General features: G+C 35.0%; 2 protein-coding genes across 4 annotated transcripts; both read right to left on the minus strand.

The window, feature by feature from the left end:
- Nucleotides 1–21,809: 21,809 nt before the first annotated feature.
- On the minus strand, nt 21,810–23,462 carry LOC101899324 (cAMP-dependent protein kinase catalytic subunit 2-like). 3 transcript variants are annotated; one of them, XM_059127910.1, is made up of 7 exons: nt 23,343–23,462; nt 23,218–23,285; nt 22,987–23,144; nt 22,687–22,916; nt 22,463–22,628; nt 22,126–22,403; nt 21,810–22,059 (listed from the first exon to the last, which is right to left on the minus strand). In XM_059127910.1, the coding sequence occupies exons 1-7, from the start codon at nt 23,348–23,350 to the stop codon at nt 21,843–21,845; spliced, it is 1,125 nt and encodes a 374-aa protein (XP_058983893.1). In that variant the 5' UTR covers nt 23,351–23,462; the 3' UTR covers nt 21,810–21,842. The 3 variants fall into 3 exon arrangements, with proteins under 3 accessions (XP_058983893.1, XP_058983853.1, XP_019894893.1); XM_059127870.1 differs by having other exon boundaries at nt 22,987–23,165; nt 23,343–23,461; XM_020039334.2 differs by lacking the exon at nt 23,343–23,462 and having other exon boundaries at nt 23,218–23,336.
- Nucleotides 23,463–37,504: 14,042 nt separating this feature from the next.
- LOC101899860 (uncharacterized) lies at nt 37,505–47,177 on the minus strand. The gene is made up of 4 exons (XM_059122167.1): nt 46,900–47,177; nt 40,913–42,066; nt 40,547–40,834; nt 37,505–38,185 (listed from the first exon to the last, which is right to left on the minus strand). Exons 1-4 carry the CDS (start codon nt 46,916–46,918, stop codon nt 37,673–37,675), a joined length of 1,974 nt encoding a protein of 657 aa, XP_058978150.1. The 5' UTR covers nt 46,919–47,177; the 3' UTR covers nt 37,505–37,672.
- Nucleotides 47,178–72,089: the final 24,912 nt, after the last annotated feature.

A 72,089-nucleotide genomic window follows, 5' to 3' on the forward strand; every position in this document is an offset into this window, starting at 1 on the left:
TGGGTAATCCATAATGGATTAGGTATAGACAGACACGAGGAGAGTATCGCACCTCCCAACACCCAATCAAAATTGAGGCTTATCTTTCCATTTTAATTTTGTACAACGCCATGCGTGTTGGAGAACGCAACCTGTCAATTTCCATCTGAGAAATATTCAATTTTAATTTATGGCTGAAGGCCATCGTCGTCATCATCATCATCATGGGCGAGGAACACTTCAATCTGTCCATCTAGAAAAACCTTCACCCACAAGTGTTTTATATTTAAATAAAGAAAAATACGAAAAAACCGAAAGAAATGTTCATCACACAGCGGAATTGTATTTTTGTGATTTCACTTTCTACTTTTGTGTCTTTCATTGAAACGTATTTTCAGCATCTATTTCATATAACACCAATGGTAATTACGAGTGTTGCGTTTTGTTTGCGTCTTTTTTCCTTATTTCGAAATCGAATGTACATAAATTGCGTTGTTATAGAAGGTGTATAGTTGTATAATATTTTCTAACAAATATATTTAATAAGGAAGCTTATAATGTTTTTTGGGTTTAGGTAGAGTAAATATTTATATCTAATTAGAAAATTAAAATGAAAAATGAGACTCAGCCATTTGAGATGTATATCCAGTTTCTAAAAACAAAGAAGTAAGAAAGTGTTTTTTGGTTTGACTACAGATTATTATACCCTCAGCCTATGGCTAGAGAGAGTACAGGGTGAGAAAAAAACTACAACAAAGTCAAACGACAAGGTTTTTACATCTTTTTAATTTTATTGAATGAAAGCAAAAAATGTCGGAAATAGCATCAAATTTAAGAATAAGTATATATTTGTTCGAATTGGTCACCTTTGGCACGAATTATAGCCTTCAAACTGTTATGGCTGCCCGAATTTTGCTATACGGTATTTTGGCCCATTCCCGGCGAAGCGCTTGCTTGAGGTAATCGACACATTGGTATTTTTTAGTGCCAACCTTGCTTTCCAAAATACTCCAGACACAATAGTCCAACAGATTGGTATCCGGAGGTTGTGCGCTGGAAATGAAGCGAGGAATCTCATTTTGTAACCATTCTTGGGTGGCGCGTGCTGAATGCGATGGTGCTGAGTCCTGTTGGAATGACCGAGGCTTTAATACACCCTCTAGAATATTTTCGTGATGATATTCGGCATTTATTCTGATGCCACGGTTGATTAATACGAACGGAGAATGACTCTCGGCTGTTATGGCGGCCAACACCATCACCATGGACGGCGCTTGAGTTCTGGTGGCCAACCGAAGATGCACATTTTCAGCTGACCTCTAAGGCAACGAATATTTTCGGCAGTTCACCACTTTCGGCCATGCGAAGCAACTCTTTAGCTCTTTGAGTCTATTTTCTCCCTGTTGCGGTATAAGTTCTTGCACTTTTTGGATTTTCAATGGCTTTAACCCGAGCTCTTTATTCAATATTTGCCAAATGGAATATTGCGATATGTTCAGCTCACAAGCCATTATTCGGCCACTGCGACGCGCGTTTCGATCAAGTCGCTTTTTTACTTTTCGAACCAATTCTGCTGATGTTACTGTTTTCTTCCGTCCACTTCCTTGATGTCGGGCTACGTTACCAGTATCACGGTAATGAGCGATGGTACGAGGCACAAAATAATTATTCTCATTTAACTGCTGGAGTGCTCTAACGATAGCCACTTGTGGTTTCCAGCCAAATATAAAGAAATCACACTATCACGCTTTAATTCCATCACGAATAGCTTTTTTTCTTAAAAATTCTCACCAAAATGCTTTTGTACGCTTGTAAACAATATAATAAGCTGTTACTGATATAATTTTAAGAGCCGTCGGACGAGTGGCTTAAAAATGACAGCAGTCTAAAGTTGGTTGCAGTTTTTTCTTCTCACCCTGTAGCAAGGGAAAGGATAATCCGATTTTGCTCCAACTTTGCATATCTCAATATTTGCGTCAGTGCTAGGTCAGATGCGAAAATGGACAATATCGGTCCACTCCATCAAGTACCCTCCTTATAATGGGTCAAAATTTTGAGAAATTAGAACTCTAATATATTGTGATGTAAGAGTCCGATTGTCTTTAAATTACACACATCACAATATATTTGCTAACCCGTTTTCTGGTGTGAAAATGGAATGTATCGGTCAACTCCTTCTGGTACCTTCCCCACAAACGGTCAAAATTTTGAATACCATGAAACTCATAAAACGCGAAATTAACATCCGATTTAATTCAGACTTGGCATATCTCAGTATTTCTATCAACACAAGATCTGTTATAAAAATGGTAAAGATCGGACCATTTGTACCATTGGTACCTATGTACCTACCTATTTTGCCAATAGGGCCATGTAGGTCCATGTTTTCATATAGTCCCATATAACGGTACCTCCGGATATTCGGTATTTTGATCATTTTAGCGACATCATTCACAGGAATTGTTTCAAATTTGGTATTTGAAGTTCGTAATGGATACTACAGTCTGTGACAGAAAATTGTCGTTGCAGGTCCAGGTCTTGATATAGCCCCCATATAACGGTACCTCCCTATATTCGGTATTTTGATGATTTTAGCGTCATTATTCGCCGGAGTAGTTTCAAATTACGTATTTAGAGTTCGTAATGGGAACTACAGTCTGTGACAGAATATTGTGTATGCAGGTCCAGGTCTTCGTATAAGACCCATATATCAGTACCTCCCTATATTCGGTATTTTGACGATTTTAGGTACAATACTCACCGAAATTGTTTGAGATGTCGTATTTAAAGTTCATAATGGATGCTACAGCCTGTGACAGAAGGTCCAGTCTATGCAGGTCCAGGTCTTTGTATAGCTCCGATATAACGGTACCTCCCTATATACGGTAGTTTGATGATTTTAGATACATTATTCATCGTTTATTTCAAGTTTCGAACTTGAATATGGTAATGGCTTATGCCAAACAAAGCCAATGTAGGTTCACGTCGTAGAGAACCTAATATAGCGGCTATATTCGGTATTTTTAAAATTGTAACAGACTTTTTAACGGATTTTATTTTTTGAAAATTTCCAAATTCGTTTCAAATGGTGGAGGGTATTCAAAGTTCGGCCCGGCCGAACTTACTGGTTTTTAACTTGTTTAACTTGTCCATGTATACATTTAACTGACCATGTATGACCAGAAGGTATAGTTTGTATGATTTTCATATCAGCTCTATCCATTCACCCAATGCCCAATTTAGTATCACTTAGTAGTTTTCCAACAATTATAGTACTCATTTCCTAAACCATCTCCACAGACACTAACATTGAAATCTACATCAGATTTCTGGATTTCAGCTCTTTTCCTTCACCCAACTCAAAATTTAGTAACTTTCGTACATTTATAGTTCACATTTCCAAACCATCTCCATATCTCAATTCTAGATACAAACATAGACTTCAATATCAAATTTGAGGATTTCAGCTCTATTCCTTCACCCAATACCAAATTTAGTACCACTGAGATCCTTTTGAGCAATAATAGGATGCATTTCCAAACCACAGCCAGATCTCAAACACATATGCCCTAAGAAATAAAAATATTAAATTTAAGATTTGTATCTCTTTTCCTTCAACCCACACCAAATTTAACACCATTCAGTACACCTTGCATAATTATTGTACACATTATAAAACCACTCGTCATGTCAATGCTACACATGAACAACGATCCTAATAACAAGCATTTCAAGCATTATGTGTTCACCCAATACAAAATTGTACCAACTATAGTACTATTTCGTACTTTTCGTACACTTGTAGTACACATTTCCAACCTCACCTCTTTATTATAAATCTATCAACACAAGGGACTCCAATACAAAATTTCAGCTTCATCCTTCACCCTGAATCAAACTGTTCTAAATTGAGTACATCTACACAATTCGTACACATTTCCAATACCGCCTTGATATATCAAACTGACTTATCAACCTTGATTCTCACACTAAATTTTAAGTTCTTAGCTTCATCCGTTCACATAATGCCAAAAGGCACCATTTTAAAATTTTAGTACCATTTTAGAATTTTCACTAACCTTAAAGTTTAAATTTCCATTCGGTACATCTATCCTGCACTCCATCACTGACTCTAATTCCAAAGTATTCAATTTTTAGTACATTTTAGTACTTTTCGTACGATGTAAGTACGAACTCCGAAAAACTCAATCTTATCACACTCCCACGCAGCAAGACTGGCCCTCCTGCAAAATTTTGTTTTTGTATGGAAGTCCCACAAAATTAGGTCGTTTACTCCAAAAATCATTTGTCAGACTTACCTTACATAAGGAGTAAAGAAACCAAACCAATTTCTCTCCACATCCATTACAGAAATCTATTATCAACGACATTTCAATTATTTTTCATTTTCATCCAAAATACTTTCGAAAGCTTCAATTTCCGGAAGGACGAAATTGTCTACCTTGAACTAACAAAATTACAAATTCTCTCCAAATAATAATTGCCTAAACCAAGTGACAATTTCCGTCTGGTGAGGCCAAATACAGGCACAACAACCAGATCCTAATACCCACACACTAAAGGTAATAGCCATTTGAAGCTGGCCTAATCCATATAACCCATATGAGAATGTTACCATATAATGTGTGGCAGTGCGGGTAAATGTGAATGAATTAGCTGAGAGTTGTGTGACTTTTTGATGTATAACAGTCACCGGCAGAGAACCGATGCTACCGAAGAAAAATTACCAAATGTCCATTTGATAAATGATGCTAACCAAAAGGACATAAGTTGGTAATTTTCTACAACATTTATTTTCGTTTTCCTACATCATTGGTCTATGCCTACGTGCCCACCGACTCTATTCGGAATGATTTTCTTCATTTCCTACGTGAAGTAGTCATTTTGTCATTTGCTGTTGCTATTTTTTCTTCTTTTTTGGAAATTGTTAATATCCAAGGAAATGGGAAGCACGGTCATCCAACAATGCCATCCTGACAATGACGACGCGTTCTATGCAAAAGTATGTCACAATCAAGATTAGGTGGGTGAAAGGCACTAAGTTTCTGCGTGTATGCGTGTGTGTATGGGTTTCATGATAGTGATGATGATACTTTGCGTAACATTCCGTTGACGTGGGTGATTCAGGATGTAGGATTTCAAAGTTCATTTATCAATCATATATGGCAAAGGTTTACGTCGATTTGTTTGGGATTATTCAAACATACAACTAATAGGAGTTGAAGTATGTGATGACATGTAAGTAGTTTTTCAAAGAGGAGAAAGGGATTGAATTCACTTTATTATCATTGATTTGGTGGGATTTCAGCATCGGAGCATGAGGTTAACATTAATCTTAAATGCGTGCAAGAAGATTTATTGATTTTAACTATTTTTTGATATGCACATGGGATATTCAAACATATTTTGTAATAGTTGAAACCTGTCATTCGTGAGTAATTTGCGTTTGTTATAAAAAAGTAGCGTACGAATGTACCCTAATAGCCCATTTTCTGGTTTGCCTAAAAAAGCTTCACATGCCTAACTAATTAGACTCTATAAATACATAATCCTCCTATAAGTTGGATAGGGGCAAAAAAACCTCCAATATTGTTCATGATTTTGGAGGTACTCTACAGGTTTCAAAGTATATACCTATTGACGCGGAATTGGATAGGATAGTCATAGAATAATATTTAGTGGTAGAAATGGACTATAACTTTAAATGAGACTTTGAGACCAATGAGGACTCTTTGTAAGGAGGAACGTAAAAATGACAACAAAGATAAAAAACTGCAACAAAGTCAAACGCCATAACTTTTTATCTTTTTATACCCCCACCTTGGAAAGGAGGGTATATTATCTTTGTCATTCCGTTTGTAACATCCTAAAATATTCGTCGTAGACCCCATAAAGTATATATATTCATAATTAGCATAAAATTCTAAGTCGATTTAACGATGTCCGGTTGTCTGTCCGTCTGTCTGTCTGTTGAAATCACGATACAGCCAACATTATTTGACGTAGAGCGCCAAAATTTAGCAAAACAATTTGAATTGTGTCTAGGATGGTTGGTCTTGAAAATGAGATATATTGGTCCACGTTCTGGTATAGTCCTCATATAACGGATTTATGCCACAGTTTTTCACGGATTTGTCTGAAAATTGGCATTTGTAGGTCATAATGGGTTCCAGCTCCGGTGGCGAAACCTTCCATGTGTAGGTCCACGATTTGGTATAGCCCCCATATAACGGTACCTCCCGATATTCGGTATTTTTATGTTTTTTTGCCACATTTTTTCATTGATTTGTCTAAAAATTGGTATTTGTGGGTCATAATGGGTCCTAATTCGTGTGGCGAAACATTGTATGTATAGGTCCACGTTTTGATATAGTCCCCATATAACGGTACCTCTCGATGTTCGGTAATTTGATGATTTTTGCCACATTTTTTCACGGATTTGTCTGAAAATGTGTATTTGTAGGTCATAATGGGTTCTAGTTCCTTTGGCGAAACATTTCATGTGTAGGTCCACGATTTCGTCATTTTGATGGTTTTTGCCACATTTCTTCTAATGTTTTCTTTACACTAAGGTGGAGGGTATTAAAAGTTTGTCCCGGCCGAACTTAATCTTTTTTACTTGTTTTTAATATCAGTGAATGAAAGCAAAGAATGCCGGAAATAGTATACCTTTGGCACGAATTATGGGCTTCAAACGGCCTATGAAACCGTCACACGCTGTCCGAATATTGCTATGCGGTATTTTGGCCCATTCCCGGGGAAGCGCTTGCTTGGGGTGATTGACACTTTGGTATTTTTTTTTTTGCCAACCTTGCTTTCCAAAACACTCCAGAAAAATACTCGCTGAAAAAAACTTCATTTTATAACTATTCTTGGGTTGCGCGTGCTGAGTGCGATGTTGCTGAGTCCTGTTGGAATGTCCATGGTCTGCGGCCAAAATGTTTGCGTGCCGAAGGCTTTAATACACTCTCCAAAATATTTTCGCGATAATATTCGATATTTATTCTGATGCCACGGTCGATTAATACGAGCGGAGAGTGCACATTTTCAGCTGACCTCTTTGGCAAGTAAACACGATTTTTTGAGTCTGCACTTTTTGGAATATCGATGACTTTACCCCGAGCTCTTTTTTCAATATTTGGCGATATATTCAGCTCACGAGCCATTTTTCTGCCACTGCGATGGAGGTTTCGATCAAGTCGCTTCATTACTTTTCGTATAATTTCTGCTGTTACTGTTTTCTTCCGTCCACTTCCTTGATGACGGTCTACGCTACCAGTATTACGGTAATGAGCGATGGTCGGACGAGTGGTTTAGAAATGACAGTAGTTTGAAATTGATTGCAGTTTTTTCATCTCACCCTGTATATATATATGCTTTTTAGTGTCTATCATGAACATTTCGAAGAGTTAAAAACTGAAGACCAATATACCCTCCATAGACTTCTGGAGGGTATAAACAATTAAAAATATAAAAAAACAAGTAAGCAAAGGCTATAGGTGTGCGGGGCCGTCCATGTGATACCCTACAACACTACAACATGTTAGAAGCCCTCTTATGTCCAAATCCATTTTGGAAGATTTCGCGGAGCACTGCACAGATTTTACCCTTAGCATTTAGACCAGGGATATTTGCCCAATATTTACGCACATCGTCGTGCTGTTAGTTGTTGTGGCAAATTTTACAGCTAAATATAGTCCAATGGTCATCAAAAATACTTGAATTCTTCCCTCTCCTCAACGCTTTTTTAAGGCGTGTCGATGTTTTTCAATTGTGTGATCAGGATTTTTTTTTTCTGTTTTTGGTTCATTTGAACCGCTAAGTATTTTGAGATCATCTCCAAAAGCAAGAGGCCCCTCTGTATCTCCAAATTGAGACTCATATATACGATTTGTTTGTCTACGATATTTGGCTAAAGTTCGCCTTTTGTGTATTTTGGATATCGCCTGTAAATAATGATGGTATTTTTTCACACAAAAGTAGTGGTCCATTCTACCCGCTGTCCAAGATTCTAACTTCATACAAGATTTCGTGACCTTAGGTTTTTATTCGTGACCTTTACAACGGCTGCAAAATCAGGAAAATTTTTAGTTGTTGGTCCACTTCAACCCCTAAATATATGGCGGACCTCTTTGAAAACAATAGGCCTAGCCCTTCTGAGCCTAACCCTAACCTTGTGAAAATTTTCGTGAGGATCGGACGATAACTGCAATTTGTATATATTAACCCCAACCTGTGTTGTTAGGTGAAAAAATATTACAAAATATACACTTCAATATTTTAAATCAAATTGAAAAAATCGCATGCGATAAAAAATATGAAGAAATAAAATTATGTCACAAAATCATTACTGCCATCTTTTTATGCAATTTTTTAGATCTTATACTTTCATGCCAAGAGGGCATTCTGAATTGACAAAATTTGTCAAAATCGGTTCAGCCATTCTTGACATATAAGCATCCTAGCTAACATCCCCTTCCTTTGTACATACACATTGTATATATTTCTCTATATATATCCAATATATTTACTATCGGCACCTTCGTAACGGTCAGAATTGACCTGTTCGCCTATTTGTCATTTCGCCGGGATTAAAAATATTCGCGGTTTAATCGAAAATTTGACTTTTATTTAACACAAATGTTTCAACCACTAAATATTACCCGATGACCATCAAAATTGGAAGGCTTCTGCCCAGCCCTAAGCTCTAGCCCCATACTAACTTCCGCGCCGATTGGTCTATAATTGCGACCTGTAGAGCAACTGCAAAATCAGGAAATTTTTCAGTTTTTGGTCCATTTCAACCCCTAAATATTATGCGATCATCTCCAAAAGAAATAGGCTTCTATTCTGACCTTAACCCCACCTCCATTGTAAATTTCGTGAAGATTGGACCACAATTGCGACCTGTTGAGTGATTACAATTTAACATGGACAGACGGATGGACATACATAGCTAGATCGACTCAGCTCGGCGAGATAGAAACATCCATATATACTTTCCCATGTGGGAAATCTATATTTCGAGGTGTTACATAATTTTTGACCCAATCAAACCAACACATAGTGTTGTAGGGTATAAAAATTAGCTAAAATTAGTTTATTTTTTAAATTAGCTGTAAGCTGGCAATTTAGATTCTCAAAGCATATAATCCAAAATATGATGCTAGCACAAATTATTAATAGAGATCTTTTTCTATGGTTCCACATAAATTTCAAGTAGTTTACTTTATTTCAATTTAATAGTTTTTTTAAAGAAATGTACACAATCATAATGAATGTCACTTAATTTTTAAAAAAAATTAAAGCTTCACAAAGCATATTTTTCAAACTACCCATATGTGGTGCTGCATAATCAACACTTAGGTTTGCATTCATTTAACCAACTTCTTATAAATTGCTTAGTGTTTTTAAGTTTCTTAAAAACATGTGAGTAAAATCCATATGGCCTACTCCACACATACACACACACACCCATACCACGCATATTTAATAGAATGCAAAGAAATGCGATATGACATCTTACAGTGAGATTTAGTTGTAAAGATAAATTTCTGGCATTTAAGTAAATTAGTAATCGTGCAAAAACTAAACAATTGTCCAAAGCCCAACAATCAGTTATAATAGTCCTTCTTTAGCTCCTTCCTTGCCGCCTTCCCTTTTTGAAATTGTGAAATTGTAAGTGAAATCCTAAGCACAACTATTAATTTAATTCCATACTCCACATGTGTGTATGCAATCATCCAGCCATCGGTGAAATTGTGGGGGTATGTAAGTGTGTCATCAACCACCGTCCGCTATCCGCCACTACGCCAACTACGCTTAACTTTTGTGAACATATGTACGAATGTATGAACTTGTCGCAGCACAATGGCAGGATATTCATCGCACAACTTTCTTCTCGAAGATAAACATGCTTTCAGATATGTTAACGACTGCAATAAATAAACGGATAATATCTGTTAGGCCTCAAAAATAAATGTGAATTTCTTAAGTTTTTTTCTTTGCATTCTTTCTTTGGAAATGGTCGTTTGTTTGTTTGTTTGCATGAAGGCAAGAAATCTAAGTATCTTCCATAGAGATTAAGTCATATGTACACGTTTTTCTATTAAATTGTCCCCGATGCGTGTTAGTGGGTATAAATGGGTGACAAATAAGACGCTAAATGACCAGCAGTGACGGTGTCAAATGGTGGGGTTGTCCTCAAGGGCCTTAGAAAACTTTATGGAAACTTTTTCTTCCTACCTTTCTCGTGTTGAATGTTTAGAGTGTAGATTCTTCAGCAGTCACGTGTTGGGCTCAGGATAAATCCGTTTTGGGGAATTTCTTGGATCGTGAAACCTACTATACCTCATTAATACGCAGTATCCAAGTATTGAGATGGCTTTTATGTGAAGAAAATCGAAAACTTATTTCACATTTTATGCGAGTTATGGCTATTCAAAATTCAGCCCCTTAATGAAGGAGTTTCCATTAAGATTTGACCGATATTTCCCATTTAGTTTGATACAAAGTTATGTTTAAATTTCGGGCCTCTTCGTGTACTCAGACCAATGCATATTTTATTTATTTTCTTATTTTAGGAATATATATGGAATATATCGATAATGCATCCACCTCCCCCTCACAATTGTTAAAAATCTCGAAAAAAATACTATTTTCAAATAAAACAAGTAAAAAAGATTAAGTTAGGGTAAAAGAAACATAAAAATTCATTATGATCAACAAATACCAATTTTTAGAAAAATTCGTGGGAAATGTGGCAAAAATCTCAAAATACCAAATATCAGGAGGTACCGTTATATGGGAGCTATACCAAAGCGTGGACCTAAACATACAATGTTTCGCCACACGAACTAGGACCCATTATTATCTACCAATACCAATTTTCAGACATATCGGCGAAAAAATACCGAATATCGGTAGGTACCGTTATATGGGGTTTTACCAAATCGCGGACCTATACATACAATGTTTCGCCACACGAACTAGGACCCATTATAACCTACCAATACCAATTTTCAAAAATATCGGTGAAAAAATACCGAATATCGGGAGGTACCGTTATATGGGGTTTTACCAAAGCGTGGACCTATACATACTATGGTTCGCCACACAAACGAAGACGCCATTATGAACTACAAATACCAATTTTCAGACAAATCCGTAAAAAAATGTGGCAAAAATCATAAAAATACCGAATATCACGAGGTACCGTTATATGGAGGCTATACCTAAGCGTGGACCTATACATACAATGTTTCGCCACATAAACTAGGACCAATTATGACCCACAAATACCAATTTTCAGGCAAATCCGCGAAAAAATATGACAAAAATCATCAAAATACCGAACATCGGGAGGTACTACCAACCATCCTAGACGCAGTATAAATTGTTCTGTATCGTGATTTCAACTAACGGACGGACAGACGACTTAGAATTTTATGCTGATTATGAATGTTTACTTTATTAGGTCTACGACGAATATTTAGGGATGTTACAAACGGAATGACAAAGTTTAAATACCCTTCTTTCCAAGATGGAGGGTATAAAAATACTTCTTTCAAATACTTGAAACAAGTAAAAAAATTTGAAAGTTCGGCCGGGCCGATCATCATTTGGAACGAATTTGGAAACTTTCAAAAAAAAAAAATGTTTTAAAATCTTAAAAACACCGAATGTAGCCGTTATATTAGGGCCTATACGACGACGTGGACCTGCATAGGCGACTTTTGTCATAAGCCATTACAACATTCAAATTCGAAACTTGAAAAAAACTCGTTGAATAATTTAGCTAAAATCATTAAAATACCTAATATTAGGAGGTACCGTTATATGGGGGTTATACGAAGACGTGGACCTCCACAGACAATTCTGTCTTAGACTCTACTATCCATTACGAACTTCAAATACTAAATTTGAAACATTTCCGATGAATAATGTCGCTTAAATTACCAAAATACCTAAAAAGGGAGGTACCATTATATGGGGGCTATACCGAAACGTGGACCTACATATCCTGCAGACATAATACACATTTGAGAAAATTTTACCAATCTACTTCATTTCGCTCGGAAGCTAGAGTGATTTCCACAAATGGATAGACGGACGGACATCGCTAAATCAACATAGAATTTTATGCTGACCAAGAATCTATATACTTTGTGGGGTTTAAAATGCATATTTCGAGGTGTTGCAAACGGAATGACAATCTTAATATACCCTCCATACTATGGCGAAAGGTATAATAGCCCAAATTGGTCTGTGATAATATTTTTTTATCAAACTTAGGCCGGGAACGATCATGGCAAATATTGGCCTTGCTTCTCCTACATTCGCCCAAAAGGTACAATTTTTGAACAATAATAATTTTAATGATAATTGCTCTAGTAAAACGTGAAATCCGTTTCCGATTTTCTCAAACTCAAACTTTACATATTTCAATTAAACAGCATTAGATCTCGCATTAATATAACAAATACCTATAATAACATTCATAAAATGAGAAAATATTCCCCAGTTCTCTTCAACATTTACATGTAATGTAATGCTCGGATATGTAAGTCCTATATTTCGGTACATCGAAAAATAGAGGGTAATAGAAACAAGTGGTCAAATTGTATATATCTGTCGGAACACTGATTTAAAACTTTATTAGTTGTTTATTCTAATTTGAATGAAATTTTAAATGTCTGTTTTGGAGTTTTCCATGCTGGCAATACTCTGCTGCGCAAGCGCGTTGTTAATTTAGAAGCCTTAAGATAGGCTTTAATAATTGCGCCAAATAAGAACAATGCTAAGCAATTCTGGCGCACACGAAATAAAACTTTTCGAAAGAGTCTTATTTTATCAAATCCTTCATCTGTGGTGCGGGTGTACTAAATCAATTTCCTACACCTTAAAAAATTCCTGTGAGGTTCCAAGGGAGATTCTGCCTTTAGAAATCAAGATAAAAGCCGCATTAATTCATTTAGAACATTGACATTTCGTTTTATACTTACGATGATCACTATTAAAAATGGGATAAGGGCCTATAACTTGATATTTTACTGTGGGTAATTTTTTTACAAAAATGTTAATCCATCTTTTTGTATAGAGTACCTTGGATGAAGATACCTCCACATATAATTTATGTGTTTTAAAGAAATAAACTGTAATTAAGAAGGTAGAAGCCTTCCAAAGGTGGCATAAAGTGGATAAAGATTTTCATATATGAAATAAGCGATCAAAATATACGACCAGACGGGGGAGGTTTTAAACGACCATAAGTGATTATTTATAAAAGACCAGTAGTTAGTTTTTATCCGAAAGGATGGATTATCAGAAAGGAATCTTTATTGGGCCTCAAAATATTAGGAAGTCTTTATCAATGACCAGAGGGGAGTGCTCATATGTAGATGGATGGATGGAGATGTATCAGAGGAGTGACCTTCTCAATGATTAGAAGGAAGTCTTCGTAAATAAACAAAATTTCAAACAATTCCGGTCTATAATTGCTCTAATACTACAAAAATACCGAATATTGAGGGATACCGTTATATGTGGGTTATTTGAAGACGTGGTCCTGGATAAGTTATTTTTTGTCATAGGTTGTAGTACCCAATTAAATCTTCCAATACGAAACAATTATACAATATCGCTAATATGATCCAAATACCGAATATTGAGAGGTACCGTTTATGGGGGCTATACGAAAACGTATACCTACATGGCCTATTTACGATCTTAACCTGCCTACTGGTGAAATTTAGCCACCTATCTCAAGCCGTTCGAAGCCGCGTGATTACAACCGACAGGCAGACGGACAGACACACAGGCAGGCAGACGGGCATCGCTAAACTTAGAATTTTACGCAGATCGAGAATAAATATACCTTGTTGGGTCTGATATGAGTATTTCGAGGAGTTACAAACGCAATGATATATTAACATACAGGTTGAGATAAAAAAATGCAACAGAGTCAAACGCCATAATTTTTACATTTTTTTAGATTTATTGAGTGAAAGAAAAAAAAAATTACGAAAATAGCATCAAATTTTAGAATAAGTTTAGATTTGTTCGAATTAGTAACCTTTGGCACGAATTATGGCCTTCAAACGGCCAATAAAACCGTCACACGCTGCCCGAATGTTGCTTTGCGGTATTTTGGCCCATTCTCGTCGAAGCGCTTGGTTCGTTTAGTGCCTACCATGTTTTCCAAAATACTACAGACACAATAGTACAACGGATTGGTATCCGGAGATTTTGGTTCCCATTGTGCGCTGGAAATAAAGCGAGGAACCTCATTTTGTAACCATCCTTGGGTGGCGCGTGCTGATTACGATGGTGCTGAGTCCTCTTGGAATGTCCAAGGTCTGTGGCCTAAATGTTTGCGTGTAAAAGGCTTTAATACACCCTATGGAATATTTTCGCGATAAATTTCGGCATTCATTCTGATCGATTACGGTCGATTAATGCAAGCAGAGAGCGACCATCGACTGTTATGACGGCCCACACCATCACCATGGCCGCTTGAGTTCTGGTGTCCAACCAAAGGTGCACATTTTCACCTGACATCTTTGGCAAGTAAACACATTTTTTCACATTTAAATGCTAGAGTTCTCTAACGGTAGCCACTTGTGGTTTTCCAGCCAAATATAATGAAATCACACTATCCCGCTTGAATTCCATCACGAATAAATTTTTTCTGGAAAATTCTCACCAAAATGCTTTTGTACACTTGTAAACAACATAATGAGCTGTCACTGGAATAATTTTACCAGCCGTCGGACGAGTGTCTTAGAAATGACAACAGTCTGAAGTTGGTTACAGTTTTTTCATCTCATCTTGTATTGTGGACCTAGACAGCTATAACAGCTACTTATTTTTTAGGATTTATTAAGACACCAGAACAAGCACATGTTAATCTTTATAGATGACCAGGACAAAAACTGGGTCATTATAGACGACCAGAATGATCGTTCTTATAGACAGAATGAGTCAAAATAGTATTTCTAAACGTTTTATAGTTTCCAGTGGATAGTAGGACTCGAATCAAATTTAAGTACAGAACCCTTTTAAAATGCTACTTAATTTAATCATTTGTTAAACAGAAGATATGAATGTTCCAACATTTCTTTGTTCAAAAAATTGTTATTTGATTTGTGCCTCACGATTTTTGCTATTTGAAAGATCTTAGACTACTAAACTGTTTTCCATTTAGCATTTTTGTTTTTATTGTATAACAATTTCTCTATAGCATTTTTTCAAATGATGAAACATATTTATACTATCTCCATATAAAGGCCCGATGGTATTTCATTCTATACCTGCACCCGTGACGTGCGTACATACGTGTTCTGGTGTGAGTGACTTACCAAACATTACAATTTATACCGTTAGATACTTGTTAAAATTCATTAGCTGTATTAGTTTGTTTAGCTTCTATAAGGATATTTCACTTACATTCACTTAACCAGCCAATCTGTGAGGAAAGAACGGTTTTGGCTACTAGTGTGACCAAAGATACACAAAGAACGCCCCAGATCTATGCAAAATAATTGACGCCTCGATGAACTGTTGACACACATGACGATTTGTCTTAGTTTTTGTAATGACATTCTCTGTGACATTTGCGCCGATACGCAGATACTGGGACAACGTTGGAATATTTTGTCTTAAGTAATTGTTTGTTGAGGGAAGTTCATGTGTGTGTGTGTGTGGGTATGGATGTGAGAACGTGTGTATGGCTTTTGTATGCATAGTGGAATACTGACCTGTTATGGAATGATGGGATTTAGTAGCATGGGGTTTATCTTTGACAAATATTATAAAATATGTTTGATATTTTTCAGGATTATGGAGGTGTATTAATAAAATCTTACCACAATTTCTCTTTTGGAGAATTTGAAAAGAGGATGGCAATTATTTTAAAAGGTTTCTGGTGAAGCTTGTTGTTTTGTTGGGTAACACAAGCCAAGAGGACTATATAATATATAAGTCTTCCAGCTTCGAAGTGTTCAAACAAGGTCTTCGTATGGAAGCCAGCAGATCTTCGTATAGAACATAATAATTATACCCTACAACACTATGTGTTGGGGGTATTATAAGTTTGATTGGGCCAAAAATTATGTAACACCACGAAATATTAGTTTGCCACATAGGAAAGTATATATGGATCTTCCTATCTCGCCGAGCTGAGTCGATCTAGCTATGTATGTCCGTCCGTCCATCTGTCCGTCTGTCCATGTTAATTTGTAATCACTCTACAGGTCGCAATTATGTCCCGATCTTCACGAAATTTAGAATGGAGGTGGGGCTAGGGTCAGAATTGAACCCTATTTCTTTTGGAGATGGTCGCATAATATTTAGGGGTTGAAATGGACCAAAAACTGAAAAAATTCCTGATTTTGCAGTTGCTCTACAGGTCGCAATTATAGACCAATCAAAGCGGAAGTTAGCATGGGGCTAGAGCTAAGGGCTGGGCAGAAGCCTTCCAATTTTGATGGTCATCGGGTAATATTTAGTTGGTGAAATAGGCTACAACATTTGTGTTAAACAAAAGTCAAATTTGCTATTAAACCGCGAATATTTTTAATCCCGGCGAAATCACAAGTAGACGAACAGGTCAATTCTGACCGTTACGTAGATGCCGGTAGTAAATATATCCGATATATATAGCGAAATATATACAATGTGTATACACAAAGGAAGGGGATATTAGTTAGAATGCTTATATCCCAAGAATGGCTGAACCGATTTTGACAAATTTTGTCAATTCAGAATGCCCTCTTGACATAAAAGTATAAAATCTAAAAAATCGCAGAAAAATACGCCAATAATGATGTTAATATAGATTTTGTAGTATTTTGTGACATTTTTTATTATTTTCATATTTTTTATCGCATGCTATTTTTTCAATTTAACTTATAATATTTTTTAATATTTTTTTACCTTACAACACAGGTTGGATTTATTATATAATGATTGCAAAAATCGTCCGATCCTCCCGAAAATTTTCACAAGGGTAGGGTTGGGCTCAGAAGGGCTAGGCCTATTGTTTTCAAAGATGTCCGCAATAAATTAGGGGTTGAAATGGACCAACAAATAAAAATTTTCCTGATTTTGCAGCCGTTATAAAGGTGACAAATAGAAACCAGAGGACACGAAATCTCGCATAAAGTTAGAGTTTAGGACAGCGGGTACAATGACCGCTAATTTTGTGTGCAAGAATACCAGCATTACTTACAGTCGATATCCGAAATACACAAAATGCGAACTTCTGGCTTTTTTATGCTGATTTCGTTGACGAATACAGCCAAATATCGTAGACAAGCATATCATATAGATGAGTCTAAATATGGAGATACAGAGGGGCTTATTGCTTTTGGAGATGATTGCGAAATATTTATAGGTTCAAATTACCCAAAAACAGAAATGTTTTTCCGATCACACAATTGAAGCCAATCGATACGCTTGTGAAGAGAGTTAAGGACAGTTAAGAATTCTAGCATTTTGGATGACCATTGGATTATTTTTAGCTGTAAAATGGACTACAACAACTAACAGCACGACGGAGTGCATAAATATTGGGCAAATGTCCCTAGTCAAAATCCTAATTTCAAAAGCGAAATATTCCAATATGGTTTTGGACATAAGGGTGCTTCTAACATACTGTAGTGTTGTAGGGTATAACATAGTCGGCCCCGCACGACTATAGCCTTTGCATACTTGTTTTGTCCTATATAATCGAAGGTCTTTTATATGTGTCCAAAAGCTCTCTATATTGAAGACCATTTAGGCTTGTTAAATGAAACCAAAGAGCTTTTTATGAAAGCCTAAGGATTTCGCTTGCTACATTATTCCCATACTTCCATTGTTGATTGCTTCAAATAAATGGCATTGACAATTATCAGCTCTATTGAAAACATTGTTTTCGTAATACCATAAACCAATTCAATACCCCTTGCCTCTGTAGAACACACAATATAATCTACATGAACGGTATTGTATGCAATCAAAAGGTGTAACTAATCCAGATGATGCCTCTAACAACGGAAAACCAAAAGGGAAAAATGTCATTTTGGATTTTTGGCTAGCGCGCTAAGGTATCCCTTGTCACACAAATAGACAACAATAATATAGAGCGTGACGTCAGCCGCCTGAACCGGAAACAAAAGGCGGACATTGCAAACTCATACCCAAGTTATATTTTGGGGGTTGTTTTGCAGCATCATGCAGTTAGCCAGCCAGCACATCAACTGTTCCATGACGAACTTTTGTTTATCTCTATTGGAACACAAAGTTTTACGCAGCACGGAAACCCTTTCGCATAGTCTTGACAATAATGTCCAGGAATTGTTACCTTCCATCGGTGAAATATATTGTACGAAACATTATTGTTTTTCACTCAACCATGATATGGCTGGCCAAACATTTTCACCCACATCTTTTTTCTGTTCTCATAATTGATAATCAAAATTTGTTTAACTTTGCAACCTTGACTTCACTAATATCCGACTGTGAAGCCTCAACCTCGTTTACCCCTTTCTTGGAAAATCAATGTAACAATAGAGGTCATGTTTATACCCTCCACCTTTTAATATACCCTCTTTATATTAAATTTGTCATTCCGTTTGTAACATCCCTAAAAATATTTGTCTTAGAACCCATAACGTACGTATACAGGGTGAGATAAAAAAACTGCAACCAACTTCAGACTAATGCTATTTACAAGCGTACAAAAGCATTTTGGTGAAAATTTTCCAGAAAAAAAGTTATTCGTGATGGAATTCAAGTGTGATAGTGTGATTTCTTTATATTTGGCTGGGAATCCACAAGTGGCTATTGTTAGAGCACTCCAGCATTTAAACGTTAAAAAATCTTTTGTGTATCTTACCATCACTCGTTACCGTGATAGTGGTAGCGTAGCCCGACATCAAGGATGTGGACGGAAGAAACCAGCAACATCAGCAGAAATGGGTCGAAAAGTAAAGAAGCTACTTGACCGACCCACGTCGCATTGGCCGAAAAATTGCTCGTGAGCTGAACATATCGCAACATTCCATTTGGCAAATATTGAAAAATGTACTCGGGGTAAAGACATTGAAATTTCAAAAAGTGCAAGAACTTACACAGCAACAGATGGAAAATAGACTCAAAAGAGCTAAAGAGTTGCATCGCTTGGCCGAGAGTGGTGAACTGCCGAATTTGGTTTTCTCCGAAACAACACGATCGTGTTTACTTGCCAAAGAGGTCAGCTGATAATTTGAACCTTCGGTTGTCCACAAGAACTCAAGCGCCGGCCATGATTGATGGTGTGGGCCGCCATAGCAGCCGATGGTCGTTCTCCGCTCGTATTAATCGACCGTGGAATCAGAATAAATGCCGAATATTATCGCGAAATTATTCTCGAGGGTGTATTAAAGCCTTGGGTATGCAAACCTTTTGGCCGCTGACCTTGGACATTCCAACAGGACTCAGCACCATCGCACTCAACACCTGCCACCCAAGAATGGTTACAAAATGAGATTCCTCGATTCATTTCCAGCGCAAAATGGCCATCAAAATTTTCGGATACCAATCCGTTGGACTCTTGTGTCTGGAATATTTTGGAAAGCAAGGATGGCACAAAAAAATACCAATCACTTCGCCGGGAATGGACCAAAACACCGCAGAGCAATACTCGGGCAGCGTGTGACGGTTTCATTAACCGTTTGAAGGCCATAATTCGTGCCAAAGGTGACCAATTCGAACAAATCTAAACTTATTCTAAAAGTTTATTCTATTTCCAACATTTTTTGCTTTTATTCATAAAAAATTTAAAAAATGTAAAACTGATGGCGTTTTGCTTAGTTGCAGTTTTTAATCTCACCCTGTATATAGGTCCAATTTTTCGTACATCCCCCATATAACGGTACCTCCGAATATTCAGTATTTTGATGATTTTTGCCACATTATTTCACAAATTTGTCTAAAAATTGGTATTAGTAGTTCATAATGGGTTCAAGTTCCGGCGACAGAACATTGAAAATTTAAGCCCACGTTTTCTTATAGCGCACATATAACGTTGGTTGGTTATTTGAAAAGTTTAACAGCTTTATCCAAACGATCTTACGGGTATTTGTAGTTTGAAGTGGAACACGTTTGAATGCAGATACTTACATATAATTAAAATTGGTCTCTTTCTGCGATCATCGCTAGAAAATAGGCTTCTATTCTGATTGTAACTCCACCTTCATGCAAAATTTTGTGAGGATCTATGGGGTTAAGGTCAGAATACATCCCTATTTCTTTTGGAGATGATCGCATAATATTTAGGGGTCGAAATGGACCAAAAACTGAAAAATTTCCTGATTTTGCAGTTGCTCTACAGGTCGCAATTATGGACCAATCGAAGGAGATTAGCATGGGGCTAGAGCTTAAGGCTAGGCAGAAGCCTTCCAATTTTGATGGTCATCGGGTAATATTTAGTGGGTGAAATAGACTACAACATTTGTGTTACATAAAAGTCAAATTTTACATTAAACCGCGAATATTTTTAGTCCCGGTGAAATCACAAATAGACGAACAGGTCAATTCTGACCGTTACGTAGATGCCGATAGTAAGTATATCGGATATATATAGCGAAATATAAAGAATGTATATAAACAAAGGAAGGGGATGTTAGCTAAAATGCTTATATCTCAAGAATGGCTGACAAATTTTGTCAACTTTGAATGCCCTCCTGGCATAAAAGAATAAAATCTAAAAAAAATCGCATAAAAAGATGCCAATTTTAATGTTAATATAGATTTTGTAGTATTTTGTGACATATTTTTATTTTTTTTATATTTTTTATCGCATGCGATTTTTTCAATTTGACTGATAATATTGAGGTGTACATTTTGTAATTTTTTTCACCTTACAACCCAGGTTGGGGCTATTATATACAGATTGCAATTATCGTAGGGTAAGGCTCAGAGCGGCTAGGCCTATTGTTTCCAAAAATGTCCGCAATATATTTAGGGGTTGAAATGGACCACCAACTAAAAATTTTCCTGATTTTGCATCCGCTATAAACGCCACAAATGGAAACCAAAGGATACGAAATCTCGCATGAAGTTAGAGTTTGGCCCTGCACGACTATGGCCTTTGCTTACTTGTTTCAAAAGCGAAATCTTCCAAAATGGATTTGGACATAAGGGGGCTTCTAATATATTGTAGTGTTGTAGGGTATCACATGGTCGGCCCTGCACGACTATAGCCTTTGCTTACTTGTTTCAGATATAACAAATACAAATTTAGGGAATGTCGGTTATGTCATAATCTCAAGCAAAAACTGTAAAAAATGTTAACAATTTCTAAGAAGTTCTTTTTATAGAAGACGTGAAGACCTAAAGGTATTCAGAAGATCTTTTATAGAAAATGTGAAAGTCTTCCCATAGAATAAAAGAAGATACATAGGTTTTCCCACAGATTATGCGAAGTTTATTATGGAAAACCTTCTTCTCTTACAAAATCAAAATTCTCATGTTGCTCATAACTAGCTTGCTTCTAAGAGAAGATCAATGGGATTGTGTATCATAGACAAAGTTATTCAAAGAAAATCTCAGAATACGAATTAAGTATCCATACATAACAGCAGAAGTTCTTGTCATAATAGAGCAGAAAGTCATCCCGATGACGATCAAGAGATTAATGATCATTTTATTAAAGAATATATGATATTTTTATAGAAGAATATTGGGTTTTCAGATAGAATAGGAGAATGTCTTCACATAGAAAAGCTCATCATATAGATGAGCAGTAAGGCTCCTTTCTCCTGAAGAACTGAAAACGATACTCATAATATTCAGATGCAATCTTTTATTTGTACAATTTAAAAATCCACAAATAAATCTGCATGACGATTGGTTTTAGATCGATGCAATGGTTTTGGATCGGGAAATCGATCGAAATTGGAGACATCTTCCATATTGGTCACACGCGGTATAAATGGTGCTGCGAAATCTTGATTTAAAAGTCCATACCAGTCGACGTTCTTGAACCAGGCATGATTTTTTATATCCTTGTTTCCATTGACCAAATTACCGAATCTAAACGAGTGAAGAATTATTATATCACTTCTTTAGATGGTATACATAAAAATGCAACTGCATTACCTTTTCGAGAGGTCAACTTGCAGCAGATTATCAATTAAATCTTTCAGAGGTGCACTGAAAAATGTAGGCATTTTATATTCTCCATCACAGATCTTAGTGTACATCATCATGACATCTTTGTTGTGTGGAGAAAAAGGAGAATTTCCAGCCACCAATTCATAGAGCAGTATGCCATAGGACCACCAGTCGACACTTGTGCCATAGGGTTTAGATTGAATAATTTCAGGAGCTAAATATTCGGGTGTTCCACACAATGTCATTGTACGGGTTTCTACTTTCTAAGGTGGTTAAGGACATTGTGAGGTAGAATAATCAGGATAATAATATTTCGAGATACCTTAGCAAATCCAAAATCTGTAATTTTTATATACCCCTTGGAATCGATGAGAATATTTTCAGGTTTTAGATCTCTATACAACAAACTCATGCCATGTAAATACTCTAGACCCATGTAAACCTGGGATGCATAAAACCGTGCCTGTTTCTCATTAAACTTGCGAACTCTTTAAAGGAATAATGTATAATTTTAAAGTAAAATATTCAAAGGTATCTCATTCTTACTTGCGATGATAGGTAAACAATTCACCACCATTGATGAAGGGCAATCCCAAATACAGATAATCAAAATCTTTGCTAGAAAATTCCAAGTGAATTAAAAATGGAAATCGTATAGATGACAATACTCTCTTCTCAGTGTGGACATGGGTCACTTGTTTCGTCTTCACAATTTGATCCTTAATTAATATTTTCACTGCATAATAGTTACCAGTTTGACGATTTTTAACCAAAATCTGTACAAGAAAAATGTATTTATTTTATTTCATTTATTTATTTATATTTTTGACTTGGAATTTTCCTTACCACACGACCAAATGATCCTGCACCCAATGTGGCCAACTCATCGAACCCCTCAAGACCATTATCGGGCGATGTTTTGGCTGTATCCCAGACTTTGTTGAATTCCTCTTTCAATTTCAGCAATAAATCGTCATATTCAATAGATGGATTGAACAATTTCTCTGCGGTAATATTATGGGAATCTAAACAAAATGTAATCTTAAATATCACAAAATGAATTGTTTTGATACTTGCCTCCCTGCTGACTTTGTCGACCCTTTTCATGAGAAATGCTCATCGATTTTATTCTTTGCAGTTCAATCCTTGTGAAAAAAGATTAAGTTGCAAAGGATCTACAGGTTCAATAAATTGAAACTTACGTTTTCATATTTTAATAAGAATTTTTTTTAAATATTACATTTATTGAAATATAAATGCCAACAATTCTACATATTACGTCAGGTTATTAGGGATGCCGAGTTCGTGATAATAAAAAATTTGAACCGTGAAAATAAAATATGAAGAGGCCAGTAGAATTAATCAACCATCAATAAAAATGATTCAAATTAATTCCTTTTAAAAAGACGTTGATAAGTAAAATAAATTTTCTGAAAATTTATGGCACACTAAATGAAATGAAAACAAGTAAGCAAAGGCTACAGTCGAGCGGGGCCGACCGTTGAATACCCTACAACATTATAATAAACGATACAGTTTATATAGGCGAGATACTCGAAAGAATTCCACAAGATATTGTGACAAATAATAAAAGAAAACCATCAGGTTTCGTTCTCTAATTTTCGAATAATAGCAACTTAAACTAATTTGCTCATTTCCAATTTATTGGTAGATGTTGCACGTAAATGGTCCTCCTAGATCTGGAACCAATATTTCCCAAGGACCTATAATCTCTCAGAAGTGGCAAAATATTAACATTTATTATTGGTTTTTGATTGAAACGCATCTACATGAGATACAGCCATTTGACTATATTCTTCAACGAAATCAGCGTTAACGAAATAGTCAGAAGTGCGTCTTTCCTGTATTTGTGAATTCTCCAAAAAGTCACTGGAATGGACATTTTCGTATTTTGTCTACAAAAGTTGGCAAACTATTTCCCACATTGAATATTTTTGGATGGCCATCCAAAACTGCTTGGCTTTTGCAATGTCCGGTAACCCCCATTCAAATGTGCGTGAGGATCGGTTGATAATTACGACCTGCTGACAATTTTGCAGTTTTTTGGTCCATTTCAACCCCTAAATATATGGCGATCATCTCCAAAAAGAGTAGGCTTCTATTCTGACCCTCATCTTATCCCCATGCAAAATTTCGTAAGGATCGGCCCATAAATGCGATCTGTAAATGATATCCTGATATCCTAACTACTTAGTTTTGTTAGCTGTAGAAATATTACCAAATGTTTAATTCAAAATGAAAATATGCCAAAAATATGACAAAACTGAAAAAATATGAGAAAATTTTACAAAATCAATATTTTCATCATTAGAGAGATATTTTTATGCGGTTTTTTTAGACTTTTTTTTTTCCTGCCAAGAGGCCATTCTGAATTAATGAGAACTGTCGAAATCAGTTCAGCCGTTCTCGACATATAACAGATCTTTCAAGTATATCTTCTTTGATAGACATATATATCGCACACATTTCGCTATATATCCGATTTGTTGGATGTTAATATCAATGTAAAGGTCAGAAGTAACCTTGTCATGGCTTTGTGATTTCGCCGGTATTTAAAATATTCGCGGTTTAATGAAAAATTTTGAATTTTTTCAACACAAAAGATATGGTCTATTTTACCCGCTAAATATTATCCGATGACCACCCAAATTGGTAGGCTTCTTCCCCGCCCTAGACTCTAGCTACATGCGAAATTCCGCTTCGATTGGTGTATAATTGCGACCTGTATAGCTACTGCAAAATCCGACATTTTTTTTAGTATTTGGTCCATATCAACCCCTAAATATTATGCGATCATCTCCAAAAGAAATAGGGTTCTATTCTGACCTAAGCCCCACCTCCATTCTAAATTTCGTGAAGATCGGGCCATAATTGCGACCTGTAGAGTGATTACAAATTAACATGGACAGACGGACAGACGGACAGACGGACGGACGGACATACATAGCTAGATCGACTCAGCTCGGCGAGCTAGGAAGATCCATATATACTTTCCTATATGGGAAACCAATATTTCGAGGTGTTACATAAATTCTGGCCCAATCAAACTTATAATACCCCCAACACATAGTGTTGTAGGGTATAAAAACTGATCGAAACCCTCGTCGCAGTGGCCGAAAAATGGCTCGTGAGCTGATAATATCGCAATATTCAATTCGGCAAATATTGAAAAATGAGCTCTGGATAAATTCATTGAAATTCCAAAAAGTGCAAGAACTTACACCGCAACAGAATGATAATAGACTCAAAAGAGCTAAAGAATTTCTTCGCTTGTCCGGAAGTGGTGAACTGCCCACTTTGGTTTTCTCCGATGAGAAAACATTCGTTGTCCAGCAGTTTGTAAAAAAAAAGATAATGATCGTGTTTACTTGCCAAAGAGGTAAGCTGAAAATGTGCACTTTCGGTTGGCCACCAGAACTCAAGCGCCGGTCATGGTGTGGGCCGCCATAACAGCCGATGGTCGTTCTCCGCTCGTATTAATCGACCGTGGCATCAGAATAAATACCGAATATTATCGCGAAAATATTCTTGGACACTCAAATATTTTGACCACAGACCTTGGACATTGCAAAAGGATTTAGGACCATCGCACTCAGCACGCGCCACCCAAGAGTGGTCAGAAAATGAGGTTCCTCGCTTCATGTCCAGCTCACAATGGCCACCAAAATCTCCGGATACCAATCCGTTGGATTTTTGTGTCTGGAGTATTTTGAAAAGCAAGGTTGGCACTAAAAAGTACCAAAGTGTCGATCACCTCAAGCAAGGGCTTCGACGGGAATGGGCCAAAATACCGCAGAACAACATTCGGGCAGCATGTGACGCTGTCATTGGCCGTTTGAAGGCCATAATTCGTGTCAAAGGTGACAATTTGAATAAATATAAATTTATTCTAAAATTTGATGCTATTCCCGTAATGTTTTTGTTTCATTTAATATAATTAAAAAAATGTAAAAACTATGGCGTTTGACTTTGTTGCAGTTTTTATTTTATCTCACCCTGTATTTCGAACTTTTTTAAAAATCACTTAACCATTTCTCGATCATCCTTCTGAAATTAGTTACTTTATGGTGAATTTCCGTTCGGACGCATGCCTCACAAATTGCATAACAATGGACCAATCAAAAATACACATTCTCCAAATATGCCCTGAGGTAATGTCACCGGATTGGGCGCCACTGACGTTAACGCGCATTGCATGATGCAAATCAAATGCAGGAAATTGCACATTGTGGGTGAGTTGATGGCAATATTGTTGTGCATGTCACGCCAGTGACCCATCAGTGATGAAGAAGCAAACAAATGTGTATCATGTGGTGGATTAAGTGATTTATAATGGCCGCAGTGCAAAATGTATGCCACCTTCCCTCCCCCTCACACAATAAAGAATGTTCTATTCCGCATCCTCTTTGAACGACCGCTGCCGTTTCGATGAACATTTTAGCTAAACCGATTTTTAATGTCTAACATTTGGTCATGTTTGTTTTTATTTTCTGGGAAAATTCGTTTTATATCCCACGATTTTAAAAGAATTGCATTTTCCTCCCAATTGTCCTCAACAAAACAACGAAATTGTTGTTGCAACAAATTATGGACATTTTACAAATAAATTGTATTTTATATTGGCCATATTTTTATGGCTAAACATTTCAACTAGTGCTACTAGCAGCACCATCATCAAAATGCCTGCTAACCCACAGCGTCCTTTTCCCCGGAATAAAGGCTTTTAACCAAATTTCGACTCGGAAAGAGTAGTGCTCCCTCTCTCTCTCTCATGGTAGTGTCCAAAAATAATTTTGTTTTTTTATTCGATTTTTATTAGTTTAGCACAGAACAACCATCATTTTGGCATAAGCCAAAAATATTTTTCGTTTTGTCACAAAAATGTAACGAAATTATTCATTAAATTGTTGTTGTTGCTGCTGTTCTGCTGTGTCGTTTTTTATGGAAGCCATTGTGGGCTTTTAGCAAAACGTTCATATTCCTCCTGCTGTAAATATGGCCAAAGGAAGAGGTAATAAAATTTGCTGCCATTCACTGGCTGTATAAATATAGCAATGGTTTTGATGCAATTGTTGCAACATTTTATCGATAATCCGCTCATAAAAAAAGCCGTCAAAAGAAGAGTGAATGAATGCTATTCAAACATTTTCTAATGTATCGCAATTTTCATGCTCACACTGAAGAAATGCATTTATATACATATGAAGTTCGGAATATTATTTCGCGTTAATTGTCCACCAAATGGCTAATATAAGTCCAAATTACTTGTATTTTTGTACACCCCACCGAATTCTGTTTAGAAGCAAGTACTTCACATTTGGAGAAAATCGGTTCAGTTATAGCTATAGCTCCCATATATATGTTTTACCCGATTTGGGGTTAAAAGTCCTCACAAGCGTAATATGCATTCCACAACAATAATCTTTGGTACCAGATACAGTTCTGAAATAAGTGCATCAAATTTTGTCAAGATCGGTTCAGATTTGGATATAGCTCCCATATATATCCTCAACCGAATTCAGGCTAATTGTGCACCAAATCGCCAATATCTGGTACATCCAACCGAATTCAATCTAGAAGCAATTTCAGATATAGCTATAGCTCCCATATATATGTTTCATCTAATTTGGTGTTTAAGTCCCTCACATTCGTAATATGCATTCGACAACAATGATATTTGGTACTAGATATCTTCTAAAGTTCGGAAATACCTTTGCCAAATTTTATCGAGAACGGCTAAGATGTAGCTCCCACATATATTCTTAATCCGATTTCAGGCAAATAATGGCTAATATCAGCCCAGATGGAGTGAATTTCGGGTCGTACGTTTCCATTTTGTGCAACTCGGCCATATATTTTTATACCCTACACCACAAGGTGGTCAGGGTATTATGTCTTTGTGCATTTGTTTGTAACAGGCAAAAGGAAACAAGATAGAACCATAGTTCCTTTTGATGATCTACATAGAATCACATTCTGAGTGGATTTATGCATGTCCGTTTGTAAACAAAGTACAGTTCGCATTTATTGCCCTATTCAGATAAAATGCACAAATCATTTGTTTGGCCCAAGGACGAACCCTATTGAAATTGGAGATAATCGGTCAAAATTTAGATATAGCTCCCATATATATATTCGTCCGATTTGCTTTTTATTGTGCACCAAACGTGTAATATCAGCCCGAAAAGTATGAAATACATACATACATACAACCAAATTAGGCCTGAAAATAAGTATGCCAAATTTTATCGAGATCGGTTCAGATTAGGATATAGCTCCCATATAAAACTTCGACCGATTTACGTTTTATCGTGCACCAAACGTCTAATATTTTTCCAAATGGGATGAAATTCGGCACTTACGACCGAATTGAGTCTCGAAGCTAGTATGTCAAATTGAAGATCGGTTCAGATATAGCTATAGCTCCCATATATACTGTTCATCCGATTTGTTATATTTGTTACCCACAGCCGTAATATGCACCCCGTATATAGATATACTATAATTTTGTTTTTTTCATATTTGCAGGTCAATTTAAAATATGACTATAACCACATAGTCCTCACAGACTAATGGACAACATAAGGTAATTATTTTATTTTGGATTTGAACCCTGTTATGTTTTTAAATAAATATTGTGAATACTACGCTGTTAAATGGGCGATTTTAAAGCCCCTTAAATCATACGACCCAATGTGATTTTACGATTTGACGTAAAATACTCCAAGTATCTGCAGACGAAAGATATTTGTAAAGATTTCCCCACTTTTAGAAACTGATGGAGAATCTTTAGATTCCGAGCATAGACAGATAAACTTTCTAAGTTTTGAAGGAACTTTTGAAATAAATTTAAACAGTTTTTTTGAAAAAAAAATCCGAATATAACTGGGGATTACTCTTTGGCTTTTACAGTTTTACATGGCAAATATTGAACAAATTTTTAGTATACCTTAACAACAGTAAAAGTAGAAACTAACTTGAGCTTTGAATAATACTTTGTATATTTTGTTCTATAGATTTCCTAAAATTAAATTACTTCAACTATTTTAAACTAATTAAATTTTACCAAAATTGACAATGACTTCCTCTAAATGTGTAAAAAATGTACTAATTGTAAAGTAATTAGAGACTACGGATCGTTTTAGTCTACTACCAAGTAGTGCTGTGCATGTAGGATTATTCCTCCATGACCTTTTTAAATACACTGTGTTGTACACAAATCTTAAATTTCTTACTAAAGATAGCATTTTTCAGCCACATTTTTCAGAGGAATTGTTTAAACTTCGGTATGTAAAGTTTATAATTTGTTCTACCTTCTGTGGCACAAGACTGCTGGAATAAGCTCAAAAAAGTTGAATTCTGTATCACTGTACATCCGGAGGTAAAAATGTAGAACAACAAGCGAGCATGTTGAAAGTTTTTGGTAAAATTTTAAAAATACCGAATATTGCCGTTATATTGGTACCTATACGACGTGGACCCACACAGGCATTATTTGTCATGAGTCATTACCAAATTTAAATTCGGAACTTGAAATAAACGCGAATAATGTAGCTAAAATCATCAAAGTATAGAATATAGGGAGGTACCGTTATATCGGAGCTGTGCGAAGACCTGAACCTGCGTAGAAAAATTTTGTCATGTTCTGTAGCATCCATTACGAACTTCAAATACGACATTTCAAACAACTTCGGTGAGTATTGTACCTAAACTCGTCAAAATACCGAATATAGGGAGGTACTGATACATGGAGCCTATACGAAGACCTGGACCTGCATAGACAATTTTCTGTCACAGACTGGAGTTTTCATTACGAACTCTAAATGCGTAATTTGAAAAAATGTCGGTGATATACGAAGGGACTATACGAAGACGTGGACCTGAACAGACAATTTTCTGTCTTAGGCTGTAGTATCCATTGGGAACTTCAAATACCAAATTTTGAACAATTCCTATTAATAATGCCGCTAAAATTATCGAAATACCGAATATCGGGAGGTACCTTTATATGGGTGCTATACGAAGACGTGGACCTGCACAGACAATTTTCTGTCTTAGGCTGTAGAATCCATTTCGAACTTCAAATACCAAATTTGAAACAATTCCGGTGAATAATGTCGCTAAAATCATCAAAATACCGAATATCGGGAGGTACCGTTATGTGGGGGCTATATGAAAACGTGGACCTACATGGCCCATTTACGAACTTAACCTGCCTACTGTAAAAATAAACCTGTGTGCAAAATTTTAGCCTTGTATCTCAATTCGTACGAAAGATAGCGTGAATACAACAGACAGACGGACAGACAGAGAGACGGACATCGCTAAATCGTCTTAGAATTTTACGCTGATCAAAAATATATATACTTTGTTGTGTCTGACATGAGTATTTCGAGGAGTTACAAACGGAATGACAAAGTTAATATACCCTCCATAGTATGGTGGAGGGTATAAAAAGAATTACTTGATCTATTATAATAGAGTACTTAATAGGTCTGAGTCAAATACCAACATCTGTTAATATCCATTCCAGAGAGGAGTATATTCAAATAACATGCAATTATGACAAGTTACAAAATAAAGATAAACATCTCTGTTAATCAGGAAACATTACCACTACCGTATGAAACAATTATGAGCTACAATATAACAATTTGCCTGATGTTGTGATATACCTTTAATTAAATAGGAATACAGCGCTTTTGAACACAAAAGATACTTGATTTAATTGTGGCACTTGTTACAAGTGATTATTTTCGGGAAACCTCCCCAAACGGTGTTCACAGCAAATGATAGGATAGGTAATCAAATATTAAAAAGGAAAACATAACCCACAGAGAAACAATTCCCTTAAGGGCGATAAGGTGGGACAGGCAGTACTTTTTAACATACAATAGATAAAAACAAATATGTATGTTTGTATTGTGGCTTTGTTTTCTCTCAAAAAGCGTAACAATTTCGCTGAACCATATTCAAAACTCCAATATTAAAGGAAGTTGTTGTTGCGTATGGGTGTTTTGATTTTGCACACAAATAAAAAAACGAGTAGGAAAAAAAACTAATAAATCTTTTATACCTTTTCATATCACTGCATGATTTATGCGCATCTTTATCAGAAAAGAAAAAATGTGAATAAAACTCTGAATTTCATATTCCATAGAATTGTAGAAAAAAAATTGTTGACGTCCGATGAATAGAAATTGTTTACTCGATATACCTTTTATGGACGTTTAACTTTTTATGTTAGTTTTCATATATGCAGCGTTTGTTTTGACCATTCACCATCACCCTGTGCTGGGTTATCTATTCAAAAATATGGCACAGGTTTTATGTTTGTGCGTCGGACTTTTAAGACTGCAAAAAAATAAAAGTGATAGCGCTAGTGGTGGAACTCTTTGTCCTGCCACAGAATGAGAAATTTATATATGGAACCCCTTATGTTGGTGTGAGTTTTTATTCGAAAGGATATACCTTTAGTCCAACGTCTAGGCGTCATTATGTATGCTTGTTTTATTTTACTTTCCTGATGAGCATTTCGTAAACGGAACTTGTCTGGACATATTAACCCATTGTGGTTTATGCAAACATCTCAGCATACTTTATTATTCTACTTCTTCAAAATAATGGCAGTTTTCGGGAAAAGTAGCAGAATTAGTCGACTGTTATAGTCCACATTCACTCTAGATGTGTTTGTTAGTTAGTTCGGATTTTATAAGGGTATGATTATATAAAATGTTGACCAGTTGTGGAAGGGGAACCGAAGGATCGAAGGATTGAACTTTCGCATCTGAAAAATGTTTTATATAAATATTACTATATACGAAGATTAAAGAAATTCGGATACTTCCTGACATGCATGTGAGATGTATATTTTCAGATTTTTTTAGCTTTTGTAGGGACTACATCTAAAGTAGAAAAAAATATTACCATAACCGACGTTTAAGCTAAGTCCGATTCTGCCTTGGAGAGTTATTGTGTCCTGAATCGTATTTCTTATAAGTCTGTGTTTTCGAAAAGGCGCATTTTTGCCGCATCAAATTTTTGTGCATAAATTCCTGTTGCCTTCAACTTTTTATACATATTTTCTTAACATTTCTTTTCAAATTTGAAATATCTGCAGTTGTTCTGGTACAAAGAGTTACAATTTGAATATGAATATCTTAGAATATCTTCGCAATTCCCACAATGGGTTAATGATTTTTAAATAGAAACAAAAAAACCAACAACAAAAACTTATGATTATCATAATTTTGCGTTACGGGAGTTTTCATGTGGAAAAGATGAAATATCATCCGTAGCGTTGTAGTGTCCTGTGCTCTGTCATTTTTTTGAGGTTACCTTAGAAAGTGTTGTCGCAGTGGCAGACCATACCAGGAGAAATAGTACTCTGAAACAACTGTGATGTATGGATATACCACTAGTGAGTGGTATGAAGTTTTTTTTTGTGTGTCTTTTCAACGTCTTCTCATCATCAGCATGGTCGGTGATGCTGCTTCAGTGTAAAAGGACGGTAGACTGGCACATCAACAACTCGGATGTCCTTTTTGTTGTAAGAAGTGAAATTGGTGCGATATATATGTTTGTGTGTGTATTTCTGTGCTTGTTCACACAGCATGGTTTGTATTTATTATGTTGTTGTTTTCCCTTTTTTGTTGTTGCTGCTGTTGTTTCTCCTGCGGTAATCGTCATCACCATAATCATAGTTTTGCAGTCACTCCTGATTTTACCTCTGTTTTGTGGCGCCCGTCTGCTTGGCGCCAATTTTTCCTCCCCCCCCCCCCAATATTTTTTAATACAAAAAGGAATTTCATTTTCATCTTTGATATTGCTCCATCAGGGAATAACTTGAAGTGAACGAGGAAATTGGGATGGATAGGGTTTGGGGTAAGGAAACGTGTTTACTGGGAGAACAAAAAGAAACATTCCTGTATGAACTTGTAGTATTTAATATGCCATACTTAAAGGTTTGTTTATCTTTCATGATTCCTTGACAGTGCTACGATTATGAAGTCGTGTGTGTGTGTGATAATTATGTGACATACAAATATACTTAAGCTTTAAAAATATTATAGAGATTTTGTAGGGAAAATGATTAGTTGTTTTTTTAATTTTTTTATAAATACCAGACAGATTACTGTCCCCAGAGACGATTTAGTGTGTGTGTATATATGTATTTAGCTCTTAAATATTAATGGTGAAAAGTATGACTTCACAATTTTACAGAATTAATCATTCGTATGAAAGTCAAAAAATCAATCCACTACGTCGTCTAAATTTCTCCCAGAACAAGCTTTACACACACCAACATATTAACATTCTCATGTAAAAATAGTTGACAATTTAATGCGTTCATTGAAGAGCGAGCATGAGACACGTGTCCACTTGATGGCACTACTCTGTTCGCCCATAGGCTTTCCCATGATGACGCTGCAATTTTCAAAGTTTTTGCCTAAACTAAATAATATTTTATGGAAAACTTAGACATAGAAGTTCAATCATTGTTCATAGATGAAAAGGTTTCACTACGTCATAATCAAGTACTGGAATCTACGTCGATACAAGTACTCAAAAATAGATATGATAATGATGATACTTTCTCAGTTACAAATTAGTTTGTTTTACTTTCGAAATTTATGCGTGTGTGTCGTCGGTGCGGAAGTATGATAATGTGTTTTAGAAATTGAAAATGTTAACTATATATAACGAGCCACCCCTTGTCACAAGAAAGCAACAATTATTCATGGCATGCACAGTGGGGCAATTATGATTTCTACAACACCTATTTAGAAAGTATCAGTCGGTTTGCCGACATACAGGGTGAGATAAAAAAAAAACTACAACAAAGTCAAACGCCATAATTTTACATATTTTTATAAATGTTATTGAATGCATCAACTTTATTGAATGCATGAATAGCATCAAATATATGAATAAGTTTAGATTTTTTTCGAATTGGTCACCTTGGGCCTTCAAACGGCCAATGAAACCGCCACACGCAGCCCGAATGTTGCCCCGAGCGCATTTTTCAATAATTGCGAATGGAATATTGCGATATGGTCAGCTCACGAGCCATTTTTCGGCCACTGCGATCGATCAAGTCGCTTCTTTACTTTTCGAACCATTTCTGCTGATGTTGCCGTTTTCTTTCGTACAATTCCTTGACGTCGGGCTACGCTACCACTATCACGGTAACGAGCGGTGGTACGAGATACAAAAGATTCATTCACATTAAATGCTGGAGTGCTATAACGATAGCCACTTGTGGTTTTCCAACCAAATATAAAGAAATCACACTATCACGCTTGAATTGCATAACGAATAACTTTTTTTCTCGAAAAGTCTCACCAAAATTCTTTTGTACGCTTGTAAACAATAGAATAAGCTGTCACTGGAATAGTTTTAACAGCTATTGGACGAGTGGCTTAGAAATGACAGCAGTCTGAAGTTGTTGCAGTTTTTTCATCTCACACTATATATATTTCAAACTATAGAGGACCCCTTGTAATTGGCCTACTAAACTGAAACTCCAACGAGTTTTATCAACTGTGCATTTTCCACAACCTAGACTGGACATTTTCAGCGAATTGGGAAAAAGTCCTAAATTTAAAAATTCTAATACACAATGGTATATCATTTGTTCCCCTTATAATTAAGGGTATAAAGATTTTGGTCAGGCAAAGGTTAACGCTCTCTTACTCTTTACACGATGGTTGTCTATTAATTTTGCTATTCAGTGTGTAAAATTCTTATCAGAGTAAAATTCTATATCGATTTAGCTTTTTTATTCTCCCCAAGATTTTTATACCCTACAACACTTTGTGTTGGGGGTATTATAAGTTTGATTGGGCCAAAAATTATGTAACACCACGAAATATTGGTTTCCCACATAGGAAAGTATATATGGATCTTCTTATCTCGCCGAGCTGAGTTGATCTAGCTATGTATGTCCGTCCATTCGTCTGTCCATGTTAATTTGTAATCACTCTACAGGTCGCAAATATGGCCCGATCTTCACGAAATTTAGAATGGAGGTGGGGCTAGGGTCAGAATAGAACCCTATTTCATTTGGAGATGATCGGATAATATTTAGGGGTTGAAATGGACCAAAAACTGAAAAAAATCCTGATTTTGCAGTTGCTCTACAGGTCGCAATTATAGACCAATCGACGCGGAAGTTAGTATAGGGCTAGAGCTTAGGGCTGGGAAGAAGCCTTCCAATTTTGATGGTCATTAATATTTAGTAATATTTAGTTGGTGAAACAGACCATAACATTTGTGTTAAATAAAAGTCAAATTTTTCATTAAACCGCGAATATTTTTAATCCCTGCGAAATCACAAATAGACGAACAGGTCAATTCTTACCATTACGTAGTTGCCGATAGCAAATATATCGGATGTATATAGCGAAATATATACAATATATATATACAAAGGAAGGGGATGTTAGCTAGAATTTTTATAACTCAAGAATGGCTGGACCGATTTTGACAAATTTTGTCAATTTATAATGTCCTCTTGTCTTAAAAGTATAACATCTAAAAATATCGCATAAAAAGATGCCATTAATGATGTTATTATAGATTTTGTAGTATTTTGTGAATTTTTTTTTTATTTTTTCAAATTTTTTATCGCTTGCAATTTTTTCATTTTGACTCATAATATTGAAGTGTATATTTTGTAATTTTTTCACCTTACAACACAGGTTGGGGTTATTATATTCATATTGCAATTATCCTCATGAACATTTTCATAGGGGTAGGGTTAGGCTTAGAAGGGCTAGGCCAATTATTTTTAAATATGTCCGCCATATATTTAGGGGTTGAAACGGACCAACAAATAAACATGTTCCGGATTTTTCAGCCATTCTAAAGGTCACAAATAGAAACCAAAGGACACGAAATATCGCATGAAGTTAGAGTTTAGGACAGCGGGTAGAATGGACCACTACTTTTGTGTGAAAAAATACCAACATTGCTTTCAGATGATATCCGAAATACAAAAAAGGCGAACTTCTGGCTTTTTATGCTGATTTCGTTGACGTATATAGCCAAACATCATAGACAAGCAAATCAAATAGATGAGTCTAAATTTGGAGATACAGAGGGGTCTCTTTCACTTTGAGATGAAAGTACTTAGGGGTTCAAATGAACCAAAAACCGAAAAAATGTCCTGATCACACAATTGAAGCCAATGGACACGCCTGAGAAGGGAGTTAAGGACAGGGAAGATTTCTAGCATTTTGGATTACATTTAGCTGTAAAATGAACCACAACAACTTACAGCACGACGGAGTGCGTAAATATTGGGCAAATGTCCCTGGTCAAATGCTAAGGGTAATATCTGGGCAGTGCTCCGTGACATAATTTCAAAAGCGAAATCTTACAACATGGATTTGGACATAAGGGGGCTTCTAACATATTGTAGTGTTGTAGGGTATCACATGGTCGACCCCGCACGACTATAGCCTTTGCTTACTTGTTTTTTTTTTTATTTTTTAGGACCGACTTTTGACTTTAATACGATATGGGTGTTCTTACGATTACCAGGAATTTTAACATTTTTATCAGCATTTTCCAGCCAAATTAGCATTATATCAATTTTTTCAAATCTTAACTGTTATAGCACATCATTCCAAACAGTTGAAATATTTCTAAATATTAGCCTGAGAAAAAAAAACCATTTAATTCAATATAGTAAGTAAAATTAATTAATTGAACTTAAATTAATTCGAGATATTTTTCCAATTTTTAAGATTATACCCTTTTTTGTATGAGGACATTCTGATAGCCCCAGATACTAAGTTTTCATTATTAACGTTATTATATTGTTATATACATTATAGACTTGTTTAGGGAATTAAGACACCTTAAGTGGTTTCTAGTACTTTCGTTCTAACAAGGCAAAATTTTCAGCCTTCATAATGGCTGCTGTGCGTTCGTCAAATACTTATTTTATCCCACCGTCCCATTATATCCATGCCTTGAAATCTCATTTAATATCCACCTCTTCGATGAGTAGCAAAGGCGTAATAATGTTAGGACAACCCAAATGGGTAAAGTGTGTATGATAAATTTCACGTTTTGTTACGAGCAATTGAATATTTGAGTGTCCTTTCACAGAAGGGTGGGGAGGGTTGACGTTAATAGTTTTACACACAACACGACCGTTAACAATGCAATGACGGTGAATTAATTGTTCGGATCATTGTTTTGATAATTTAACAGAGACGTCCACTCGTAAGTCATGGGAATATGCCCAATGACACAATCTCACTTACCGTAGCCCCTTCAACTTAAGTGAATCATTAAATCGCATCAAATGTAACGAATTTTACGTAATTTGTTTTTTTTTTTAATTTTATAAAAAAGGAAGTTTATTATTTGTTAGCAATACCATGAAATTACAATCGTACACACTGTTACACATAAATATAGAGATATACTTAAACGTAAGTCTTGAGAATATTTCGTATTTTATTTATTTGTTGTTTTTTGCAATTGCACTTAAAATCTACGCTTGGTCAAATTCCACTGTCACACCCACCGGCAATTCCTCCTGTACTTCGGGTGCATGTACTTTTCCTGAGACCAAAATAAAATCTGATTCACAGTCCATTACGAAATACAAGAATGGATGGGTAATTTCAAACATCTCCAATGGTTCTTCGGTCTTGTTGCGAGCTTCGGCATTGGCTGCCGTTAGACCAATCACCGAATTGCCACCTTCATCGACACGTACATTAACGAATTGAACAATTTCATCGACGTGTAAATCACGGTCGTCGGACAGTAGGCTGAGATCAGCTTCACTGCGTGAGAAAATCTTCGTGAGACCCAATCCCTTGAGCATTGACTCCGAACGAGATGTTTCTTCGATTTGGAATTTTGGTAAGACAACATGTAAATCACGTTCTTGCATTAGGTTTTTAACTTTCTTAAAGTCTTCCGGCTGCATTTTCTGTATCAATGTGTGAAGGCCCTCCAATTCGTTGGGCAGTACAATCATGAGGGAGTATTTTTTGTTCTGGAATGAAAGAAAACGACAAATTTGTGCTATAAAAATGAGAAGCTTTAAATATAATTTTTAAGATTTTAAGATTAAGATTTTAGAGTAAGGAGTATTCTTGCCTAGAAAAAAGTACAAAATGGTACTACATTTAGTATATGACGAGAGTATTTGATGTTATGTAGGATTCGAAAAAATGTATTTAAATATCTAAAAAAAAATTATTGTATTGATATTTGATATTTACTGTGCAACACAAAAAAAAATCCAGCAGATTATTAAAGTAGAGCTAAAAAAGAAGACACATGTATCGGCATTTTGAAAGCTTACATTGCCCCTCTTCGACACTTTTGGAAACTTTCGGATTAATATTCCTCGGAATTTTAGGTATATAGTGTCTTCGGCAATATTGCAGATAAAAATAACCCTCAAGCGAGTAAAAAGAGGACTTTTTAACTATAAATTTAACACAATAAATTTTCGAATTAACCATATATCCAGGTACAATATTTTTTATGAAAATTACATTCAAAATGTATTTACTAAAAGTAACATTTATGTGTTTGCTTTTCTTATTGTTAATTTAACACGTATTTAATCCGAGTCAAAATCAACCTTTAAAGTTATTATTTTTGGGGAAAATGACGAAGTATGATTTTTTTAATTAATTTCTGAAAAATTTAGAACTTTTGTCCGATTTGCTAACTTTTTTAATTTCACTGCACAATATCCAGTCTGGGTTGTGGAAAATGTAAAGTGGGCTTGATAGTACATCTTCACACCAGATCTTGTATTAGCAAAAATGTTTGCATGTGAAATTTGAAGAGAGTTGGATGCTTATTTCACTCTCTTTGAGCGTTTTGTTTTTCAAAATCTTGAATTCTATGTGTGGCATGTAGCAAAAGGAATAGTCTGATCTCTACCATCTTTATAACAGATCTTGTGTTGATGGAAATATTGAGATGTACCAAGTCCGGAAGGAAATCGGATATTAATTTCGCGTTTTATAAACTTCATGGGTATTAAAAATTTTTAGCCTTTTTGGGGGATGTACCAGAAGAAGTGGACCGATATATCCCATCTTCACAACAGATCTTGCTTTAGTAGAAATAATAGGATGTGTGAAATTCTAAGACAATCGGATTCTTAAATCACATTTTATAAGAGGTATAATTATTCAAAATTTTGACCCTTTGTGAGGGAGGTATTTGATGGAGTGGTCCGATTTTATTTATGTTTGTACCTGACCTAGAACTGAGGCAAATATTGGGATTTGCAAAGTTGGAGCACAATGTCTTTCTGTGTAGAAAAAATATTTTTTTTTTAAATTTCGACCTTTTGTGGGGGAGGTACCAGAAGGATTGGTCCCATGTATTCCATCTTAACACCAGACCTTGGGTTAATAAAATTATTGGGATGTGTACAATTTGAAGACAATCGGACTCTTCCATCACATTTTATAATATTTGTAATTATTCAAAAATTTGAATCTTTGCGGGGGAGGTACTTGATGGAGTGGACCGATATTGTCCATTTTTGCACCTGACCTAGCACTGACGCAAATATTAGGATTTGCAAAGTGGGAGCAAAATCGGTTTATCGTTTCTCTTTCTGTGCAAAAAATATTTTTTGAAAATTTCGACCTTTGTCGGTCGAAGGAGCGGACCGATATATTCTACCTTAACACCAGACCTTTGGTTCATACAAATATTTGGATGTGTGAAATTTGATAATCGTTTCTTCTTCTGTGCAGAAAATATAATTTTTTTGAAATTTTCGACTTTTTATGGGGGAGGTGCCAGAAGGAATGGAATATTTCCCATCTCCGAACTAGATCTAAGTTTGACAAAAATATTACGATGTACCAAGTTTGGACCAAATCGGATACTCCCTTCGAGATTTATCGTGGGCACCAGACAACCAGACAGGCGGACGGACGGAAACGAATTTGGTCCAAAGAGACCTAGTGTCTAAAACCGCTATTTCGACTAGGCACGTTTTGCCGTATCAAATTATAAATTCCTTCTCTAGCCATATGACTGATGGTATAAAAAGTGACCTAGAAATATACTAAGCTAAAGGCAATATTTTAATAATAAATTGCTAAATTATTTCCTAATTTGATATATTTGTTTTAACATATAACCTTGGACGTATACAAATTTACCGGCATTTTTGTGTACACTTAATAGGGAAAATAGATTTTTTTGCTCCTAAATGCGTTTGCACAAAATCCATTTAACAAGAATTTGTGTTGATCCACCCTCCCTGATTTTTTTAATAGAAACCAGTTAAAATGTGTACTCAACTAGTGTACATCTACATCATAGGGTCGAAATCACAATTCTATAAAACATTTACAAAAAATATATAACTTACCTCATAAGGCAAACACAAGACTTTAGCATTCAAGTCACTTAATTCGGCCATATAGAATTTACCCATCGAATGCATCATGGGCGTCTTCATGGCATCATCTTCGGTCATGAAGAAGAATTCTTCGGCATTTGGTTGTTCATGGAAACTGTTAGCCCAATTGCCACGATAGTACAAACCATTGAACAATAACATTTTGGTTTTAGAGCCAATATCACGACCTGTAATCGAATTGGCACTTAAAGCCGATGCAATATCATCACGTTGGAAGAGGCTGCGACCTCCAAAGGCCTGGGAAAGAATAAAATACAAAGATTAGTTTTTTATATTAACTTTTATCTTCGCTGTAGTCATCATTTTTCTACTTACACTTCGTGCTGCACTAACATGCGATTCCAAGGCCAACATTATTTCAGCTGGTGAACTCTTTGAGGCATCGTCTAACACAGTTTCCAGTTTTTCCAGTGGCAATGAAACTTTTTCGGGTTCATTGGACTCTAGCACTTCTTGTATGGGAATGATGTTATCGTCATCCTCAGCATCTTTGTAATTTTTCAACATTTTCTCTTTGTCCTGCACTGTTTCATTTTCCTCCAAGTTTAAGTCATCCTCACGTTTTGTGAGACCAGCTATATCGCTGGAGGCATCTTCTTGGTCAGCAATGGCAGCAGCTGGTTTTTCATCAAGAGTTTCTAGTTTTTCGCCTGTAGTTGTACCAGCATCAGATTCTGTGGTATGTTTCTCCTCTTCTTCTTTTTCTGCTTGTTGTTGTTGCTGTTGTTCCCCAATCGACATATCTTGTTCTGATAATTTTTCTTTTTCCTTTTGCAATTCTTCAATGATTTCAGGTTTTTCCACATACTGCTTATCATCAACGTAACGATCAAATTTCGATGTTTCCTTTTCAATGAACTCTTCCCCATAGCCATCGGTATAGGCACCAACTGTGGTCAAACCCAAGCCCAGCTCATCATCGTCGTCATCGATCTTCAAACGTTTCAATGTTTCGAAGCCAATGACATCTTTGCTATTGCTGGCCGTGGTTGGGCCATCCAAATCCAATGAAGTATTCGGTTCACTCCAATCGTAATCATCACGATTGATGTCTTTCACATCCACCAAATAATAGTCTTGAACAAGTTGTTTGAAATCATCACGGGCCGAGAAGTTACGATAGATGTACAACCAAGATTGGAACGAGGGCTCATCATTGTATTTCTTTGCTTCATATTTGGATAGAATTGCTTTGAATGAATCACGCAAGGCAGACTTTTCTTTGGGATAACCTAGAACTTTGAAGAATTCATCGTAGGTGTCACCCTGTGAAGCTTCGGCCAATATGGCCAACATTGTTGTCACACCCAAGGGTGAGTGAACTTGATTGCCATCGATATCGTTGAAAGATTTCAGCAAATGTGTAGCAATAATTTGCGATGCCTCACTGGCATAGGATGTTGATTTTTGTTCTGCATCAGTTTTGGTGGGTAAAGCCGCACAGAAGCTTAAGCCAAGCAAAACCAGCACTGAAAAAAAAACACAAAATACAATTTAAGTGAAATTATGTCAAAATAAAAATCTTTTAAGTTAAACTAAGTCGGTTTGCTCTCTTCATGGGACCGTCACCATGAAAACTAATTTGATATTGAAAATGGGTGCAAATATCAAATTAAAATATATTTGGGTGGACAATTAACTAAGTTCCACGAATTTACATTACATCGGCCCACCCGACTTTTGACTTGAACCAGTCAAAAAAGCGTTTTATGTATTCTCACCTTAAATCATACGAACCATTCTCGTTTTTAAATGTGTATTATTGCTTTAGAGCAGTTATAATTTGAAAACAAAAGTAATTTATATTTGGGAGGTATATCCTACTCTGAATCGATTTCCAGTAAATTTGACGGGAGTTTTGCACCTCTCTACTTGGAGAACGTTTAAAATAAAACATATATTTCGTTGATATAGCTATATCTAATCCAATTTTCGCAAAACTCCACTCCAATTCAACTGATATTACCATTTGAAAAATATATTGGAGATATATCCAAATCTGAATCGATCTCTAAAAAAAATTTGCAGAGGTATTTGTATGCTGTGTCTGATAGCTCACACAAAATATCGTTGTTTAACACGGCATTTTATTGGTGTGGGGGACTTAAATACAAAATCGATAATACTATGAATCTATAGCAATATCTGCACCGATTTTTGCCAAATTGGACACACTTTCTTCCAGGCTGAACTCGGTCGTATAAGCCAAACCCTACTTGGGTTAATATTAACCATTTGGTGTACAATAAACTTAAAATTGCATAAATGTTTATATGGGATAAAAATCTAAAGAAAATGTTGCAAAGGTATTTTTGAGCTATATGAGATATCTGGTACCAAATTTCATTGTTTTAAAGTGCATATTGCGAATGTGAGAGAGTTAAAAACTTAATCGGATTAATTATTTATATGGGAGCTATAGATATAACTGAACAGATTCTCACCAAGATGCGTATGGAAGCTATATCCAGATCTGAACCTATCTTGTAAAATAAAGTAAATAGAGAATTCAATCATACACGCTATGATTATAATTATAATTTAAAGTTCAAAGGACTAAATATGCCGAAGCATATATATCATTTAAATTCGGACTTGTATTGCCCATTTGGTGCACAATTAATTTGAAATCGGATAAAAATAGATATGGGAGCTATATCCAAATCGGTATTTAATATATTTCCCTAAATATCGCTGTTACGGAGTGCATATTACGGCTGTGAGTAACAAATATAACAAATCGGATGAACAGTATATTGGGAGCTATAGCCATATCTGAACCGATCTTCACCAAATTTGGCATACTAGCTTCTAGACTAAATTCGGTCATAAGTGCCAAATTCCATCCCATTTGGACAAATATTAGACGTTTGGTGCACAATATAAGGTAAATCTGACGAAGTTATATATGGAAGATATATCCAAATCTGAACCGATCTCGATAAAATTTGGCACATGTATTTCTGGGCTCTATTTGATATATTTCCCCAAATATTGTTGTAACAGAGTGCATATTACGGCTGCGGAGGATGAACAATATATATGGGAGCTATAGCTATATCTTAACCGATTTCGTTCAAATTTGGCCTAATCGATCGATCTTATTTTCAGGCCTAGTTTTGTATATGCAAAATTTCATACTATTCGGGCTGATATTACACGTTTGGTGCACAATAAAAGGCAAATCGGAAGAAGATATATATGGGAGCTATATCTAAATTTTGACCGATTATCTCCAATTTCAATAGGGTTCGTCCAAATGATTTGTGCAAAATTTCATCTGGATAGGACAAAATTTGCGAACTGTACTTTGTTTACAAAAATACATGGACAGACGGAAGGACATGCATAAATCGACTGAGAATGTGATTCTATGCAGATCATCAAAAGGAACTATGGGTCTATCTCGTTTCCTTTTGCCTGTTACAAACAAATGCACATAGACATAATAAATATAATATAAAAATATATGGGGCACCAAGAAATTGAAACCGGACAGTAGGGTTTATCCTTGAGCCAAATTAATTTGTGGAAACTTTACAAAAATACATAGACAGACGGACGGGCATGCATAAATCGACTCAGAATGTGATTCTATGAAGATCATCAAAAGGTACTATGGGTCTATTTTGTTTCCTTCTGCATGTTACAAACGAGTGCACAAAGACATAATACCATGTACAACATTTTAGACCAGAGTCCATGATTGGTTCCAAACTCCGGAATAAATCAATTTTTTTCCAATCTTGGTCTAGTCCAATAAACGCCAAGGAGGTTCTTGGAACATACACAAATCGAACAAATATTGTCTAACTAACTCCCAGCGCTAATGGTCAGTCAAAAACGCTTTTCATCATAACTAAGGTTGTATACCTCATACTTGTTTTAATGAAATTCGTTTTCGAAACAGTTCGTCTTTTACCGTTAGAATTTCTCGAGTCAGACCGAAATTTACATGTCGTGATATATTTATCAAAACTTTCTTTGTAAAAATGGAATAATTTTTAATGATTTTTTCCGATATAGGTTGTAAGGTTTTCATATGTAGTCCAAACTTCCGTTGTTTGATTTCGTCTGACCACTCTTCTTGGAACCACTATTTGAATATAAAACAAAAGAAAACACATTTTCAATAAAATTTTTATACCCTACAACAGTATGTGTTGGGGGTAATATAAGTTTGATTGGTTCAAAAAATATGTAACAACTCGAAATATTGAAATATTTCCCACATAGGAAAGTATGTATGGATCTTTCTAACTCGCCGAACTCAGTCGATCTAGCTATGTATGTCCGTCCGTCCGTCTGTCCGTCTGTTCATGTTAAATTGTAATAACTCAACAGGTCGCAATTATGGCCCGATCTTCACGAAATTTAGAATGGAGGTGGGCTAGGGCCAGGTAATATTTAGTGGGTAGACCATAACATTTGTGTTAAATAAAAGTCAAATTTTCCATTAAACCGCGAATATTTGTAATCCCTGCGAAAACACAAATAGACGAAAAGATCAATTCTGACCGTTACGTAGATGACGATATATATATATATAGCGAAATCTATACAAAGGAAGGGGATGTTAGCGGACCGATTTGACAAATTTTGTCAATTCAGAATGCCCTCTTGGCATAAAAGAATAAAATCTACAAAAATCGCATAAAAAGATGCCAATAAAGATGTTAATATAGATTTTGAAGTATTTTGTGATTTTTTCAATTTGATTTATTATATTGAATAATACATTTTGTAATTATTTTTATCTTTCAACACAAGTTGGGGTTATCATATACAGATTGTAATTATCGTCCGATCCTTACAAAAATTTTCATAAGGGTAGGATTTGGCTCAGTGGGGCTAAGCCTATTATTTTTAAGGATGTCCGCAATATTTTTTGGGGCTGAAATGAACAAACAACTAAAAAAGGTCGTAATTTTACAACCGTTATAAAGGTCACAAATAGAAAACAAAGGACACGAAATAAAGGTAGAATGGCCCACTACTTTTGTGCCAAAAAAATACCAACATTTCGATTCTACGGAAACGCTGAAAATAACTTACAGGCGAAATCCAAAATACACAAGTAGCACACATCTAGCTTTTTTATGCTGATTTCGTTGATGAATATATCGTAGACCAATAGACAAGCAAATCATAAAGATGAGTCTACATTTGGAGATACAGAAGGGTATCTTTCTTTTGGAGATGATCGCAAAATATTTAGGGATTCAAAAGAACCAAAAACGGAAAAATGTTCCTGATCACACAATTGATATCTGTAACTAACAGCACGACGAAGTGTGTAAATATTAGGCAAATGTCCCTGGTCAAAAAACTAAGGGTAATATCAGGGCAGTGATCTATGACATAATTTCAAAAGCGAAATCTTCCAAATAAATTTGGACATAAGGGGACTTCTACCATTTTGTAGGGTTTCACATAGTCGGTTCCGCACGACTGTAGCCTTTGCTTACTTGTTTTAGTTTTAGATTTTTTTTAAAAAATTAAATGAGGCACGCAAAGAATAATTTCTTCCGAATTCATTTTCGAACAGTAATACTAAAATACAGGTCCATATTTAATGTAGGAGAAATTTAGTACTATTATACTATATTTCAAACCCGAATTTATGTATACTTTGACTGTTTAATAAGTTTAAATGAATATATATCCGGTATTTACAAAATATACAAACATGTGTCTAAATTCTAAACCCTCGAGCATGAAGTTTTATTCACAATTACGATAAAAATACATAATCAAATTCTAAAGCAACTTATTAATTATTTTTATTATAACTCCGTAAGCCCAATTATTTTTTATTCTAAAATCCGAAGGATTTTTTCAGACATATTTGGTGGAATATGTAGTCTATTTCCAAAATTATAGAGACTGCCTAAAATATTGGAGACTCTGTTTGAAAATTTTACTGTTATTAAAACTATATGGGGTCTCAGGCGAATATATTGATATATTGCCAACGGAATGGCAAATTCTTTTGTTTTTCATTCATTTCAGTTATTTTAATTTTTCAATTTATTTTTAATTTCTGAAAATATTTTTATCGAATAAAAATATTGTTAGTCCTTACATGTTGTAGCTCACATGAAAATATTTTTATTACACGCTCAACTTTGAAACTATATATGTTTTATAGAATTTATATTAATCCATGATTTACACTACAACTATGTGAAAATTCATGACATTTATTGGCATTTTCCAGAAAGATTTTGTAATATATATTTTTTTCTTGTTCCACAAATGTTCCCATTCGATGTTATTGCACTTTATCCATATTCACTTACAAGCTTGCAAAACTCTCATTTTAACAATTTCTTCTGATTTGACAAATTTCTTTATGCCGAATAATTTCTCTTTACTATAGCGACACGTTAAAGTTTACGTTACCACGTCTCGAACACAAATGAAGAATATGAAAGTAGCTCAAAGATTTTTATGAAAATCTCCGAAAGACATCAGAGCACCAGCAACAAAGCGCCAATGCAAAAGAAAGAACGAAAAAAAAATAAGAACTCAAGCCAAGACTTGGTGCTTGGTTACTCAGTAGCAGTGGTCGGTCGTAGCTGTGCCAGACAACAATACATGTTGGGTTGTTGTGAAACAAATCAACAACTGGAAAATAAATGTTAAAGCCAAGGTAACCACCAGGCTGCCTCACTGATTGACCAAAACACAAAGTGGCCCAAAGAGAACAATAAGCGGTGTCTCGAGAGTCCACCAAAGATATTTAGAGAGCAATGAGAGACTCAATCTGGTCTTGGTCAATGTTGTTTTTGTATGTGTTTGTCATTTACACATTCACAACATCATAATGATGATGTTTTAATTTGTTTGTTCAATAATGATGTTCGGGTTGGTGGCAGTGACTTGGCTACCCATAATTTTTGGCCCCGTTTGAAATACAGACTTTTTTGTTTTTATTTTTGTAACCATGGTTAGAAAGTGAAGCAGACAGCGCCGTACTCAATATTTGTTTATTCGAATAAATGAAAGTGATATTACCATATTCATGCTATCGAATACATCAACCCTTCTTTTTCTGTGTCGAAATCCCACCGAAATTCATTAAAACTCATCAAAACAGAGTTAATTTCATGAATGTAAGCAGTGCTAGGTGGAATATAGGTCATGTCTTTTACAGTTGTTGTGGTTCTTTGTTTATTTTTGGTAAAGATTTTATGTCTTGTCAAAAGTTCAAAGCCATAACTTTTTATTTCATGTTTTCTGTTGTTGTTGTTGTTTCTTTATCGTAGTATAGTTATTTTTTTCCTGCTATACCCTACAATAAGTAGCATAAGTATTTTTCCTTAAGTAATTAAGGTAAAATGATAGTTCTAAAATAAATATTGTTTTAATTAGATGATAGCTAACTATCTATATATATAAATGTAAGTTGTGTTAGTTACTACGCTTATAACTCAAGAACCGCTGATCTGATTTTAACGATTCATACAAATTCTGAATTGTCTCTTTTCCGAAAAGGATAATATTCAAAAAAATCGCGTAAAAATGTGATATATTAACATTTTCATTTTGACTTCTGAAATGTACAATCGTAATGTTTTATTTTGTATGTTTTTTTTTTCATTTTGACTTACTTTTTTCGAATGTACATTTGTAGTGTTTTTTATAATATTTTTTTTTCTTTTTGATTCGAATATTAATACCAATTTATTTTGACTCGATTTCTTGAGATCTGAAATAGAAGCCGGGTTACATTGAAGTGTAGTACCAAATTATGTGGTGGCGAAACGAAATAGATGTTATCGAAATAATTTAACGCGGTCACACCATATTTAAGTCAAAATTTCTAAAAATCTTGAAAAAAGAGATCTCATTGCAAAAATTCTCAAATCGGGGAAAAATTACATAAGGTATAAATAAAGAACGGCTTGACAATTCATACAATTTTAGAATGGTATCCAATAAAATTAATAAAAAATTTCTTTTTGGTGTGATTTGTTTCAATTTGACATACTATATTGAAGTGAACATTTTTTATTGCCTTGAAATCTGAATGAATAATATTTAAAATAAAACGAGTGACCTACGTGGACCTACATCTTTCATATGGCAATAATCCGCCCAATGAGAACTCAAAATGCAATTCATTGGAACTGCAGTCAGTGAAATACCGAATATAAAGGGTGCAAAATGGTAGAGCGAATTGGACATTTAGGAAAAAAGAAACTTTCAAGATGTCTTAAATCGCTTTTGCAGGTCATGATATATGACCCCCGGATAAGGGTACAACCCTATTTCAAGTATTGTTTACATTTTAACCACATTTTTCTTACACTCATTTTAATTTGATAAGAAACCATCCTCGCAAAATATGATCATGTTTTGGTATAACCATCATATAATTTAAGCCATGTTCGGGGTCTTCGACATTTTTTTCATCTTTAGGCCTTTATTTGGCATCTTTGTTTCTAAGGGTGTAAAAACCTCTTCTCATAACATTTTCAATTTTCGGAGTAGAGTCCATCTTGGTCTTGACCACATTCATCAATTGATTTGGCTAAAAAATTGTATTTAGGCAACTCTGGGGTAGAGAATCGTCCCTCAGATAATTGTCCACATAGGCATTTATTCGAATATAGTTCTCACATTAGTGTACCCACAAATCCGCTTTCCTAACCAATGTTTGGTCAGAAAAGAAAATTTGATATACTATTGAATTTGAAACTCCAAAGAGAATATTGGTTGGGAACGTAGATGTGGGATTAACATCTACATGCCATAAACTCCGAAATATCAAATTGTGGCAGAAACATTAAAAAATCACGAATATTAATTTTTTTGTTCGTTATTGAATTATACTATGATGAAAAATATGGACTTTATGGGTTCTCCAACTCACAATTTAAATGACAAAAATAAATTAATTAATATTTCACGGTAATGGGTGTAAAAAAGCAATTATCTTTGACTATTTTGAAATCATTCCGCCCTCAATTATGAGGTGGACAAAACTAAATACCACGCAGCACGGTATTCTTAACATTGGAAATTCAATACCAAAAATTTAGCTGAGTTTTCACATGGGGCTATTATAGAAGTTCTATATCATACAGGTTTTTAACACTCAATTATAGCCTTAGGCTGAAAAATAAGATCAGGCTATTCAAAATATCTAAAACCGACGGTAGATTATTATCTATTATAATTTTTCCCATGAATGTTTATTTCTATTTAGAAATTACTATGGAGTTATTTTACTTATAATAAAAATTGTGCCGCTTTCATAATTCTATAATGCTTAAAAAAATATACATTATAGACTAAAAGTAGGGGCCGCAACGCGGACCGGGCCAGCTAGTGTTTTATATTGCATACTTTTTTCATGTTGACTTACTTCTTTCGAATGTACATTTGTAGTGATTTTTACTTTTTGAATTCTAATGTGATGCGTAGTATTCTTTGGGTGTTATAAAGCGGCAACGGACAAAACTGATATTTATAGATTTTATGTATTTATTGGATAAGTGGAACTAAATGAATAATAAATTGAATTGAGTCGATTTTTTTGATAACGGAAATTGCAGATGGGTTACATTAAAGTGTTGTACCGAATGACGTGATGTCAAAAGTCGAAATAATTTAACTCGCGTCACACCAAAGTTAAAAGATATTTAATATTTTAAAATCCCTAAAATATCACGAAATAGAGAGACTATCTCATTGCAAAAGTTCTACAGTCGGGAAAAAATCAAGAAACAAATTTTAATGGAATCGAATTTAAAAATTATAGCCCATTTTATTGGCAAAGGTCCTTTAATATTTTCTTTAAAAAAATTCACTAACAAGTTGAAAATTTTTTCTTTTTCAATTTGTTTTTTTTTGTCAATTTTATGCAATGTACCTTTTTAATTTGACTTATCATATTGAATTTAAACTTTTTTTGGTAAACAAAATAAAGAATGATTTTTACCATACATAAACATTTAAAAATTTGTTACTTTTATACTTATGAACAATTCACACCATTACAGAATGATCTCTTGGCAGAAAAGGATAAAATCCAAAACTAAATAAATTGGGTAAAAATATGCCAATAAAAATGATAATAAATAATATTTTTGCCACCCCTATATTTTTCAAAAATTTTTGTCATTTTTGACAAGCTATTTTTCGCATTTATTATTCGATTGAGATGAAATTGTCCAAATAACATTTGTATGGCTGAAGGAAGAACCCTATTGAAATTTGTAAAAATCGGCATAATTAAGATATAGCTCGCATATATATCTACGACCGATTTCAGGTTTATTGTGGCCCAAATTGCTAATATTAGTCCAAATGGAGTGAATTTTGGCATTTCCGACCGAATTTAGTATAGAAATGAGTACTTTAAATTTGATAAAAAACGGTTCATCTGATTTGGTGTTTAAGTCCCTCAAATTCGTAAAATGCACTTTATAAGAATAATATTTGGTATCAGATATCAGATACAGCCAAGAAAAAGCTGTTTTCAATTTTATAAAAATCGGTTCGGATTTGGATATAGCTCCCATACATATCATTATCCGATTTCAGGTTTATTGTGCACCAAATGGCTAATAATAGCCCAAATGGAATGAATTTTCAACCGAGTTGAGCACAGAAGCAAGAATTTTAAATTTGTTCCTATCTATATGTTTTATCCGATTTGGTGTTTAAATCTCCAACTTTCGGAATATCCACTCTACAATAATGATATTTTGTACCAGATATCTCATAGAGCTCAGAAATTGCAATATAAACCTTTCTTTTACAAGAGTTCTACTAAATATGCATAGTGGTGTAGGGTATCATATATTCGACACTGCCCGACTTTTGAGCTTTCCTTACTGGATTTTTTGTGTGTGTTTGAATTTTGAATGAAAGATGATGAAAATGAAATTAGTGTACAATGCGATGTTAAATGAGTATCTTTTTTGACTAGAATCGACATCTAACTTTCCAACCCCAGGACCTATATCTATACATTCAAACAAAAACATGGCCGACACAGTTCATATCAAAACTTCAAATTCATTCGAATTGCAATCAGTGAAATACTGATTAGAAAGAGGTATTGCATTATGAGGACTATACGAAATAGTAATGCCAATTAAAAAACAAGTAAAAAAACGTTAAGGGCCGAACTTTTAATACCCATTATGACACATAAATACCAATTTTTAGACATATTCAGGGAAAATGTGGCAAAAATCATCAAAATGTCGAATAACGGGAGGTACCGTTATATGGGGACTATACCAAATCGTGGACTTATACATGCAATGTTGGGCCACCGGAGCTAGAACCCATTATGAACTACAAATACCAAGTTTTAGACAAATCCGTGAAAAAATGTGGCAAAAATCATCAAAATACCGAATATCGGGAGGTACTGTTATATGTTGGCTACACCAAAGCGTGGACCTATACATACAGTGTTTCGCCACACGAACTAGGACCTATTTTGACCCACAAATACCAATTTTCAGACAAATCTGTGAAAAAATGTGGCAAAAATCATTAAAATACCCAATATTGGGGGTTACCGTTACATAAGGACTATACCAAAACGTGGAACGACATATCTCATTTGCAATACCAACCATCCTAGTTAAGTTCGGCCGGGCCGTTTACCCTTAGAACCCATTATGACCCATAAATATCAATTCTTAGACATATTCATGGGAAAATTTGACAAAAATCATCATCAGGTCTGTTAGTACCTTTGGAGTAAACAAAAACTACCTTTTTTATTAAAAATGGACAACTACCAACTGTAGGGAATAGATTTTGCGATTTTTTTGCAAACTCATTTAGCACTCTGATGATACCGGCTTTATTTGTTATGGGGTATGGACTACGAAGTAGAAACTGGTTTCATGTTCTTGTATGGCTTGTTGCTTGCTGTTTGTTTGTTAGTTGGGCGTGTGTGTTTTTCTTACCACAGATTTCTTTTTGCACGAAATTTCAAATTCTATTCAAGCATTGTCTTGGTAAGTTGGTTGGTATGGTCTAAACCAGTTGTATGTACATATGTCCGTCTAGAATGTTTTGCTATTTAAGGTTAATGACTTTGAACGTGATATGCAATTATGCTGCATGTGTCAATTAAATAATTCTACCAGTTACGTTTGATAAATGCCATGTTTGATCGCTGTGTTCTAATCAATGGAAAAATATTTCGCGATGACATAATGACTAAGCGAAAACTTCTTGAACAATATCAACACATTGATATTTTAAGTTAAGTGAAATTTTTATTAGAAGGAAAAAGAAGTGATTGTTGTATTTTTTGTCATAGATTTCAGAATATTCAATGTATTTATACAATATTTTTGAATGTAATTTATTTAATTTTTGAGTAACCTTAACTATTTTATCACCAATTCCATACTTAGAATGTGTCCTCATCGTTACCTATAATTTTTTACACATTTGAGGTATTGACCAAATCTTCCAACAGACCTTTGTTTAATTTGGCGTATTTTGTCAAGGCATAGAATTCTTGGCCGAACATTAAAAACATTGGCTAACATTTTGTTATTTTCCCACATAATATGTTGCCCTATTTTTAGTTTAGTTAGTTTTTCGAAAGAATTAACGGATATTTTGCATTGAAGCATATCAATAGTCCACACATGTCATTTATTGTAAAATTAGCTTAGTATAATTTCGAATTATAATAATGATTAATACATCAAACCACAAACTCAAACATTATTTAAAAAGTGCAAATAGACACAAAAGTACACTAACCAAGTTCACAGTCTCTAACAATAACTGAAGTAGGAAAACGAACATTTAACCCAATTTTTATTCAAAATAAAATGAAAAATTGAAAGAATAAACAACTGATTCAAAACGAACACACAAACTCGAGTGCAATGAACTCAAATCGTGTCTTCTGTTTTGTCTTTTAAATGCCGGTAGCACAACAATTTAAAAGCTTTTGTCGTCATTACCTTCTGCGTTGACTAACAGCAAATGAAAACAAAAAAATGAACGAATCCGCCACACGAACTAATTCATGAAATTTTAGCAAGAACTAAAAGCAAGTAAATCCAGTTTGTGTTCGATTAAAAATGCAATACTAACACTAGGAGTGTACATTTTAATTAAAAATACAATATATTGAGATAATTATTATTAAGAATTGAAGAAAAATTTTATGCATTTTGCATAATTGGCCAGTATAATTAAAATGAATTTTCATTTGTAGAGTCATACATTAAAAACCTTATTGTAGTTGTCAAAAAACCAAGTTACCTAATGTTAAAAAATATATATTTCGAGCCACCAGATTTTTCCACTCAATCCCAAATAAGAATAGACAATATTCAGCGAGTTAAAATCAATGTTTTAATTTTATAGCTTAAAAATAGCAAATTGCATCTAAACATTTTGAATTTTCTGAAATTGAACTTAAATTTCACCATTCTTATAATCAAATGCTTTATAACACTCTGCAATACAAAAAATAATTATAATTTATTACACAATTAAGAATTCTCGGAATCTCCGCATTTTAGATACACAGTGCTTCGGCAATATTGAATATAAATATTATATATAATAATATATATAATATTGAATATTGAATAATTTAAAAACTCATTTTAGGTAAAAATTTAATTTTTGTAAATTTGCCCAAAAATCTCCAACAATGCATCATATTAGAAGTATGACGTCAAAAACATAAATACTTTTCATCAAGGAAAAATAATCCATATTTCCACTATATATCAACAAAATTTTGTCATCAATGTTCCCAAAAAATAAAGACCGAAAACATTCTCTAATTTTTTGGAGCAATTTTTTTTTGACTTTTTTCGATTTGACGCCTTAAAAAACCTAAACTTTTGTCTTTGGAGGAAGATGTCAAAAGGAAAAAATATTTTTTATCTGTATGTGCATCGGTTTTTATGAAAATTATATTCAAACTTAAGAGGGTGAGATGAAAAAACTGCAACAAAATTCAGACATTTCATTTCTCCACTCCACTCGTCCGACAGCTGGTAGAATTATTCTAGTGACAGCTCATCATTGTTTACAAGCGTACAAAAGCATTTTGGTGAGAATTTTCCAAAAAAAAAAAGTTTTTCGTAATGAAATTTAAGCGTGATGGTGTGACTTCTTTACATTTGGCTAGAAAACCACAAGTGGCTATCGTTAGAGCACTTCAGCATTTAAATGTGAATAAATCGTTTGTGTCTCGTACCATTGCTCGTTACCGTGATACTGGTAGCGTAGCCCGACGTCAAGGAAAAAGTAAAGTTCGAAAAGTAAAGAAGCGACTTGATCGAAACCCGCGTTGCATTGGCCGAAAATTGGCTCGTGAGCTGAACATATCGCAATATCCCGTTCGGCAAATAATGAAAAATGAGCTCGGGGTAAGGCCATTGAAATTTCAAAAAGTGCAAAAACTTACACCGCAACGGAAAGAAAATAGACTCCAAAGAGCTAAAGAGTTGCTTCGCTTGGCCGAAAGTGGTGAACTGTCGAATTTGGTTTTCTCCGATGAGAAAACATTCTTTGTCCAGCAGTTTGTAAACAATCAAAATGATCGTGTTTACTTGCCAAAGAGGTCAGCTGAAAATATGTACCTTCGGTTGGCCACAAGAACTCAAGCGCCGGCCATGGTGATGGTTTGGGCCTCCATAACACCCGATGGTCCCTCTCCGCTCGTATGCCGAATATAAAAAAAAAATAAGTGCCGAATATTATAGCGAAAATATTCTGGAGGGTGTATTAAAGCCTTGGGCCCGCAAACAGACCTTGAACACTCCAACAGGACTCAGCACGATCGCACTCAGCATGCGCCACCCAAGAGGTTCCTCACTTAATTTCCAGCGCTCAATGGCCACCAAAATCTCCGGATCCCAATCCATTGGACTATTGTGTCTGTAGTTTTTTTGGAAAGCAATGTTGGAACTAAAAAATACCAAAGTGTCGATCAACTCAAGCAAGCGCTTCGCCGGGAATGGACCAAAAGACCGCAGAGCAACATTCGGGCAACGTGTGACGGTTTCATTGGCCGTTTGAAGGCCATAATTCGTGTCAAAAGTGACTAAATCGAACAAATCTAAACGTATTCTAAAATTTGATGCATTTTTTGCTTTCATTTAATAAAATTAAAAAAAAATAAAAAATATGACTTTGACGTTTGACTTTGTTGTAGTTTTTTATCTCACCCTGTATATAGGGATGGGTTTGAAGGGTTTCCGCACAATTTCCATCCGATAATTTGTCCTATAAAAATGTTTAATGTCATTTTTGAATGTCCTAGCGGCATTTTCTGAAATGGTATATCCGAAACACATAACCGACAGCTTTCAAAATAGCTCAGGGGCTTGCCATTTGAAATTGTTATTTTTTATGCCCTACAATACCATGTACGGCTTGATTGGTTTAGATCATCCATCCAGATTAGATCCATTCCTTTGGTACCTATCACTCAAAGATTTTATATTATCATAACTCCGAAATTATTCCGATTTTCTTTCAACTTCATGTATTGAATTTTTATACCCTTCATAGTATGAGGGTTATATTAAATTTCTCAGTCAGTTTATAAGGCCTCGAAATATACATTTAAGATCCCACAAAATATATTTATTCTAGATCAGCATAAAATTCTATTTCGATCTAGCAATGTTCGTCCGTCTGTCCTTCTATCCACCTGTTCGTCTGTAAAAAGTAGCTTGATAAAATTTTACTCAAATGTATATTATGTATGCAGGACTTTAGAAATTGAAAATGGTTCATGCACGTCCACGTTTTGGTATAGTCCCCATATAATGGTACCTCCCTATTTCGGTATTTTGGTTATTTAAGTAGTTTAGTTTAAGTTCTTAATGTATACTACAGCCTGTGACAGAAAATTGTCTGAGCATGTCCACGTCTTCGTATAGCCCCCATATAACGGTACCTCCCGATATTCGGTATTTTGATGATTTTAGCGACATTATTCACCGGCAATCAAGTTTCGCAAGTTTCGCAATTGACTATTGTAATGGCATATGACAAAAATTAGCTATGCACTTCCAGGATATACTTTTTGTCGGCAATTGTTACATGGTTTTTAGTGCAAATTTGGATTAAACAGATTATCTACTTCTCCCCCTAAAACGAGTCTCAATTATAAAATTCGAATGTTCATCTTTCATTTTCCAAACAATCTAAAGAATATGCTTTCTATTTTGATTTGCAATTCTTTATCATCATATTCACCTCGAAATCATCCTCTTCGATGAATACGAAATGTAATTAATACTAGAAACGTCCTTCAAATTAAATGGCTAAACTTAATTTGTATGTATGTTTACTTTCTGGCTAACATATTTCTCAATAAAACGAAAACTTTTCAATTGTGCCTTGGCCGGCAAACTTTTTCATAAAACTTTCTGGCGAAAACCTCAGAGAAAACTTTTGTGCCAGCAACCTTGAAGATGTCCACCTCTTCGTTAACTCCAAACAAATTACTAAAAAAAAACTAATCAAATATTTCAAAGGTGGCAGTGGTGGTGCTGGTGGTGGTACATATTTAACAATTACTGGAAATATTGTAATATGCCTTAATTGAAATAATTCCCAAACCAATAACCCAGAGTCAATTTCTTGAGAACAAAAAGCCATGCTAACGCTACAGACCAGTACGGCCGCAATAATCATAATAGCCTTCAACACCATTAAGGACAAAGTGTAGGCAAAAGTTTCCTGCTCCCAATTGCGCAATCAAATATCAAAAGCCACTTTGCAACAACAGGCATAGTGTCCCACAGACTTACAACATCCAACCATGTGCTTAGCTTTTGTTGTAATTTACCTAGGTGGAGTACCTTTGGTCGAATAACACTAATAATGGTCTGGCACAGCAGACGTCCGGAATGGTGAGTGGTACGAAAAAGACGTGCTGACTAGATGGCGGTCTGCCTCCGTCCGTCTGTCTGTCTGCTGTGATACCATTGCTGTTAGCCATTTACTGTTGGATGTCTTTCCGGTTTTTATATCTTTCGTCGAAGTTTACGTTGGTCTGAGGTTGAGAACTTTTCTTCAACAATTCACGGAAACAACTAATTTTCAAATCTTCTTGATGTTGGCCGTTGTTGCTGCTGGTGGTCTTGGCTGCTTGCTATTGTTGTTACGTCTGTGTGTTAGCTCTCCAGTTGGAGTTGTCATCCTTATGGTTTTTATTTGTTCACTGTTAAGTGAAATATACCCCAAGGTATTTTGCAAATGTCTTAAAGATGTTTTTACGTTTCGTGGTGGCGACTTCGACAGCAGTCGCTGTCTGTTTCCAGAATTAGCCATTGGCGTGTTTCCCCTCTTGGATTAAGGTAAAGCAGGATATTTGAAGTTTCAATCAATGCTATCAGATTTTGTCTCGCCAGACATTTTTCAAAATCAAAAGTTGTAGATTTGAGTTTATCAAGAAAAAAATATGTTAATACAGAACATTTTTTGTGTTTGATTTCAATAAAGTTTATTAAGGCTAGCAGAATAATTTGTTTTAGTGAGAAAAATGGAAAATAAAGGCGCCAGGATTGAAAATTGTCTTTTATGTTCAGCATCATCAGACATAACATTTTTTTCTATTATGCACTTTATAAGAAGCGGCTTTTTAAAGTCGAAAGCCCCATTAAGTGTATATTTTTATAATAAATGATTTGATTCCTAAACCGATATTGACATTTCCACTATTTACAATTATTGTAAAACTTGAATAAATAATTTACTTCTAGGACGTCCTGGGTTTAAAATTTTTTTATACATGTCCAAGGCGGAAACCATGAACCGATACTTATCAATATATATATATATATATATATATATATATATATATATATATATATATATATATATTATTTTACCCTCCACCATACATAGTATGAAAGGTATATTGAGTTCGCCATTCCGTTTGTAACTCATTGAAATATTAATTTTAGACCCAACAAAGTATATATATTCTTGATGAGCGTAAAATTCTATGATTTAGCCCTGCCCGTCTGTTGTAATGACATTACAGTCAAAACAAATTAAGATAGGAAGCTAAAATTTTGCACAGGTCTGTTCTTTATTTTTTTTTTTTTTGAGTACTTTACTCCCTTAAAAGAGAGTTGTCTACATAGGTCTGGGATATCGTAAAGCACCCATGTAACGGTACCCCCGATAATCGGTATTCTGATGATTTTGGACACATTTTGCAATGGAATTGTCTGAAATTCTACACAAGGAGTTCTTTAAAAATATTTACTCCCTGAAAGAGAATTTTCTATAGGGGTCCACGATATCTTATATCCCCCATATAACCGTACCCCCGATATTCGGTATTTTGATGATTTCAGCCACATTTTCAATGGAATTGTCTGAAAGAGAGTCTATATAGGTCTCAAAGAGAGTTGTCTATATAGGTCTCAAAGAGAGTTGTCTATATAGGTCTGGGATATCGTATAGCACCCATATAAGGGTACCTCTCGATATTCGGTATTTTGATGATTTTATCCATATTTTTCAACGGAATTGTCTGAAAATTCACACAAGCAGTTCCTTGTGAGTGCTTTATCCCTTTGAAGTATCTATATAGGTTCACGATGTCGTATAGCCCCCATACAACGGTACCTCCCGATATACGATATTTTTATGATTTTAGCGACATTTTTCAACGGAATTGTCTGAAATTCTGCACAAGGAGTACTTTACCTCCAGAAATAGATTTGTCTATATAGGTCCACAATATCGTATATCCCCCCTATATCGACACCTTCCGATATTCAATATTTTTAAGATTTTAACAGAATTTTTAACGGATTTTATTATTATTTTTAATATTTTTCTTTTTTTTTTTTTTTTTTTGAAAATTTCCTAATCCGTTCCAAATGGTGGAGGGCATTCAAAGTTTTGCTTGTTTTAATTTAGCACTTTACTTACTAAGCATTGAGAGTGAATAGGCAGACAGACTTCTTAACTGAAATCTTTTCTCACAAGAATACTCAGATTTTCAATAGTGTGTGTACATATAACTAACTACATCTTTGAGCTTAATTGTCTGTAATTTGATTGAAAACAATGCTCCATAAATTTAAACAATTTTTTCACGGTAATCGCTGATATTGGGTGGTTTTTACTTCTATTCGGTAATATGAAGAAATTGGTTCTAAGAAGCAATATTTGGTATAAAAGATGTCTCCGTCAAATTTAGTGAAAATCGATTCAAAATTGGATATGCTTCCACTATATTAGCTCGTCGGAAACTGCTATATTCTGCTCTGCCAAATGTTGATAGGTGGTATGATCTACTTCAAATAAATTATTTTGTTAAATAAGAATAGTGGTGTAGAGTATCATATAGTTTGAGATATTGAGAAAAAACCAAATGGCACAAATCGAAATTCAAAAATTGTATTTTTGACATATTTTGAAAAAATCGTTTTGTTCGGATGTTGTAAGAGATATGGAAATTTTTAACGAAAAAAATGAGCACAAACCGAATACAATTCAGCACAACTTTTTTCAAAATTCGGAAGTTCGAATTCTCTCAAATTTTTTCGACAAAATTTTTTTTTCAAATATCTAAGGCAGTTTTTCGAATTTTGAAAAAAAAATCCGGCACAATTCAGAATAACTTTCCTTTTTTTTCGAAATTTGGAAATATCAAGTCCAACGGACACAACATCTGAAACACTCCTTTGGAACTTAAAATATTTTTTTTTTTTTTTTTTGTTTCAGCATTAACTTTCTTGTAATGGATAAATAATAATATTAAAAAAACTTTGAACTCAAAGCTACTCTTCTTCTAAATATAGATTTATGTGTCATGGTTTGTTAAAATAGCCTATATAAACATATTATGAAATCGAAAATATGTATGTAATACTTGTAAACTTAGTAATGAATATAAAACTTATTACAAGTCTTAAAAATATAAATTCAATATAGTATTGATTACTTAATCTTGTTAACCTAATACGTTTTAAGAAATGTATGATAAACTTTCCTAACCGATACCATATTAATCCACTTTATTTAGGTCATCAACTTTTCACTTCGATGACTTCTACAGTATGTTCTTGCTTTCTTTCAAAAAGAAACAACATGATTTACAACAATTTAGAGTAACAAATAACTTAATACCTTTTTATTTATCCTGCATAGATAAATCTCATGTTTTATACTTTCAACAAAATGTGTCCCACAAAACGAAGTAGGCAGCAGCAGTGAACAGCAGCAACAAGCCATGATTCATCTTCATCTTTATGTCTCGAACAGTGAATGACACGCAACTAAAGTGCGGCTCAAGGATAGATGAATGACTAGAATGACCAAGAAGGAATAAGTGAGCTCCTTTGATTGGTCGCCTGTTTGGGTTTGTTTCAGTTGGTTCGGTGCGTGCATAACACTCTAATTGATTTATGACATCAACGACATATTTTTCGCAATGTTGCGTGTGTCGTGCGTGACAATACTGTTTTTCGGTCACCCTCTCTCTCCCTTTTTGTTTTAACTTTTCCAGAATATCTCACATTTTGTACAAGCGACGACTTGTTGACTTTATGTTGTGATGCGATGTCTATGTATTGGAAAGTGGAAGAGAGTAACTGTTTTACTTTCGAATACCTTTTGGGGGAAGTCCGAAAAGGCTTTTATGAGTTATAGGTTTTTTTGGAAAATTGTGAAGTAGATTTTTCGATGTAGATTTTTCGATTCTTTTGAAAATGTTGATCGTTAATATGGGGGGTACCACAGGGAATACACCTAGATATCTCATCTTGGTTTTATTGGAATAAATATTGGACTATAGGAGGTTTTAAGAAATTCGTATTTTTTTAGTTATGTTATTCAAAAACTTGTTCCGCTCTTGAGGATGTGCCACAAAGAGTTGAAAAATATTATCAATTTTGACATTTGATCGTCGTCCCGTACATAAAATTACAAATTTTGACCATTTGTTTTAAACATTTCTTTCATAACTTGACCAAAATTATAAAATGTTAAAACTTTGGCCCAATTTGTTATCGAGTCATCGTGTGTACCAACCTAATAGATGGGCATGGCTTAAGTGATTTTAATTGTCCTGAAATACATTTCGCCCCATGGCAATGGGAAATTATACAACTCTGGAATAGGTCTTATTTCCCGATCTATTCCAGAGTGGTATAATTTTCCATTACCATGGGGCGAAATGTATTTCAGGACATTTAAAATCTCTTAAACACTTACTTCCCTAGTTGATCGAAATATCCACTTCTTACACTTTTCCCCATTTTTTTCCTTATTTTCTAAATTATGTTATCTGTCATAATTCCATGACCGCATACTGTTCAAGTACAACGTACAAGGATTCACATGAGATATGGATAAGCAATGTTGCTTCTGTCGTTGTTGTTGATGTTGTTTTTGTCGTTATTTTCTTTATAATCCATCTTTGGAAGTGTGACGATGATGTTAACGTTTGGTGTTGCATTTTGGTATGTATGTTTTGCTACGGAATTAGACACACATTCGGCGGGTTAAGCCACGAATCATAGACATTCTATCTGGCCAACGAACAACGAATCATACACAGACGACAAACATAATTCTTACTAATGCTACGGCTTGTTGATAATTTTGACTTATGGCAAGTGGGTTTTGCAATTCTCTTTTTTTTCTTCTTCTTCTTGCCACCGAATTACTCCTCTCGAGGCAACAAAGGAACGCCAACAAAAAGTGGCATTGCCAAGCATTTGTGGAATTCGCAACATTGTTTTCGGTGAGTTGATCTGTTGCCGTTGCACGTCTTCAACTTTGCGTTACCCACATTGTCCTTGTTTTGTACGTTCGTTCCATTTGACATTGAGGCATACATATGTTGCCTACAAATGCGCTACAACTGCGCTTGGCCTCTACGCATCCATACGTGTCGTAGCATAGTCGGCAGGGAATGGCATGGCCTATCAACTTGGAATAGTCAGAACGTCAACCACACAGGAATTTTTTTGGTGTGTAAATATTCGAAATTTCCTATTCTACACTTTTCTTAGTGATTTATAGGCCAAAGTGGTTTGGTATCTGCATGATTTAGTGTGGGTGTATGTGTGTACATATATGGAACAATAAAGCATTTTAAAGTTTTGTGATATGAAATCTAAGTGTTTTGGACAAGGTAGAATTGTACCATTTAATGGCTGGTAATTAAAAAAAGCAATTTAAAAGGAGATATGTTGTTGTTTTTAATTAAGTATTTTTCGCTAATACAGTCAGAGAAAAAATTGTCAACTTGAAGCGAAAATATTTAAATCAATGAATTTGAAGGAAAAAATAATTTATTTCATATTTTACACCAAAGATTAAAAAAGTACCGAAACAAAAGTTTTTACCATTTTCATTCATTTTTTATATCCTCCACCATACATAAAACGGAGGGTATGCTAATTTTGTCATTCAGTTTGTAATTTCTCGAAATAATAATTTAGACCCAACAAAGCATAAACATGCCCGTCTGTGTTAATAGCTCTAACTTTCGAAGGGTTATGCCTATATGACTAAAATGTTGATCATGTGGATATTATGCCTGAATTTTTTATGGGATTGAAAATGGCGTATATCGGTCCACGTTTTTCGTATAGCCCCCATTGAAAGTTAAAAAAGCGGTGCTCAGTGTTTTGATTAGTGTAGGGCACAAATGTAGCGAAATCGTCAAGATACTAAATAATGGAAGCTACGGTTATATGAAGGCTATAGAAAACCAGTAAAGAAAGTCGGGCGGGGCCGACTTTATGATACCCTACACCACTTTGCTAATTTAGTAGAGCTCCGCATAACAATTAAACGTTTTAATGGGAGAATTCAACATACACGTTATAATTATAATCATAATTATAATTACATATAATTATAATTATAATATAATTATAATTTAAAGTTCAAAGGGCTATATATGCCGAAGCATATGTATCTTTTAAATTCGGAATTGCATTGCCCATTTGGTGCACAATTAATATGAAATCGGATAAAGATATATATGGGAGCTATATCCAAATCGGAACCGATTTCAATAAAATTTGGCAAAGATATTTCTGAGCTGTATTTGATATATTCCCTGAATATCGTTGTTACGGAGTGCATATTACAGCTGTGGGTAACAAATATAACAAAGCGGATGAACAGTATATATGGAAGCTATAGCTATATCTGAACCGACCTTCACCAAATTTGACATACTAGCTTCTAGACTCAATTCGGTCGTAAGTGCCAAATTCTATCTCATTTGGACAAATATTAGACGTTTGGTGCACAATAAAACGTAAATTGGTCGAAGTTTTATATGGGAGCTATATCCGAATCTGAACCGATCTCGATAAAATTTGGCATACTTATTTTCAGGCCTAATTTGGTTGTATGTGCGAAATTTCATACTATTTGGACTGATATTACACGTTTGGTGCACAATAAAAAGCAAATCGGACGAAGATATATATGGGAGCTATATCTAAATTTTGACCGATTATCTCCAATTTCAATAGGGTTCGTCCTTGAGCCAAACAAATGATTTGTGCAAAATTTCATTTAGATAGGGCAATAAATGCGAACTGTACTTTGTTTACAAAAATAAATGGACAGACGGACATGCATAAATTGACTCAGAATGTGATTCAATGCAGATCATCAAAAGGAACTATGGGTCTATCTCGTTTCTTTTGCCTGTTACAAACAAATGCACAAAGACATAATACCCTGACCACCTTGTGGTGTAGGGTATAAATATGGACCTTTATATTATATGACGATAGTTTCTATTAAAAAAAATGTTTTTTTTTTTGTCTTGTTTTGAAATTTTAATCGCATTGTCTTAAATATTGTATTTAGAGTTTTAATAGAAACTATCATCAACTTCCGATATTGAGTATCTTGATGATTTTGCTACATTTTCCAACGGAAATTATTCGAAGTTTGGTACTTGGATAATTTAACCTGATTTTAAATTTGGTAATTGGAGTTTGAAATAGGTACAACCTTCTATGACAGAAATTTAACGCAAGAAATGTGCATTATACATTCAAATGTTTCACCCTATTAGGAAGTGTCTGAAGCTAATCCATAATCTATAAGTTCACATCATACCGATGTTTGATACAATCAACAAGATTTGCGAAGACCAGCTATTTAAAAAAGTATGAAATTTAATAAAACTTTGGTTCCCAACCCGGAGTACAACATTCCCCGTCGTCTTTTTTAAAAATTTATACATTTCAGAAAAAATATTTAATTTTTAAAATGCAATGGTTAACACATGTTGTAGCATTTTGGAAAGGTAGTGTGTCAGCTATAATTTGGTTTTTATTTTTGTGAGATTCCATAAAAATAGTGGCGAATATATCGATTACAACCAAACCGGTTTAATAATCTCATCACGAAACCTTTTGTTAAATAAGAATTTTCCGGACTTCCGAGACAAAATCTATAAACACAAGATTTTCCCGTAATCAGGGTTAAAATACATAAAATTACCTAAAATGTAAAAAATCGGATAGTTTTTATCGGCGAGATGGTCAACAAATACACCAAAAATTATTTCCTGGAAAACATATTTATATACCTTCTGTATCCATTATACAGAAAGTCAACTTTAAATAACCTTCAGGTACTTTTTATCGACTTTTCCTATAACTGATGTACTTATTTATATATCGACTTTTTGTGACCAACATATATATGCTTATTTCCCGTATTTTGTTCTGGGAAACCCATGAAAGAAGTTATCATCTAGTTTAACTATATCTTCGAATATATCTTCGAATTCAGCACTCAGAGTTAAGCAAAGACTACATTCATGCGAGGCTGACCGTCCAAATAGCTAACCACACGCAAAATGTAGTGTCGATTTTTCCTTAATTGTTACCATTAGAATTTTTAGTCCATTGCAACCCTTTAATTATTTACCATCATATCCAAAAACAATAGTCTTATATTCTGACCCAACCGTACCCCATGCAAAATTTCGTGACAATCGAAGGTACTATGCACAGGATTAGATAAAAACTACAACAAAGTCAAACGCTAAAATTTTTACATTTTGGAGGTGATCGACACTTTGCCAACCTTGCTTTCCAAAATACTCCAAACAGAATAGTCCAACGGATTGGTATCCGGAGATTTTGGTGACCTATGTGCGCTCGAAATGAAGCGAGGAACCTTAATTTGTGACCTTTTTTGTTTACGCGTGCTGAGTGCGATGGTGCTGAGTACAGTTAGAATGTCGAAGGTCTGCGGCCAAAATGTTTGCATGCCCAAGGCTTTAATACACCCTCCAGAATATTTTCGAGATAATATTCGGCATTTATTCTGATGCCACGGTCAATTAATACGAGCGAAGAGCGACCATCGGGTGTTATGGCGGCCCACACCATTACCATGGCCGGCGCTTAATTTATGGTGGCCAACCGACAAGTTTTTGTCCCGTTGCGGTGTAAGTTCACGCACTTTTTGGAATTTTAATGGCTTTACACCGAGCTAATTGTTCAATATTTGCCGAATGGAATATTGCGATATGTTCAGCTCAAGAGCCATTTTTCGGCTACTGCGACGCCGTTTTTGATCAAGTCGCTTCTTTACTTTTGGAACCATTTTAACCATTGTTGCTGTTTTCTTCCGTCCACTTCCTTGGAGTCGAACAACTCTACCATTATCACTATTACTAGTGATGGTACGAGACACAAAAGATTTTTTCACAGTTTAATGCTGGAGTGCTCTATGGATAGCGTCTTGTGGTTTTCCAGTCAAATATAAAGAAATCACACTATCACGCTTGAATTCCATCACGAATTGGCCCCAGGACGAACCCTATTGAAATTGGAGATAATCGGTAAAAAATTAGATATAGCTCCCATATATGTCTTCGTCCGATTTGCCTTTTATTGTGAACCAAACGTGTGATATCAGCCCGAATAGTATGGAATTTTGCACATACAACCAAATTAGGCGTGCAAATATGTATGCCAAATTTGATCGAAATCGGTTCAGATGTAGCCATAGCTCCCATAATGTTCATCCGATTTGTTATTTTTGTCCTCCGCAGCCGTAATATGCACTCTGTAACAACAATATTTGGGGAAATATATCAAATGCAGCTCAGAAATACCTTTGCTAAATTTTATAGATATCGGTTCAGATATAGCTATAGCTCCCACATATAACTTCGTCCGATTTACCTTTTATTGTACACCAAACGTCATGCTCATCCGATTTACTGTATTTGTTACCCACAGCCGTAATATGCACTCCGTAACAACGATATTCAGGGAAATAAATCAAATACAGCTCCGAAATATCTTTGCCAAATTTTATCGAGATCGGTTCCGATTTGTATATAGCTTTTTATATATTTATATATATATTTTTATCCGATTTCAAATTAATTGTGCACCAAATGGGTAATACAAGTCCGAATTTAAAAGATACAAATGCTTCGGCATATTTACTCCTTTGAACTTTAAATAATAATTATAACCATAGCGTGTATGATTAAATTCTCCCAAAAAATCTGTTAATTGTTATGTGGAGCTCTACCAAATTAGCAAAGTGGTGTAGGGTATCATAAAGTCGGCCCACCCGACTTTAGGACTTTCTTTACTGTTTTTATAGAGGTCCACGTTTTCTTACATTCCCATAACATCTAATATTCAGTATTGTTAGAATTTTAGTGGCTTCTTTTAACGAATTTTTTTTACATCGGTCTGGCCGAATTTAGTTCCTTATTCACTTTTTTATATCGTGCATTTTTTAGCCAGAATTTAAAAAAAAAACAAGTATGCAAAGGCTACAGCCGAGCGGGGCCGACCGTTGAATACCCTACAACACTATAATAAACCATACAGTTTATATAGGCGAAATACTCGACAGAATTCCACAAGATATTGTGACAAATAATGAAAGAAAACCATCAGGTTTCGTTCTCTAATTTTCTAATAGCAACTTAAACTAATTTGCTCATTTCCAATTTATTGGTAGATGTTGCACGTAAATGGTCTTCCTAGATCTGGAACCAATATTTCCCAAAGACCTATTATCTCTCAGAAGTGACAAAAGATTAACATTTATTATTGGTTTTTGACTAAAACGCATCTATATGAGATACAGACATTTGACTATATTCTTCAACGAAATCAGCATTAACGAAATAGTCAGAAGTGCGTCTTTCCTGTATTTGTGAATTCTCCAAAAAGTCACTAGAATGGATTTTCGTATTTTATCTACAAAAGTTGGCAAACTATTTCACACATTGAATATTTTTGGATGGCCATCCGAAACTGCTTGGCTTTTGCAATGTGCGGTAACCCCCATTCAAATGTGCGTGAGGATCGGGCGATAATTACGACCTACCGACAATTTTGCAGTTTTTTGGTCCATTTCAACCCCTAAATATATGGCGATCATCTCCAAAAAGAGTAGGCTTCTATTCTGACCCTCATCTTATCCCCATGCAAAATTTCGTAAGGATCGGGCCATAAATGCGATCTGTATATGATATCCTGATATCCTAACTACTTAGTTTTGTTAGCTGTAGAAATATTACCAAATGTTTAATTCAAAATGAAAATATGTCAAAAATATGACAAAATTGAAAAAAATATGAGAAAATTTTACAAAATCAATATTTTCATCTTTAGAGAGATATTTTTATGCGATTTTTTAGACGTTTTTTCTTTCCTGCCAAGAGGCCATTCTGAATTAATGAGAACTGTCGAAATCAGTTCAGCCGTTCTCGACATATAAGAGATCTTTCAAGCATATCTCCTTTGATAGACATATATATCGCACATATTTTGCTATATATCCGATTTGTTGGATCTTAACATCAATGTAAAGGTCAGAAGTAACTTTGTAATGGCTTTGTGATTTCGCCGGGATTTAAAATATTCACGGTTTAATTTTTTGATTTTTTCAACACAAAAGATATGGTATATTTTACCCGCTAAATATTATCCGATGACCACCCAAATTAGTAGGCTTCTTCCCCGCCCTAAACTCTATCTACATGCGACTGGTCTATAATTGCGACCTGTATAGCTACTGCAAAATCCGACATTTTTTCAGTATTTGGTCCATTTCAACCCCTAAACATTTGGCGATCATCTCCAAAAGCAATAGGGTTCTATTCTGGTCCAAGCCCCACCTACATTCTAAATCGGGCCATAATTGCGACCTGTAGAGTGATTACAAATTAACATGGACAGACGGACGGACGGACATACATAGCTAGATCGACTCAGCTCGGCGAGCTAGGAAGATCCATATATACTTTCCTATGTGGGAAACCAATATTTCGAGGTGTTACATAATGTTTGGCCCAATCAAACTTATAATGCCCCCAACACATAGTGTTGTAGGGTATAAATAGTAATTCTCTGAAATACAAACCCTTCCATAACATACTTCCATTTAACATACTACATTAATTAGTCCCATTCTTGTTTTAGGTTGTTATCTCTCTTCGATATTTTTAATATATTAGGCATACTGATTGGGTAAAAATTCGCCCTACATTGATAAATGTTCTGACACGTATCCCATATATTATTTGTAACTTTTCCTCTGATTTCTGAAATTTCAACCCACGTGTTTTGACAATTCTGCTAATCTATAACTACAGAAATCTTTTTGTAACTCATTTAGCAAACATTTTATTCCTCTTAGTACTGAACACAACATAGCACTGGCCACACACGCAACCTTATCCAGTTGGAATGCCATTGAATTCGCATTTAGAGTCCTTCGCAGATAATCCTTTCGGCTACTTCACTTCGGCGATACGCCTTACGCGTATTATTATTGTTATTTTCATTAATTTATTCAATTAAACGCTTCATAAATTTTTTATATTTTCGTTCATTCATTCCTGTGGCTTTGGGAATAATGGAAAAACTTTGCTTTCCTTCTCCCAATGGCAAGGAAACAAACATTGAACCTTTACTCCTGTTGCCAATCCTGGCTACCACCTCCGTAATATTTGAAACAACATTCCCCTTACCCTGTGTTTTCATTCGGATGGGACAAAAGTTTTGTGCGTAGAATCAAAATTCAAACTTTGGCTGAGATTGTTTTCAGTTTCCTGTGGCATCAGGCCTTGGCGTTACTACTTATTCGCAATGTTGCATTATGATATCATCGTCGTCGTCATCATCGTAAAGGGGTTAATTAATAGTCAAATAGATGGATAGTAAAAAACTGTGCCGCTCAAAGGCAAACGTTGGCAAGTTATCTAACTACCGCTAATTTGTTCTTTTGCAACTTCCTTTGGAAGTAAGAATCCGTAGAAATTATTTCGAATGCCTTGCCACACCCCATTGTAAACTTTATTACTGTAGCCCGTTTATGGCACTTCTATTTGCCTGCACATCTGGGGGTGTGAGGAAGTTCTTTACGTTAAGGCAAAATATTTGTTTTAATTTTATAAATTTTTGGCATATCTGGGCTGTGATGTTTATTAAGGATTTACGCTATAGCCGTAATTCGTGGGCCATCATAAAATTTTATGCAAAATTGTTTATTGAAAATTTTTCTCGGTTTCATTTAATGGCCAACATTAAAAGGTTGCGTACTTTGATTGATGAAAGTGGAGATAAAAGTATTATTTTAATTAGAAAATTTTATAAATTGAAAAATTTATTGGTTTATTTGCATAGCGAATTTGTAGACAAAGATCAATGTTATCAGTTATCATTTTTATACGGTTCAATTCAATATTGTAAGCCAAATTGAAAAAATGCGATATACTAAATGATATAAAATAACGGAAAATGTAACAAAAAATATTCACTTATTTGAATATCTTTATGCAATTTTGTATATGCAATTATATTTTTCTGTCGAGATGGCGAATCGTTATAACTAACAAGCTTTTGTGTGCGAAAATTATTAGTATTGAGCCACTCCTCCGCCAAGGATGGAGTGGCTGCAACAAAGTCAAACGCCATAATTTTTACATGTTTTTTTTTAATTTTATTGAATGAAAGCAAAAATGGGGGAAATAGCATCAAATTTTAGAATAAGATTAGGTTTGCTCGAATTGGTCACCTTTGGCACTTATGACCTGGCAATTATGACCTTTAAACGGTCAATGAAACCGTCACACGCTACCCGAATTTTGCTCTGCGGAATTTTGGCCTATTTCCGGCGAAGATCTTGATCGATCGACACTTTGGTATTTTTTAGTGCCAGCCTTGCTTTCCAAAATACTCCAGACACAACAGTCCAAAGAATTGATATCCGGAGATTTTGGTGGCCATTGTGTAACCATTCTTGGGTGGCGCAGCTTGAGTGTGATGGTGCGGAGTCCTCTTGGAATGTTCAGAGGTCTGCAGCCAAAATGTTTGCGTGTCCAAGGCTTCAATACACCCTCCAGAATATTTTCGCGATAATATTCGACATTTATTCTGATGCAACGGTCGATTAATACGAGCGGAGAGCGACCATTGGCTGATATAGCGGCCCACACCATCACCATGATCGGTGCTTGAGTTCTGGTGGCACATTTTCAGTTCACCACTTTCGGCCAAGCGATGCAACTCTTTAGCTCTTTTGAGTTTATTTTCTTTCTGTTGCGGTGTAAGTTCTTGCACTTTTTGCAATTTCAATTGCTTTACCCCGAGCTAATTTTCCAATATTTGCCGAATGGAATATTGCGATATGTTCAGCTCACGAGCCATTTTTCGGCCACGACGACCACTGCGGGCTTCGATTAAGTAGCTTCTTTATATTTCGAACCATTTCTGCTGATGTTGCTGTTTTCTTCCGTCCATTTCCTTGACGTCGGGCTACGCTACCAGTATCACGGTGGCGAGCAATGGTACGAGACACAAAAGATTTATTCACATTTAAATGCTGGAGTGCTCTAACGATAGCCACTTGTGGTTTTCCAGCCAAATATGAAGAAATCACACTATCACGCTCGAATTCCTTCACGGATAACTTTTTTTCAGGAAAATTCTCACCAAAATGCTTTTGTACGCTTTTAAACAATGAGATGAGATATCGCTGGAATAATTTTAACAGATTTCAGACCAGCGGCTTAGAAATAACAGCAGTCTGAAGTTGGTTGTAGTTTTTTCATCTCACCCTGTATTTCGAGGACTTACAAGCAGGATAGTATACAAATATCTAGAAAAAACTTGTTGCCAATTTTTTTAAATATTTTACAAATTTTGGCTAATTCTAATTAGCTAATATGCGGGTCGACTTTCTAAATTAATTGTTTTGCTTCATTTAATTGAACCAGACTTTTATCAAATTAATTACTCTTAAGTATTCCATTCCATGTTATCAAAAGTCAAATTCACTTTAAGCTTATTTATTACAGAAAATCACACATTTCCACAAGTAATCTCAGCTTTAACCACTCATAGAAATTATTTTAATTTTCAAAATCCATCGAATCCACCCAACATATGAACTGATGTAACAATCACATGTCATTAACCACAAGCAGATGACATGGAACACCGCACCCGTTTCC

Source organism: Musca domestica, unplaced genomic scaffold, assembly GCF_030504385.1.
Source record: "Musca domestica strain aabys unplaced genomic scaffold, Musca_domestica.polishedcontigs.V.1.1 1, whole genome shotgun sequence".
Taxonomy (NCBI): Eukaryota; Metazoa; Arthropoda; class Insecta; order Diptera; family Muscidae; genus Musca; species Musca domestica.

Excerpts from the sequence above, each read along its gene's own strand:
- LOC101899324 (XM_059127870.1), bottom strand. Across the intron at positions 22,917-22,986 it reads CAGGATCATTTGGTCGTGTG|ATTTTGGTTAAAAATCGTCA; the intron begins GTAAGGAAAATT and ends TTTCTTGTACAG. Across the intron at positions 22,404-22,462 it reads CAGATTTTGGATTTGCTAAG|AAAGTAGAAACCCGTACAAT; the intron begins GTATCTCGAAAT and ends TAACCACCTTAG.
- LOC101899860 (XM_059122167.1), bottom strand. Across the intron at positions 40,835-40,912 it reads ATGTTAGTGCAGCACGAAGT|GCCTTTGGAGGTCGCAGCCT; the intron begins GTAAGTAGAAAA and ends ATTCTTTCCCAG. Across the intron at positions 38,186-40,546 it reads TCTTGTGTTTGCCTTATGAG|AACAAAAAATACTCCCTCAT; the intron begins GTAAGTTATATA and ends CTTTCATTCCAG.